Source organism: Cervus canadensis, chromosome 15 (genome assembly GCF_019320065.1).
Source record: "Cervus canadensis isolate Bull #8, Minnesota chromosome 15, ASM1932006v1, whole genome shotgun sequence".
NCBI classification, from domain to species: domain Eukaryota; kingdom Metazoa; phylum Chordata; class Mammalia; order Artiodactyla; family Cervidae; genus Cervus; species Cervus canadensis.
Window position 1 is genome coordinate 69,853,152 of NC_057400.1, and position 72,089 is coordinate 69,925,240.

A 72,089-nucleotide genomic window follows, 5' to 3' on the forward strand; every position below is an offset into this window, starting at 1 on the left:
AATACAGTTTCCTGTGCTATACAGTAGGTCCCTGTTGGTTGTCTGTTTTATATTTGGTGGTGTGAATATTAACCCCAAGCTCCTAATTTATCACTCTCCCCTTACCCACTATCCCTTTTAGTAACCATATAACTGGTTTCCGTGTTTGAGGTCTATTTCAGATTTATAAATAAGTTCATGTGTATCACTGTTTCAGATTCCACAGATAAGTGATATGGTATTTGTCTGACTTATTTCACTCAATATGGTAGCCTCAGTTCAGTTCAGTTCAGTGATTCAGTCGTGTCTGACTCTTTGCAACCCCATGAATCGCAGCACACCAGGCCTCCCTGTCCATCACCAACTCCCGGAGTCCACTCAGACTCATGTCCATTGAGTCGGTGATGCCATCCAACCATCTCATCCTCTGTCGTCCCCTTCTCCTTCTGCCCCCAATCCCTCCCAGCATCAGGGTCTTTTCGAATGAGTCAGTTCTTTACATCAGGTGGCCAAATTATTGGAGTTTCAGCTTCAACATCAGTCCTTCCAATGAACACCCAGGACTGATCTCCTTTTGAATGGACTGGTTGGATCTCCTTGCAGTCCAAGGGACTCTCAAGAGTCTTCTCAAACACCACAGTTCAAAACCATCAATTCTTCTGTACTCAGCTTTCTTCACAGTCCAACTCTCACATCCATGCATGACCACTGGAAAAACCATAGCCTTGACTAGATGGACCTTTGTTGACAAAGTAATGTCTCTGCTTTTTAATGTGCTGTCTAGGTTGGTTATAACTTTCCTTCCAAAGAGTAAGCATCTTTTAATTTCATGGCTGCAGTCACCATCTGCAGTGATTTTGGAGCCCAAAAAATAAAGTCAGCCACTGTTTCCACTGTTTCCCCATGTATTTCCCATGAAGTGATGGGACCAGATGCCATGATCTTAGTTTTCTGAATGTTGAGCTTTAAGCCAACTTTTTGACTCTCCTCTTTCACTTTCATCAAGAGGCTCTTCACTTCCTGCCATAAGGGTGGTGTCATCTGCATATCTGAGATTATTGATATTTCCCATGGCAATCTTGATTCCAGCTTGTGCTTCCTCCAGCCCAGCGTTTCTCATGATGTACTCTGCATATAAGTTAAATAAGCAGGATGACAATATACAGCCTTGACGTACTTCTTTTCCTATTTGGAACCAGTCTCTTGTTCCGTGTCCAGTTCTAACTGTTGCTTCCTGACCTGCATATAGGTTTCTCAAGAGGCAGGTCAAGTGGTCTGGCATTCCCATCTATTTCAGAATTTTCCACAGTGTCTTGTGATCCACACAGTCAAAGGCTTTGGCATAGTCAATAAAGCAGAAATAGATGTTTTGCTGGAACTTTCCTGCTTTTTTGATGATCCAGCAGATGTTGGCAATTTGACCTCTGGTTCCTCTGCCTTTTCTAAAACCAGCTTGAACATCTGGAAGTTCATGGTTCATGTATTGCTGAAGCCTGGCTTGCATTCATATTGCTGCAAATGGCATTATTTCATTCTTTTTATGGCTGGTAATAGTCCATTACATACCACATCTTCTTGATCCATTCAGTTGTCAGTGGCCATTTAGGTTGCTTCCATGTCTTGGCTATTGTAAATAGTACAGCGAAGAACACTAGGGTGATGTATCTTTTCTAATTTAAGCATTCTTTTAACCTGTGTCCAAGATTGGATTGCAGGATTATATGTTAACTCTACTGTTAGATTTTCAAGGAGCCTCCATAATACATACTTCTTGTTGTTGTATGCCAGGGTTCCCTGTCTTTCACTGTCTCCCGGAGTTTGCTCAAACTCATGTCCAATGAGTCGATAATGCCATCCAACCATCTCATCCTCTGCTGTCCCTTTTCCTCCTGATTTCAATCTTTCCCAGCATCAGAAAATGTGTCAGCTCATTTGCTTCAGGTGGCTGAAGTATTGGAGCTTCAGCACCAGCACCAGTCCTTCCAATGAATATTCAGGATTGATTTTGTTTAGAATGGACTGGTTTGATCCTCCTTGTTGTCCAAGAGATTCTGAAGAGTCTTCTTCAGGATCACAGTTCGAAAGCAACAATTATTCTGGCTGAGCCTTCTTTATGGTACAACTCACACATCCATACGTGACTACTAGAAAAACCATAGCTTTCACTATACAGATCTTAGTTAGCAAAGTGTTGCTCTGTTTTTTTAATACACTTGCTAGATTTCTTCCAAGGAGCAAGAGTCTTTTAATTGCATGGGTACAGTCACCATCTGCAGTGATTGTGGAGCCTAAGAAAATAAAGTCTGGCAATATTTCCATTTTTTTCCCATCTATTTGCCATGAAGTCATGGGCCCAGATGCCATGACTTCATTTTTGAATGTTGAGTTTTAAGCCAGATTTTTCACTCCTTCTTTCAACTTCATCTAGAGGCTCTTTAGTTCCTCTTCACTTTCTGCCATTGGGATGGTGTCATCTGCATATCTGAGGTTACTGATATATCCCTTGGCAACCTTGATTCCAGCTTGAGCCTCATCCAGCCCAACAATTCTCATGATGTACTCTGCATATAAGTTAAATCAATGGATGACAATATAAAGCCTTGATGTACTCCATTTCCAATTTTGAAGCAGTCTATTGTTCCATGTCTCGTTCTAACTATTTCTTCTTAAATTCCATATGGGTTTCTCAGGAGACAGGTAAGATGTTCTGGTGTTCCTATCTCTTGAAGAATTTTCCAGCTTGTTGTGATCCACACAGTCAAAGAATTTAGCATAGTCAATGAAGTAGAAGTAGATATTATTCTGTTATTCCTTGTGCTTTCAATGATTCAGTTCAGCTCAGTTCAGTCACTCAGTCGTGTTCAACTCTTTGTGACCCCATGGGCCACAGCAGGTTGGGCCTCCCTGTCCATCGCCAACTCCCAGAGTCCACCCAAACTCATGTCCATTGAGTCAGTGATGCGATCCAATCATCCTCTGTCATCCCCTTCTCCTCCTGCCCCGAATCCCTCCCAGCATCAGGGTCTTTTCAAATGAGTCAGCTCTTCACATCAGGTGGCCAAAGAATTGAAGTTTCAGCTTCAACATCAGCCCTTCCAATGAACACCCAGGGCTAAGCTCCTTTAGGATAGACTGGTTGGATCTCCTTGCAGTCCAAGGGACTCTCAAGAGCCTTCTCCAACACCACAGTTCAAAAGCATCAATTCTTCAGCACTCAGCTTTCTTTACAGTCCAACTCTCACATCCATACATGACCACTGGAAAAACCATAGCCTCGATAGACAGACCTTTGTTGACAAAGTAATGTCTCTGCTTTTTAATATGCTATCTAGATTGGTCATAACTTTTCCTTCCAAGGAGTAAGTGTCTTTTAATTTCACGGCTGCAGTCACCATCTACAGTGATTTTTGGAGCCCAAAAATATAAAGTCAGTCACTATTTCCACTGTTTCCCTATCTATATGCCATGAAGTGATGGGACCGGATGCCATGATCTTAGTTTTCTGAGTTGAGCTTTAAGCCAACTTTTTCACTTCACTCTCTCCTTTTTCACTTTTTTTTTCTTTTTTTGTAAATTGATTTATTTATTTTAATTGGAGACTAATTACTTTACAATATTGTAGTGGTTTTGCCATACATTGACAAGAATCAGCCATGGGTGTACACATGTTCCCCATCCTGAACCCCCCTCCCACCGTCCTCCCCATCCCATCCCTCAGGGTTGTCCCAATACACCAGCCCTGAGCACCCTGTCTCAAGCACCCCGTCTCATGCATCACACCTGGACTGGTGATCTGTTTCCCATATGGTAATATACATGTTTCAATGCTGTTCTTTCAAATCATCCCACCCTCTCCTTCTCCCACAGAGTCCAAAAGTCTCTTCTTTACATCTGTGTCTCTTTTGCTGTCTCGCATATAGGGTCATTGTTACCATCTTTCTAAATTCCATATGTATATGCATTGTGGTATTGTATTGGTGTTTTTCTTTCTCACTTACTTCACTCTGTATAATAGGCTCCACTTTCATCCACCTCATTAGAACTGACTCAAATGCATCCTTTTTAATAGCTGAGTAGTATTCCATTGTGTATATGTACCACAGTTTTCTTATCCATTCATCTGCCGATGGACATCTAGGTAGCTCCCATGTCCTAGCTATTGTAAACAGTGCTGCGATGAACATTGGGGTACACGTGTCTCTTTCAATTCTGGTTTCCTCAATGTGTACGCCCAGCAGTGGTGTTGCTGACTCATATGGCAGTTCTATTTCCAGTTTTTTAAGGAATCTCCACACTGTTCTCCAGAATGGCATCCCCACCAACAGTGTAAGAGGGTTCCCTTTTCTCCACACACTCTCCAACATTTATTGTTTGTAGACTTTTGGATAGCAGCCATTCTGACTGGCGTGTAATGGTACCGCATTGTGGTTTTGATTTGCATTTCTCTGATATGAGTGATGTTGGGCATCTTTTCATGTTTGTTAGCCATCTGTATGTCTTCTTTGGAGAAATGTCGGTTTCGTTCTTTGGCCCATTTTTTGATTGGGTCATTTATTTTTCTGGAATTGAGCTGCAGGAGTTGCCTGTATATTTTTGAGATTAATCCTTTGTCTGCTTCTTCATTTGCTATTATTTTCTCCCATTCTGAAGGCCGTCGTTTCACCTTGCTTATAGTTTCCTTCACTGTGCAAAAGCTTTTACGTTTCTTTTTAGTTCTTCCTCACTTTTTGCCATAAGGCTGGTGTCATCTGCATATCTGAGGTTATTGATATGTCTCCCAGCAATCTTGATTCCAGCTTATGCTTCCTCCAGCCCAGCGTTTCTCATGATGTACTCTGCATATAAGTTAAATAAGCAGGGTGACAATATACAGCCTTGATTCACTTCTTTCCCGATTTGGAACCAGTCTGTTGTTCCATGTCCGGTTCTAACTGTTGCTACCCGACCTGCATACAGATTTCTCAAGAGGCAGTTCAGGCGGTCTGGTAGTCCCATCTCTTTCAGAATTTTCCACAGTTTGTTGTGATCCACACAGTCAAAGGCTTTGGAATAGTCAATAAAGCAGAAGTAGATGTTTTTCTGGAACTCTGTTGCCTTTTCAATGATCCAACAGATGTTAGAGATTTGATCTCTGGTTCCTCTGCCTTTTCTAAATCCAGATTGAACATCTGGAAGTTCACGGTTCATATACTGTTGAAGCCTGGCTTGGAGAATTTTAAGCCTTACTTTGCTACCCTGTGAGATGAGTGCAACTGTGCAGTAGTTTGAGCATTCTTTGGGATTGCCTTTCTTTGGAATTGGAATGAAAACTGACCTTTTCCAGTCCTGTGTTCACTGCCGAGTTTTCCAAATTTGCTGGCATATTGAGTGCAGCACTTTCACAGCATCATCTTTCAGGATTTGAAATAGCTCAACTGGAATTCCACCACCTCCACTAGCTTTGTTCGTAGTGATGCTTCCTAAGGCCCACTTGACTTCACTTTCCAGGATGTCTGGCTCTAGGTGAGTGATCACACCATCGTGATTATCTGGGTCCTGAAGATCTTTTTTGTGCAGTTCTTCTGTGTATTCTTGCAACCTCTTCTTAGTATCTTCTGCTTCTGTTAGGTCCATACCATTTCTGTCCTTTATTGAACCCATATTTGCATGAAATGTTCCCATGGTATGTCTAATCTTCTTGAGATCTCTAGTCTTTCCCATTCTATTGTTTTCCTCTCTTTCTTTGCACTGATCAATGAGGAAGTCTTTCTTATCTCTCCTTGCTATAATTTGAAACTCTGCATTCAAATGGGTATATCTTTCCTCTTCTCCTTTGCTTTTCACTTCTTTTCTTTTCACAGCTATTTGTAAGGCCTCCTCAGACAGCCATTTTGCATTTTTGCATTTCTTTTCTTGGGGATGGTCTTGAGCCCTGCCTCCTGTACAATGTTCCGAACTTCTGTTCATAGTTCATCAGGCACTCTATCATCAGATCTAGTCCCTTAAGGGATATTATTTAGGTCATACCTGAATGGTCTAGTAGTTTTCCCTACTTTCTTCAATTTAAATCTGAATTTGGCAATAAGGAATTCATGAATCTGAGCCACAGTCAGTTACCGGTCTTGGTTTTGCTGACTGTCTAGAGCTTCTCCATCTTTGGCTGCAAAGAATATAATCAGTTTGATTTCAGTATTGACCATCTGGTGATGTCCATGTGCAGAGTCTTCTCGTGTGTTGTTGGAAGAGGGTGTTTTCTATGACCAGTGCATTCTCTTGGCAAAACTCTGTTAGCCGTTGCCCTTCTTCATTCTGTACTCCAAGGCAAAATTTCCTGTTACTACAGGTGTTTCTTGACTTCCTACTTTTGCTTTCCAGTCCCCTATAATGAAAAGGACATCTTTGGGGTAGGGGGGGGTAGTTAATTCTAAAAGGTCTTGTAGGTCTTCATAGAACCATTCAACTTCAGCTTCTTCAGCATTACTGGTCGGGGCATAGACTTGGTTTACCGTGATATTGAATGGTTTGCCTTGGAAATGAACAGAGATCATTCTGTTGTTTTTGAGATTGCATCCAAGTACTGCATTTCAGACTTGTTTATTGACTATGATGGCTACTCCATTTCTTCTAAGGCATTCTTGCCCACAGTAGTAGCTATAATGGTCATCTGAACTAAATTCACCCATTCCAGTCCATTTTAGTTCTCTGAATCAATGATTCAATGGAAGTCAAATTCCCTGGGTGTCCTCAGTCCCTTTGCTGGATCCCTAGTTTGAGAAGACTGTTGTGAAGCCTAGAACTTTCAGAATATTGTGAGAACTCCTTTGGCATAGATTTATTCCTGGTTATTTTATTCTTTTTTGTTGTAATGGGGAAAGTGATTGCTTCTTTATCTTTCTGATTTTTCAATATTAGTGTATAGGAATGCAATAATTTCTGTGTATTAATTTTATATTTTGCAACTTTACTAAATTCATGGACTACCTCTGGAAGGTTTTTTATGGGATGTTTATGATTTTCTATGTATAGTATCATGTCATGGACTAGCTCTAGAAGATTTTTGGTGGCATGTTTATTGCTTTCTAAGTTTAGTGTCATGCCACCTGCAAACAGGAAGAGTTTTACTTCTTTCCAGTCTGGATTCTTTTTATTTCTTTTTCTTCTCTGATCGCCATGGGTAGGACTTCCAAAACTATATTGAATAGTAGTGGTGAGAGTGGGTACCCTTGTATCCTTGTACCCTTATTCCTGATCTTAGAGGAACTAGAATTTCTAATATTAATGGCATGGCCTGCAATTTACATCCGGTTAACAGCTGTGGTATCCCGGCCATGCAAAAGTAGCAGGACAAAGACTTGTTTAAATGGCCTCCTGAGGTTTTACTGTCTCTTGCTGTTAATCAGTGACATTGAACAGCCTGTGGAAAGGCATGAATGACCAAATATGATGAGAAGACTCTATGGAGTTTTAGTTGATTAGCCCCAAAACAACAAACAGCAACCAAATCAAGGGATCACAAAACTTCAAATGGGCTAATAATTTTGGTTGGGGTGACTGAAGAATAAAATAACCTCTAAGTGATTAAAATCTATACTAGTTAGTCACATATGGATCCAAAATAATGATCAATGGAAGAAGTTGCCCTAAAGATTACAGTTCAATCCCACCTAGAGTTTATATTGATAAAAGACTTTACATCATTGAAGTTGGAGCAGAATATCTCAAACAAGCCAGTATTAATGGTTTGTACAATGATTAGAGTTCAGCATGATTTGAGTTCAGACCAAAGCCATGCAGGTCAATTTCTATCAATTCTACATTTCTGTCAGTAGGAATAGGCAAAAACATTATGACCTCCTTTCCAAAAATGCCTTCAACCTAACAGATATATAATCTTAATCTAAATAATTTTTACATTGTCCTGCCAAAGAACAGGGTTTGTTACAGTGGCAGAAACCAGTAATTTCATGAAACTTAAACCTTTGTTAGCAGAAGGTCAATGCTTCTCCCTAACAGAATGTTCATAACCAATTTTCTTCCATTAATGGTCCATATTTTCATGCCACAGCACTCCTTAGACAAATTGATCCTAAGCATTAAGTTATATCCAATTATTTAAAAGATCCATGTTACAACCTATCCCTAATGAAGTCAAACTATTCAGCAAAATTTTTACAACAATTGTCATCCAGGTCTGTATTCATTATTGCACCAACCTTCACTTTCACTCTAGCCCTAACAATATGACTCAATACTATATCCCATACCATACACATTTATTAACATAAACTAGGCATTGTATTTATATTAGATATATTGAGTTGGCTGAACTTCAAATTTAAGATATGTAAAAAAATTTTTTTTAATTCCTCAATTATTTTTAAGTTGGGAATATCAAGTATTTTGCAATAAAAAATGAAATGGAACAAAAATAATTTTTTGTGTTCCAGACATAAATCCCACCCAATACAGGTATATGATCCTTTTTAAGCAATATTGAATTCAGTTTGCTTGTATTTTTGTTGAAGATCCTTGCAATGATGCTCAGCAAGGATATGCACATGTAATTTTCTACTAGTGTCTTTGTATGGCTCTGAAGTGAAGTGAAGTGAAGTCGCTCAGTCGTGTCCAACTCTTTGCGACCCCGTAGACTATAGTCTACCAGGATCCTCAGTCCATGGGATTTTCCAGGCAAGAATACTGGAGTGGGTTTCCATTTCCTTCTCCAGGGGATCTTCCCGACCCAGGGATCAAACCCGGGTCTCCCGCTTTGTAGGCAGACGCTTTACCGTCTGAGCTACTAGCACTACTATAATGACAGTTTCATAAAATGATTTTAGAAGTGTTCCTGCCATTTCAATTTTTTGGAAGAGTTTGAGAATGGTTGGTTTTCATTCTAAACAAAATGATCACGTGGATCACAGCTTTGTGTAACTTAATGAAGCTATGAGCCATGACATGTAGGGCTACCCAAGATGGACGGGTTAAGGTGGAGAGATCTGACAAAACATAGTCCATTGGAGAAGGGAATGGCAAACTCCTTCAGCATTCTTGCCTTAAGAACCCCATGAACAGTATGAAAAGGCATAGACATGATACTGAAAGATGAACCCCCCAGGTCAGTAGGTGTCCAGTATGCTACTGGGGAAACAGCTCCAGAAGTAATGAGGAGGCTGAACCAAAGCAGAAATGATGCCCAGTTGTGGATGTGTCTGGTGGTGAATGTAAATTCCAATGCTGCAAGAACAACTTTGCAAAGAAACATGGACTATTAGGGCAATGAATCAAGGTAAATTAGATGTGGTCAAGCAAGAGATGGCAAGAGAGAACATTAGCATTTTAGGAATTGGTGAACTAAAATGTACTGGAATGGGTGAATTTAATTTATATAACCATTATATATACTACTGTGGGCAAGATTTCCAGAGAAGAAATGGAAGAGCCCTCCTACTCAGCAAAAGTGTCTGAAATGCAGTACTTCTGTACAATCTCAAAAATGACAGAATGATCTTGGTTCATTTCTAGGGCAAAACATTCATCATTGGAGAATTTCAAGTCTAAGCCTCAACCACTAATGATGAGGAAGCTGAAGTTGACTTGTTCTATGAAGCCCTACAAGACATCCTACTAAGACCTTCCCTACTAAGACCAAAAATAAAGATGTCCTCTTCATCATAGGGGACTAGAATGCAAAAATAGAAAGTCAATAAATACCTGGAATAACATCAAAGTGTTATTGGAGTACAGAGTGCTTTGGGGTATAAAATGAAGCTGGGCAAAGGCTAACAGAATTTTGCCAAGAGAATGCACTGGTAATAGCAAACACCTTCTTCCAACAAGAGACAGCTCTCACATGGACATCACCAGATGGTCAATACCGAAATCAGATTGATTATATTCTTTGCAGCCAAAGATAGAGACGGTCTATCAGTTCATTTCAGCTTAGTTCAGTCACTCAGTGGTGTCTGACTCTTTGCGACCCCATGGACGGCAGCACACCAGACTTCCCTATCCATTACCAACTCCCAGAGCTTGCTTAAACTCATGTCCATCGAGTCAGTGATGCCACCCAACCATCTCATCCTCTGTCATCCCCTTCTCCTCCCACCTTCAATCTTTCCCAGTGTCAGTGTCTTTTCCAATGAGTCAGTTCTTCATATCAGGTGGCCAAAGTATTGGAGTTTCAGCTTCAGCATCAGTCCTTCCAATGAACACTCAGGACTGATTTACTTTAGGATTGACTGGTTGGATCTTCTTGCAGTCCAAGGGACTCTCAAGAGTCTTCTTCAACACCACAGTTCAAAAGCATCAAATCTTTGGTGCTCAGCTTTCTTTATAGTGCAACTCTCACATTTATACATGACTACTGGAAAAACCATAGCTTTGACTAGACAGACTTTTGTTGATAAAGTGATGTCTCTGCTTTTTAATATGTTGCCTAAGTTGGTCATAGCTTTTTCCTAAGGAGCAAGCATCTTTTAATTTCATGACTGCAGCCACCATCTACAGTGCTTTTGGAGCCCAAAAAAATAAAGTGTCTCACTGTTCGAACCGAGCAGCTGGGACTGGGGAAATGATAAGAGGCACCTCCGACCTGGGGAGACTGCGCTTGCCAAGCACCTGGTCACCTGAGCTGCTCAAACCTGGGAAGGGCACAAAACGCAGGACCAACCAAGTCTGCACCTTTGTGAATGCCCGAGAATCTGAACCTGAGCGGTTTAGACCTGGGAAGTGCATGCAACCCAGGGCCCACCTCAGACAGTTCCCTGGCAGAGCAACCTGGAGCCTGAGAAGTGTAGACTGGGAAAGCACGTGCACCATGAGCGGGGACAAACCCAGTGCAGCCGAGACACCGCCAGCACTCCCCACACACGCCAGTGATATTTGTTTGCAGTATTCCTCCCTCCCCACAGCCCGGCTGAACAAGTGAGCATAAATAAGTGACCACTTTTGCCCCCTTGTGTCAGGGCAGAACTTAGACACTGAAGAGACCTGCAAACAGAAGAAGCTAAAATAAACAGAGGGAACCGCTTTGGAAGTGACAGCTGCAACAGATTAAAACCCTGTAGTTAGCACCGACTACATGGGAAGGGGCCTGTAGATCTTGAGAAGCAATCTCACTGCTGGGCATACACACCAAGGGAACCAGAATTGAAAGAGACACGTGTACCCCAATGTTCATCACAGCACTGTTTATAATAGCCAGGACATGGAAGCAGGACATGGAAGCAGACAAATGGATAAGAAAGCTGTGGTACATATACACAATGGAATATTACTCAGCCATTAAAAAGAATACATTTGAATCAATTCTAATGAGGTGGATGAAACTGGAGGCTATTATACAGAGTGAAGTAAGTGAGAATGAAAAACACCAATACAGTATACTAATGCATATATATGGAATTTAGAAAGATGGTAACGATGACACTGTATGTGAGACAGCAAAAGAGACACAGATGTATAGAATAGTCTTTTGGACTCCATGGGAGAAAGTGAGGGTGGGATGATTTGAGAGAATAGCATTGAAACATGTATATTATCATATGTGAAACAGACCACCAGTCCAGATTCATTGCATGAGACTGGGTGCTCAGGGCTGGTGTACTGGGATGACCCAGAGGGATGGGATGGGGAGGGAGGCGGGTGTGGGACTCAGGATGGGGAACACATGTACACCCGTGGCTGATTCATGTCCACGTATGGCAAAACCACTACAATATTGTAAGTAGCCTCCAATTAAAATAAATAAATTTTAAAAATTAAGTGTAATGGTTATTACTTATAATTGCATAATTTAGTTATATACAAAAGTGATTATATTTATGACTTTCAACCAAATAACTTCTTCAGGAGTGACATGGATGAACACTAATGAACACAGATACGCTGAAGGATATTTTTAAACAAAAAGGTTTTAAACTGTTTGGTTTATAAAATATTGAATCCAAACCTTTCTGATAGTATTAAAGTTGTATAAGTATTTCCCAAAATCTAGAGTTTCTTTTACTAAATTTTGTATTTTGAAATATGCCCAAAAGCTGAAATGATGATTCAATAAAATTGGGTTCAACAAGCAACCATTGCCAATCTTATTTCATTAATTATTCCCAACACATTTTTTTCTTGAAGTTTTTTAAGTCATCATGATATTTCCTATGTCAAATAAGGTTCTGAAAATATGTGTCTTACAAATGCAAAGTGAAGGGAAATCTCATGCCAGCAAGATAGAATAAAGGCTATAAATAGGACAAATGTCCCATCTCTGGGTGTTTATTAGGAGCTGAAGTCAGCTCTGGGGAGGGTTCAAATTGCCACAGATCAATTTGCCAAATCCATTAGATCATAGAAACAGCAAGGGATATCCAGAAATACATTTCTGCTGCATTGACTACTCTAAATCCTTTTAGTGTGTGGATCACAACAAACTGTGGAAAATTCCTCAATTTTCAGACCACCTTACCTGAGAAACCTGTATGCAGGTCAAGAAGCAACAGGTAGAACCGGTCAAGGAACAATGGGCTGGTTCAAAATTGAAAAAGGGGTACGTCAAGTCTGCATATTGTCCCTGTTTATTTAATTTCTATGCAGAGTACATCATTTGAAATGCAAGACTGGATGAATTACAAGCTGGAATCAAGATTGTGAGGAGAAATATCAACAACCTCACATATGCAGATGTCACCATCCTAATGGTAGAAAGCTAAGAGGAACTAAAGAGCATCTTGATGAGGGTGAAAGAGGCGAGTGAAAAAGCTGGCTTAAAGCTCAACATTCAAAAAACTAAAGATCGTAAACATTCATAAAGCTAAACTAAAACTAAGATCATGGCATCCTATCCCATCACTTCATGGCAAAGAGATGGGGGAAAAACAGGAACAGAGACAGACTTTATTTTCTTGGGTTCCAAAATCACTGAGGGCTGTGGCTGCAGCCATGAAATTAAAAGACACTTGCTCTTGGAAGAAAACCCAGGACAAACCTAAACCACGTATTAAAAAATATAGACATCCCTTTGCCAACAAAGATCCATGTAGTCAAAGTTATGGTTTTTCCAGTAGTCATGTACAGATGTGAGAATTAGACCATAAAGAAGGCTCAACACCAAAGAATTAATGCTTTCATAGAGTGATAATGGACAAGACTCTTGAAAGTCCCTTGGACAGTAAGGAAATCAACCCGGTCAATCGTAACAGAAATAAACACTGAATATTCATTGGAAGGACTGATGCTGAAGCTGAAGCTCCAATACTTTGGCCACCTGATGGGAAGAGCCAAGTCACTGGAAAAGACTCTGATGCTGGGAAAGACTGAAGGCAAGAGGAGAAGAGGATGAGATGGTTGGATGCGAGGTAGGCAATCTGAGTCATGGCACCAAAAAGTCAAGCTGCTTCTTCTTCCTGAGTTCCTGTCTCATTGTACCAAATAATTGAAATGACACACTACTGTTCAGCTCAAGCAGGCAAGATATATTGGGCAAGCAGCAAGAAACACTCTCTCAAGGTGTGAGAGTAGACCAATCCTCACAGGAGTGGCCCTGTACCAGTTTTGCATCCCTCTTTTATACCCCAGGTTTCCTTCCCTGAGCAGGCTCCTGGGGACTGATCTTTTATGTTCTATGCAAAATAGGGGATTGCCCCAGAATTTGCATGATTAGTTACACTCAGGACCAATCAGGGAAGGGGGTGTGTATTCCCACCAGAGGTTTTCACTCTTGTCCATGACTTCCCTTTTTTTATCTAGATACTGCTTACTTTGACCGCTATCCTAGGCCCTGTCTCCCTATTCTAACTACCTAACAAGCCCACATGGCCAGGAATCAAATCCAGGCAAAACCCAGTCTTCCAACTGAGACACAGACCTGGTTTCACGACATAATGAAGCTCAGATTCTTGATGTCTCATCGCAGAAAGAATTCAGTAGAGACACGGTGAGAAGTGGATATATTTAGAGATAAACACACTCCACAGACAGAGTGTGGGCCATCTCAGAAGGAGAGAGGCTGGATAATTTCATTGGCTAATGAGTGGGAAGATTATTCCAACTATTTGGGGGGAGGGGTGGAGATTTTCAGGAATTGGATGACCACCCACATTTTGATCTTTGAGAGTTGGCCTTGGAACTGTCATGATGCCTCCGAGTGTGTCATTAGCTTGTGGATGTGCTACACTGAGCCCATACTGAGAAACAAGTACTCATTCAAGTTGACTTGCCTGCCATCCTGGACCCATTGGGCTCTAATTCGTTTATGTTGGGTCCTCAATTTTTCAAAGGTTGTACTCTGCCCCCCAACCTCATATTTCACTAGTGTCTGATGAGGAGCCTGCTCTGAACCAAGAGGGGAGTGGTTTGGAGGCTTCTCCTGGGACTTGCTAATTTTCAATTGTCCTAATTATCAAAAGAGGGACAGGGGTCCTTGTATCATAGTACAGAGCATGCCTTGCAACTCTGATACAAATTGTCCTAGGATTTTAGTATAAAAACTGTTTTCCAGAAAAAGAGACACAGATGTACATAACAGACTTTTGGACTCTGTGGGAGAAGGTGAGAGTAGGATGTTTTGAGAGAACAGCATTGAAACATGTATATTATCAAGGGTGAAACAGATCACCAGCCCAGGTTGGATGCATGAGACAAGTGCTCAGGGCTGGTGCACTGGGAAGACCCAGAGGGATGGGATGGGGAGGGAGGTGGGGGGGGCGGGGATCGGGATGGGGAATACATATAAATCCATGGCTGATTCATGTCAATGTATGGCAAAAACCACTACAATATTGTACAGTAATTAGCCTCCAACTAATAAAAATAACTGAAAAAAAAGCAAAAAACTGTTTTCTGAAAAAGATATGTTCCCTTCAAAGATGAAATAGTTTTTGATACTGATTAAATGTTTTAAACTTTTAAATGGGAGGTTAATTAGAGAGGCTGTGAAATAAACTAGTAGGGAATTGGTGAGCCTGGCTGCCATGAAGCCTCCCAAAAGCTGGGTCCATGACCTGCCAGGACCAGGACCCACAGATATGAGCAGACAAAACATACAAAGGAGGTTGCCTCATGCCTTCATTAAACATCTATAATATGAGTCAAGACAAATATACTTTTAGATGTAATGGTTATTACTTATAATTGCATAATTTAGTTATATACAAAAGTAATTACATTTATGAGTTTAAATCAATAGTAACATCTTCATGAGCAATATGGATTGTTCACTAATGAGCATGGATAAGCTAAAGGATATTTCTTTAAACAAAAAGATTTTAAAAATGTTGTTTATAACATGATATTGAATCCTAACTTTTCTGATAATATTATAGTTTTATAAGTACTTTATAAGATCTATAGTTTCTATTGTTAAATTTTGTATTTTCAAATATACACAAAAGGGGGGAAATTGATTCAATATAATTGGGTTCAACAACCAACCATTGCCAATCTTAACTCTTTTCCCCCAGTATATTTATTTATTGAAAAATTTTAAGACAAATCACAAATATCATATTTCCTATGTCAAATAAGGTTTTGAAAATATGTGTCTTACAAATTGGAAACTTTAGAAAAATGAAGAGAAATGTCTTGCCAGAAAGGTGGGATTGAGGCTATAAATAGGGTGAATGTCCCATCTTTGGGTGTTTGCTTAAGAGTTGAAGTCAGCTCTGAGGAGGGCTCAAATTGACAGAGATCAGATTGCCAATATCCGTTGGACCATAGAAAAAGCAAGGGAATTCCAGAAAAACATCTATTTCTTCATTGACTGCTAAAGCCTTTGACTCTGTGGATCACTACAATCTGGAAAATTCTTAAAAGAAATGGAAATACCAGGCCACCTTAACCTCCTGAGAAACCTGTATGCAGGTGAAGAAGAGCAATAGTTAGAACTGGACATGGGACAATGGACTGGTTCAAAACTGGGAAAGGAGTATGGCAAGGCTGTCTATTGTAACCTTGCTTATTTAACTTCTATGTAGAGTACACCATGAGCAATCCCAGCTTGGATGAATTATAAGCTGGAATCAAGATTGCTGGCACAAATATCAATAACCTCAGATATGCAAATGATGCCACCCTAATGGTTGAAAGCAAAGAGAAACTAAAGAGTCTCTGGATGAGGGTGAAGCAGGAGAGTGAAAACTCTGGCTTAAAACTCAACACTTAAAAAACTAAGAACAAGGCATCCAGTCCCATCACTTCATGGCTAACAGATGGGAAAAAAATGGGGACAGTGTCAAGAGTTTATTTCCTTGTGGTCCAAAATCACTGCTGATGGTGACTGCATCCATGGAATTGCAAGACACTTGTTCCTTGGAAGAAAAGCTATGACAAACCTAGACAGTGTATTAAAAAGCAGAGAGATCACTTTGCCAACTAAGGTCCACGTAGTCAAAGCTATGGTTTCTCTAGTAGTCATGTACAGATGTGACAGTTAGACTATAAAGAAGACTGGGTACTGAAGAACTGATGCTTTCAAAACATGCTGCTGGAGAAGACTCTTGAAAATCTCTTGGACAACAAGGAGATGAAACCAGTCAATCCCTAAAGGAAATCAACCCTGAATATTCATTGGAAGGACTGAAGCCGACTGAATCTCCAATAACTTGACCACCTGATGCAATGTGCTGACTTATTGGAAAAGACCTTGATGCTGGGAAAGACTGAGGGCTGGAGGAGAAGAGATGGTTGGATGGCATCACTGGCTCAATAGTCATGAGTATGAACAAACACCAGGAAACAATGAAGGACAGGGAAGCTTGACATGCTGAAGTCCATGGGGACACAGAGTCAGACACTCAGTTGTGTCTGACTGAACTGAACTGAACTGAAACTGAGATGCAAGAAAATTCAGTCCTCTTTCCCAATTGACCACTCCTGCAAGTCAAGGCCAGCATTCAGGGTTCTAATAGGAAGACCCTGCATGTGAATGTTTATTATGTGGGTCCCATGGGAGCCAACAAAACAGGGAGAAGAGGGTAACTTCTCCACCAAAATATATTGACTTTTATGCTTAATAACAGTAACAATGATATCCATTATAACAACTAAAAAAAATAGCAAATAGCATGATATGGAACAACTTAAGCTCTTATATTGATAAAAAAAATTACTCTAAACACACAACTTATGCATGAACCAGCCATTTGGACATCAGGTTTTTATCCAAGGGAAAAAATAGGTCCCCAAAATTGTGTGACTAAATGTTTACAGTAGCTCTTTAAATTCCCTTCAGAACTGGAGACATAGTCCATATCCTGCAATAGCAAAATGTATAAACACAGTGTAGCTATATAAAGGTTACACTAGGAAACTCAGGATTAAAATGGGTCAGTTTCATAGATACAAGAATTGGTTAAATCTCATAAAAATCATGCTGAGCAAAAGTGAGGTAGGTGGATAAGCTGTCCTGCTGAAAACAAGAGCCTTAATCACGTTTTACAAATGGGATCCCACCTCTTCTTTCCCTGATCAGTTTCCAGAATCCTGGCACCCATGCTTAATCCTGCCAGTCAGGAGACTAAAGAACACGTGTGTGGACATCTAGAGATATCCAGTCCAGGTCAAAGACCTCCTGCTCTGTAAGCTTCCCATCAATTAGCACAATGAGGAGCACTGAGATCCAGGCTATCAGCCAGGCACATAGAGTTCACAGTCAGCTGATTCCTACCCTGCACACAATGTGAACAAGTGGAGGAGGGCATCTTCTAGCATGAAAAAATGGAGAAGAAAATGCAAAGAGTTCCCCCAAAGAACAGGGAAAAAAAGAAAAAAATATAGGAAAACGTAATTATCTTTTCATGTATTTTTAAAATAGGGAAGATATTCTGTCTATTGAGTACTCTCATGTTTCTATATTACAACTATACATATGTATGTGTGTGTGTACATGTAGGTACAGGTATATGTGCATACATACTATGCATAGGTTTATGGTTGTACAACCACCCAGTTGCACAATCGACCAACAGGCTTACTACTCTCATTTGCAGCTTTGCATACCTGCATGGAATAAAGTCCTGACTCACCTTGGAAAATTTGAGCAGAACCACTTGAATTCATAGTATGCACTCAAAATACACTCTGAGTACATATGTCATCATGTGTACTCCCTTCACACATCACCACAAATGGCTTTATTGTCAACTATAGATTCAGGGCAGTTGAGAAAGTTACCCTCTTCTCCCTGTTTTGTTGGCTCCCATGGGACCCACATAATAAACATTCACATGCAGGGTCTTCCTATTAGAGCCCTGAATGCTGGCCTTGACTTGCAGGAGTGGTCAATTAGGAAAGAGGACTGAATTTTCTTGCATCTCAGTTTCAGTTCAGTTCAGTTCAGTTCAGTCACTCAGTCGTGTCCGACTCTTTGCGACCCCATGAATCGCAGCACGCCAGGCCTCCCTGTCCATCACAAACTCCCAGAGTTTACTCAAATTTATGCCCATCGAGTCGGTGATGCCATCCAGCCATCTCATCCTCTGTCGTCCCCTTCTCCTCCTGCCCCTAATCCCTCCCAGCATCAGGGTCTTTTCCAATGAGTCAACTCTTCGCATGAGGTGGCCAGAGTATTGGAGTTTCAGCTTCAGCATCAGTCTTTCCAATGAACACCCAGGACTTATCTCCTTCAGGATGGACTGATTGGATCTCCTTGCAGTCCAAGGGACTCTCAAGAGTCTTCTCCAACACCATAGTTCAAAAGCATCAATTTTTTTGGCACTCAGCTTTCTTCACAGTCCAACTCTCACATCCATACATGACCACTGGAAAAACCATAGCCTTGACCAGATGGACCTTTGTTGGCATCTCAGTTTACACCTCTGTAATATGGGGTTATAGCAGATGCTACCTTATTTTGTCCTCATGAGGATGGACTGAGATCCACATAATGTATGCTTTTAATTTCTTTTCCCATCTGGGTTATTTATTTTCTGGCTAATTGCAAAGCGGGATTAGAGGACTCATGAGGCATTCATGGGTTCTGACTTCCTGGCTAAAGCATGGTGAACCTCAGCCTTAGGAAGTGGGAGGGAACAGATTCAATGGTTCATAGGCTTACAGTGCTGGAAATTGGCCTGAGAAGTATAAGGGAAGGTGGGATCTCTTACTGTCTGAAGATCACCTGACCGTGAGGGTTAGGATACACAGAGGCACATCCCAGAGTTCAAAATCTAATTGCAGGCTGAGCCTCCAGGTCAAACACTGGTTGGCATCATTTGACAAGGGGCAAAGACAAGAGCAGCACTTCCTGTACCATGACTCTGCGATGGTTCAACCACATTCCTCATTTCTCTCAGGGCTTTATGACTATCTCACATGTCCCTTCCCATGCTGTGAAAAGGACTAGGATGGGGATTCTGCACAGCTCAAGCCCAAACATGTGGGGACAGAGTCAAAGAAACCACCACTGCAGAAATTTGCTTTATTGTTGATACCTGGAAACCCAAATTTGCCTCTGAGCACAAACAGGCCCACAGAGTTTACTTGATGAAACTAACCCAGCCCTTGGGCTACTTCTCTGCAAAGGAACTTCACTCCCCAATGACTCTTCACATTTATACTACATCTGTAATCACTCCCTGACCCCTAAGACCCTTGTATAACCCTGTGCACTTGGTACTTCTGCTCTGGTGTCAGAGGACCTTGTCTCCTCCCAATTTTCCATCCAACTACACTCCTCTGCCTTCATCCCCATTTCAAAAGAAAACACGATCTCTGATGCCGTTGCTCAGAGAGAAATTTCTTGACTTTATTCCAACTCCTCTTTTATGTGGGACTCACAGGCATCATCATATCTCATGGTCTATCCCTGTAGGACTCATTCTGGACCTGATTCCATTTCTCCATTTCCACCTTCATTTCTTCCCTCAGCCCAGCCATCACTGTTCTCAGCCTCAAATCAATGTCACAGACTTCATCTTGGGTTAAGCTTTAGCCAGAATGGCAGGCCATGTTCTTTAAAAGGAAATCAAACTCTTTATTGTGGTGTCAGCCCCCTCCATTTTTGAATACCTGGTGGCCTTCACCCCCATTTCTGCCATCCCCTCACTGCATTTTGGCCACCTTGCATTTTGGCTGGTACTCACACCTACCATGATCCTGCCTCCTTCAGAGATATCACTTGTTACTGTCCCTTCAGATTACAAAGCTTCTACCCAGGTGTCCTCAAGGCTCAAGTGGCCCCTCCTTGGAACAGCCTTCCAGGACCACTTCTACTAAGACCATCACCCCCCGCAGTCCACTGGTTCCACTTTCCCTGCTCATATTTCTCCATAAAGCCTATCACATCCCAACACATACCATGACTTCAGTTTAATTTTCATATCTGGAATCGTCCTCTCCCTTCTCCCCATCCCCTGCACATCACCCCGACAAAGAGATATGGACTTTCTTTTTGGTTTTCATTAATTTTCTCCAATCCAAGCACACTTTTACTTATCAATTGTGGGGAAACGCCATTTACCATATCCTGACGCTATCTCTGTCATGTGATTCCCTCCAGTTATAAAAGTGTTATGTGCTGCTTTCCTTACATCATGATAAAAACCAGTTTGTGCTCATGTCTAAGGAAAGGACGTCATTTACAAATAAAGATGTTAATTGTGGAACTTGGACTCAATTATGTGACGAGAAAACCTTGAGAATTCCCTAACCTTCTACTGACTGCATGATGGGGAGGGAAAGATGAGGAGCAGTGACTGGCAATTCCCTCATATTGTCCAGCTGGATTTCTTCTTGGGTCCAAAAGCTCATACCGCGATAGTCTTGCAGTGAAAGGAAACAATCTCCATGTCATTTTTCAAATGTAGCCATTATTAAATTTGAATATAAATATTGCTATAAAAATTTCTTTCTAAGTATTCTATTTAATAGCCTCTCAAATAAGGATTAGACTTCCCTGATGGCTCAGACGGTAAAGCGTCTGCCTACAATGTGGGAAACCAGGGTTCAATCCCTGGGTCGGGAAGATCTCTTGGAGAAGGAAATGGCAACCCACTCCAGTATTCTTGCCTGGAAAATCCCATGAATGGAGGAGCCTGGTAGGCTACAGTCCATGGGGTCACAAAGAGTCAGACACGACTGAGCGACTTCACTTTCACAGAGGGATTACATTTTATAAAAACAAAAAGGCAGGCAAGTTCTTTGACTTAAACATGTAACTGTTAGGAATTCAGATCTATAAGTATTACTATTACCAGATAAAAGTCTATAATTGTGAACTGCATATATTTTCACATAATGCAATATTTGTACATAGAATACTATATATTACACACACACACACATATATATATATATATTCTACAGGATTGATATATAATATATGCCAAAACTATTTTGAGAATTGTGGCTTAATGAAGATTCAAACTGAGTAAAAGACTAGTCTCTAAAGTACTTTTCTTTCACTGTAACAAGAAATAATCCAAGCATTCTGTAAAAAGAGAAAATCCCACTTTCTTTGGCATGTTCTAGGAATTCCATCACATTTAAATGAAAGAGGTTGACCAGGAAGGACATCACCACTGTGCTCAGCATATAAAGTCTGAGGAACTGGAGCCCATGGTGGGGGCTCCCCTGCACTCACTGGTCTGAATGTAGCTCTGGTGGAGAGTCATGGAGGTGGGTGAATGCAGCCCGGCATGCTGGGAGGCCTGAGAGGAGGGTGGGGAACAGCACAGTTCGTACTCAGGCCCACTCCTAGGGAAGAGACAATCAGGGCTTGGTGCTTGGCCTGCTGGCTGGTTTGGAAAAGGCCTTGGGATCTGGAGGTTCTCATGACCTCTTCCAGGGACTTGAGCACTTTTAGCATCTCCTCCATCTCTTCTTGTTTAGGCTGCATGAATCTCTCTTTGATCAGTTCTTGAACCAGAGAATTGGGTTCCTACCTCAAAATCAAGTTGACACTCCTCAATTTTCTGTAAGTGTCAGTAAGACTGAGTACATTTATTGACTCACCCTCTAGCCTGGCATTCTCTAAAGATGTCTCCATCTCTGCATACTCATTTTGGCAGCATGGTACTTGTCAGTGAGTTGGCATTTCTCATCAATCTGTGCAGCCAGTGTTTCTGTGAGCTGCTTTTCGTGTCTTACATACAGTCGACTTCTAACAAACTGAAAAAGTCTAAATGTAAATAAGAGACCCACCAATAAGCTAATGACAGGCAGATACACCACTGTCTCCCACTGAAGACTCTGGAAAGTGAACTGTGAACTCTGGCCACTTGGCAGCAGCAACATCACCATCTCACTCAGTTTCCCAAGGATAAGCCCAAAGCAGGCTTCATAGAGGATGGCAGCCCCTCCATGGCACTCACTCACCACAGGTGCCCAGTTACTATGGCACCACCAGCCACAGCAAACCCAACATTCCACCTGGAACCCAATCAGCAAACAGCATCCTGGAATGGACAGTATTTAGAGGAAGCAGGGGTCATAGGGAGATTTGTAAATAAAATGTTATTCTGTTGTCTAATCGTAATTTTTCTTTACCTCTTTCTTAGCGTGTCTACATCAATATACAATTGAAACATAGTGAAATGTGTCAATCTTCACTTTATGTCTTCACAAATCTTTAAAATTCATAACCTCTACAGTGTCCAAAACTTCAATGTATCAACAAACTTATCAATCATATCCATTAGAACTGAAAAGACTTGTCACATTTCAGTTGAAACACACCCACTCTTACCCCATACTGCCTCAGTTTGTTTTTTAAACATCTGTCAGTTTGGCAGAAGTTGAACTTAACAAACACTAAGTAAATCACAACATACACTTCGATGTTTCTCTCTTTTGTTCTACGTAAGGTTTTTTTGGGTTTGTTTGTTTGTTTGTTTGTTTGAGTCACATATTTTTATTTGAGAAAGCAGTTCTTTCTGGTTTTAGGGCTGAATAATTTTTCCCTGTAAAAGTATATCACAAAATCTTCATCTATTCTTTTACAATGGACATTTGGGTGAGTTGAAGTGTGTGGTGTTGTAAATATATTTTGCATATCTATACACATCTCTTTTTTCTAAATACCTGTTTTTACTTTCCCTGGGTTAAGTATACCTGGGAAGTACACTATTCAGTAGATATGTCCTAATAAATATAAACACTCTTTTATTATGTAGTAGATTTCTTGAGATATACTTTACATTCCATATAGCCACTCATTTAAATATACAATTCTTTGCTTTTGTGTGAGTTAATGCACAGAGCTGTGTCTGCATCACAATCACACTTTGGAATAATTGTATCATGGTAAATAGCTTCTCAGTCCTCAGTATTTTCTACTGACTTCACGTGACAGTCAATGTCTCTCTCTTTTAAATATTTCCTTCATTTAGATTCCAGTTCTGGTGACTCAAGACAGTAAAGAACCTGCCGACAAAATGGGAGACCTGGGTTTGACTCCTGGGTCGGGAAGATCCCCTGGAGAAGGGAATGGCTACCCACTCCAGTATTCTTGCCTGCAGAATTCTACAGACAGAGGAGACTGGTGGGCTACACTCCATGGGGTCGCAAATATTTGGACACTACTGAACCACTAACTCTCTATACATTGTATAGTTTTTATCACTGTCTTTGTTGTTTGGTGCCTTTTTCTAAACTCATGTACCTTTCTTTTTCTGGCTCCATGGATGCTCTCTATTTCTCTCCCCAGCCCTTTAGCATTAGTTTTGACCTGGGATGTAGCTCTTGGACCAGTTTTCTTTCTCAGTAACACATCCCCTTGCTGACCTCATCAAGTCTGTGGCATTAGTGATAGCTAATCCTGTCACGACTTCTACATATATTTATCCTTTCCAAACCTTTCCTTACAGTCCAGATTTACACACACACACACACCCCACCACTGCCTCTATGTCTCTGTGTGGGCACTGAAGATGCCAAAGCCAAACTAGATTCCTCCCTTGAACCTGCTTTCCTTCAGGCTCCACGTCCCATGACAGTAAGTCCTTTCTGACAGATGTTTCAAGCCCCAGACTTGTGGACTCTATTGACCTTCCCTCTCTCCTCCCAGCCACCCAAGTCTGACACCACAGCTCCAGAAATGACCCTTACTTCACTCTCCCTATTCTACCTGGTCGAGGCTGCCTTCACTTCTTTACAGGAAGGCTGTGGCTGCAGCAGCTAACCACCCTCCTTCTCCTGCCCTAACCCTGTAAGCTGTTCTCCACCCAACAAAAGAGGTCCAGTCAAGCCCCTCCTCAGTCCATCCTCCCCATAGATTTCTGCTCATCGGATTTCAAGCCAAAATGCACACATCGCCCCTGAGTCCTAGGGATCTGACACCTGGTTACCCATCAACAACGTGGCCAGGCCTAACCCTGCTCCAGCCTCACAGACCTCCTTACTGCTCCTTGAGTGTGACAGAATGCTCATGCCCCAGGGCCTGGCATTAACCCTTCCCTCTGCATAGAATTCACCCCTCAACAATCACATGAGGGTCTCCCTCCTTCCCTTACAGTCTCTGGTCAAATGATGGTGAGGAGTTCTCCCTAGAAGATCCCACGTAGTAAAGACCCAGTAGCTATTCCATCATGACATTACCAAACAGGCTTGACTGCTCATCATGCAAGGAGCCAACGCTGAGAGACAAGTATCAGGTAATGGAAAAGTAGCTTTATTTTAAGGAAATCAACAACCTGGGGAGAAGGTCCTGGTCTAAATAAGCCAACTCCCCAGATTTTAGCCAGGATTTATTTAAGACATGAAGCAGAAATGCCTGCAAGCTTTGTTCTGGAGGTAGGCTGCTCTTCTATTTTTAAAGACTTGTATATTAGTCATGAGGTGCCTTACTAGCACTGGAACCTAACTGTGGACATTACGTGGTTTGGATTAGCACATCTGTTCCATAGGTCAGTGGAACAAAGGAAGACAAAGACAAAAAACAGAGCATAACAGACAAACAGGAACTAGTACATCAAACCCTGGACGGTTTTTATGTTTCAACAAGCCCTTGGATATAAAGCAAGAGTGGTTGCAGTGATACCCATGGACATCACCTCCCCTCCAGTCTCTCTGTCTCATTTCCCTTCCCACCCTCATTACAACTTCACATGCACACAAGTACTGTCTTTTATGAATTTTCTAGTTTGTCATTGAACTGCAAGTTTCATAAGTACAGAAATGTCTTCACTAATTTATTATTACTTTCTTTCCAATGCTCATGAGAGAACTGCTGCATTGTAGTACAAATGAAACACTGACAGAATTGCATGAGAATAAAAAATGTGTTTCATTTTACTTTAATGACTCTATGACTTTTTCCAAAGCTGCCTATGGAGGTACATGCCAGCATATTTCAGTTCCTCTCTAGTCTTCTGATGTAAAATTAATTTCTTCAATATCTTTTTGGGAAGTAACTCTAGGCTTCTGAAGTTTTAATAGCAAATAGTAGAGGAAAAGGAAAAGGGCTTCCCTGGTGGCTCAGCTGGTAAAGAATCTGCCTGCAAAGCAGAAGACCCTGGTTCAATTCCTGGGTCAGGAAGATCCCCTGGAGAAGGGCATGGCACACTCCAGTGTTCTTGCCTGAAGAATCCGCATGGATGGAGGAAACTGGTGGGCTATAGTCCATGGGGTCGCAAAGAGTCAGATGTGACTGAGCAGCTAAGCACAGCAGAGGAAAAAGTGAAAAATAATAACTTAGTAAACACTTAAATGTGGCTACCAGTGGGCAAGTCACCTAATGGAAGTTTGCAGAAGGGTAGCTCCTGGAAAAGGACGTAATCCACCCCTCCATCTCCCCTCTGAGTATGAGGAATGTTGCACACCCATGGATGCGTGTGACCAGTGAGGGAAATCACAGTACTGAAAGTCTCATCAGGACCTACTTATGCTCCTTCCAGGCCTGTCCTTGAGCAGATCTACAATCAGGTTCAGTCCCTCAGAACTCTCTGGGACTCTCTTTTTTTCCCTGGCACAAATACGAGAACAAAGCCACATGGCTCATCTCATGCAAAAGGAGAACTAGAGATGCTGGGCCCACTCAATGACATGCTTTGCATACAAAAAGCTCAGATTATGATAGATGAACCATAGCAACAGGGGCAGCTCCTCAAGTGTGCAAGAAAGCACAGGTCATATTTCTGACAACTGGGCAAGGTCCAAGGTTTGCTCTCGTCTCAAGTCCTTTGCTTCTTCCCTTGAAATGGCCAGACTCTCAGCCATGCACCTGGATAGAGACTATGGATTCACTCATTAGCGTTGACGCTTTCTAGGTGTGTCCGTGGTAGGATCCTCAATTTGGGAAGTTCTTCATCAGAGGTTTGAGCTTTGAAACAACTGATGCAAGTCTGAGGAACCATTCTGAGCAGTGGGGAACCCTCACAGCCTATCTGTGGTGATAAGGGATCCAAACACCAAGTGCTCTAGAGGCTTCAGGTTCCTCACATATGCCACTGTGCAGGAGGTGGGTGCAGAGAGGAGTGCAAGGCCACACAAGGTGGATGGAAGACTTGTGGAACCAAAGATGGCTCTCTCAAGAGAAGACTCTCAAAGACCTGGTGACCACTTAACTATGAAAAAGATTTTTATTGGTGGTATTAAGGAAGACACTAAGAACATCACCTAAGAGTTTATCTGAACAGTGTGGGAAATCTGAAGTGATTGAAATCATGAATGATTGAGGCAGTGGTAAAAAGAGGTTTTGCTTTGATGACCATGACTCTATAGACAAGACAATGACTCTATAGTCATTCAGAAATATACCACACTGTGAATGGAATTCCCAGGTAGTGCTAGTGGTAAATAACCCACTTGCCAATACAGGAAAACCTGGAGATGCAGGTTCGATCCCTGGGTCAGGAAATCCCCTGGAGAAAGAAACGGTAACCCACTCCAGTTTTCTTGCCTGGAGAATCTCATGGACAGAGGAGCCTGGTAGGCTACAGTCCATGGGGTCACAAAAAGTCAGACACACGCTGTGAATGGCCGTAACTATGAAGTATGGAAAGCCCTATCTAAGCAAGAAGTGGCAAGTATCTAGTCAAGGGAGTCACAGTTGTTCTGGAAACTTTGGTGGTGATTACAGGTGGTTTTGGTGGAAATGACAACTTTGGTTTTGAAGGAACTTGAATGGTTGAGGTGGCTTTGGTGGCAGCCCTGGTAGTGGTGGATACGGTGGTCGTGGGATGGCTATAATGGATTTGGTAATCATGGTAGTTATGGAGGAGGCAGCCCTGGTTATGCTGGAGAAAGCAGAGGCTGTGGAAGTGATGGACAGGGTTATGGAAACCAGGGCAGTGGCTATGGTGGGAGAGGTGGCTATGGTGGGAGAGGCAGCTATGACATCTATAACAACGGAGGAGGTGGAAGCAGTTTTGGTGGTGGTAATGGAAGCAATTTTGGATATGGTGGAAGTTACAGTGATTTTGGCAATTACAACAATCAGTCTTCAAATTTTGGAACCATGAAAGGAGGAACCTTTGGAGGCAGAAGTCCTGGCCAAGGTTCCAGCAGTACCTGTATTTATAACAGTGGCAGAAGGTTTTAATTACAGCCAGGAAACAAAGTTTAGCAGAAGAGTCAGAGAAGTGACAGGGAAGCTACAGGTTACAATAGATTTATCAACTCAATGAAACACAGTGGTGGTAGGGCCTAACTGCTACAAAGGAGACTTGTTTTAGACAAGACTCATTGTGTATGGGCAAAAAAAAACTTGAGGACTCTATGTATGACAAACTATATAACAGATTAGTTTAGTTTCTGTTCTAAGTGTAAAGCAGTCCAAAAAGGGGTTTTAATGTAGCTTTTTTGTGTACACATATTGTTAATTGCTGAATGCAATAATTTGACTATGACGCTGAACAACTGTGTCTTTTTTAAAAATGTGCTGTGTAAAGTTAGTCTACTCTGAAGACATTTTTGGTAAACTATATCAACAGTGTGAAGTTAGAATTCCTTCAGGGTGATGCCAGGTTCTATTCAAAATTTATTTACAACCTTCTGGAGTGTAGAAACCATTGTCTTCAGAAACCTTGATGTAGTTGAACTGACAGTTACTGTGTTGTGACCCGGAGTTTACCATTAAAAGGGTCACCCAAGCAGAGTCATGGAGTTTTTGGCTATTAATATGATTGTTGGCACATCCTATGCAATATATCTAGTTGAATTATGGTACCAGATAAAGTTATAGATGGGAATGAAGTTTGTGTATAATCCATTATCATGTGTAATCAATAAATTATTTAATACCTTCTTGAAAAAAAGGATAGAGTCCTTTCCTAGCTCTGTAAGTCACGGTGACTTGTTGCTCTCTTTGTATGTGTTTGCCTGCAGTGTGTGTGTATCCTTGATGACTTTTATGTAAAATATCAGTTTGTCATTTTGATGTATGATTCTTTGTCTCAAAAATGCATATGACCATGCCTTATGCATATGACTATGCCTTCGACTTCTAACAGGTGGAAGAGTTCTCAGAGCTTTCTGAGAATCTGCCTCCCAAGTTATAATCCTCAGTTTGGCTTAAATAAAATTCTCTTTTTTCTTCTTAACTTGATAACTAATTGAATAAAAAATTTGAAGATGGAACACAGTCTATATGTCCAAAATGGGTATTTACTAAACCTAAGCATTTAGCAAAATTTCTAGAAGAGTCTGAAGTAATGTTATGGTCTTTATTAGAGACCCAAGGCCTTGGGCCAGTCCCCAGGGGAACCCCTAGGTGTGGAGGGAAAGTCTGCCCCTGGGGTCAAGTAGTCAGTTCCTTCATGCAATCTTGACTGGTCCTTGAATGGCTCATGTTTCATCTTATCTACACATGGGTGATGATATTTACCTCTCAGAATTTCTAGGACAATTAAACAAGAGGAGAAAAATCCTAGACATAAGACACCCTTAGCACATTAGTCACAACCAGTTCCCAACCTCCCCCTCCTCTCTCATGAGTCACCAAAGGATAAAAAAGTTAGTTTCTGGCCCAAATGTTCTAGATTGACAGCCTATGTGGTCAGGCTGTAGTTTTCCTCAACAGCCAAGAAATCCTATATAATGAACATAAATACAAGGAAAATTACTTCAGCATATGATCTCTGAATATTTTTTGTAATAGAGCTTTTTTATGTTATAGAGCTCTTTCTATGGGCTAGATGCATCATACACATTATCTTATTTAATACTGTTAGGATACATTTTTAAACAAATTATTTCTGTTTTCTCCCTTTCCTAGACCATTTCTATGAGAAACTTAGTGACTATAAATCTTTTGATATCTGTATAAATTTTTGTAAAGATAAGCCACTTGCTAGCTTTATACCCCAGAACTATTTCACAATCATCTGGGGTTCATCCCTTTTGAAATGTAAACACCTGAGGACACCTCACTCTCCCTGTCACTGTAGAGTGTAACCTAAGTACCTTTCTTGGAGCTGTAACCATCTGCTAGCAGGGAAGACTGTAATAGAAATTTGTGATTCCATTGGATAAAGGCATTTAACTAGTGCAAGTGGTTTTCTGATTTCCAAGTGAGTTTAGACACTGTCAAGCCCTCTTAGGGAAGGTGAGGTGCATTAACTATGAGAGTTTGTGTGTCATGGTTAAAAACGGGGTGTCATAGAATGGCTGTGGCAGCTCAGCTGTGTAAGTGGGTAGAATATCCTTTGCTATCTCTTTTCACAGATAACTTGAAATGCACTGTACACTGATGTGCATATTCACTAGTAAAACTGCTTGCTATCTGCTCTGTTTTGTGGAGAGGATTCTATTTTGGGAGGAATTTACTTCCCCTACAACACTCACTGTTGTGGTTGTCGTCATTTAGTCGATCAGTCGTGTCCAACCCTTTTGCAACCCCGTGGACTGTAGCCCTCCAGGCTTCTCTGCCCAGGTTCCTCTGGGATTTCCCAGACAAGAATGGAGTCGGTTGCCATTTCCTTCTTCAGGAGTTCTTCTTGACCTAGGGATTGAACCCATATTTCTTGCATTGGCAGGTGGATTCTTTACCACTGAGCCACCAGAGAAGCCCAAAATAATCATTACAGCCCTCATTTTACAGATAAGAAAAGTGAGGTGAGGAGGTGAACATGCCAGGGGGCGTCAGAGCTCAATAAGGTTTCTGAACAGCAGTTCACCCACGGCTTTCATATGGCCTTGCTGATCACGCTGACAGCACCTTCACATTCCTGTGACTGGACTTAATAAGATCTGCATTTGGAGAAAACCAGTGGAAAAATTGCTCTGTAAATTGTGAAGTGCTACCAAAGACATAAGGCCTTATGATGCAGGGCTTCAGAACACTATGGACTCAAGAATCCCTTCACTGTATATAATAAGATGCTTCCAGAAGGATGCTTGGCATTACAAACAAAATAAATGGAGTGGTTTTTAGTTAATTATTTGTATATTTATAATTTAATGATTTGTAATAAAATCAAGCTAATGTAAAATTAAGTTTTCTTTCAGGTAAGCTACTAAATTTAGCTAGACTTCAGTTTTTTAACCCAAAAACAGTAGACAAATTGTAACACAGCTAAACAAAACTCTATTAGAGGCTTCTAGGTACTTTCACCCAAAGCATTTTGCTACAAACATTTTTGCCTCATAGCTAACAGGCCATAAGGCAATTTTTCCATGAAAGATAAAATAACTGTTTGGCAGTTTAGTTTCAACTGGTTGAAATCCATTAGCCTTTCTTCCAGTTAATGACATTATTAGTGGTTTATCAAGCTGACAAATGACAATGATCTGCCCCAGAAGCTGGTTTACTTTGAAACACACTACACTGCATGAGAAAGAGGCCAAGGGTCTTGAAGGCACAGAGTTGAACTCACATTTCCCATAGAACTTTCGAACGTCTATCAGCAAACATATGACAACCTGTCAAGAAAAAGCACCGTAGACGAGCCCACAGTGCAAGACCGAGGATGAGCAGGCATGCGTCCTAGTGTTTGGGAAAGGTGCCTCTCCTGAGGAGGGAAGACATCTCAGTGAAAATGTGCAGGGACAAATCAACAAGTGAAAAACACACTTATAAAACTCTGTGAACCAAAGACCTGGAAGATAAGTGCTTAGGTGCAATCCACAGAACAGGATCAGTTATTTGTGCAGTGTTGCCATGGATACATACACTGTTTACTTATTGTTACTTTAACTTTTAAGGTAAAATTGCCTTATCAGTTATTTGACAAGAATGTCTGTGGCAAAGATGTTTACAACAGCAACAAAAAAAGATGTTTACAGCAAAGTACTTACCCAGACAGGACATTAGAGATCCCAAACCTCTCAATTCTCACCTGGGGTTCTGGTAGTAGGCCACATTGTCAGAACTTTGGAAGTCATGGAAACACAGATGAGGAAACAAAATCTCCTGACTGGTCATCGTCTAGTACTTTCTTTCTAAGTAAAACTATATTCCTTGCCTTTCTGAGAATGACTGAAAAGCCGAGCTTCTCACCTTGGTTCTCACTGGCATCCTCTGAGTGGGACTGGCCCAGCTTCCAGAGGTCCTGGTTAGTTGGTCTGAAGTGCCCCCTTCAGTTCAGTCGCTCAACTGTGTCCGATTCTTTGCGACCCCATGGACTGCAGCACATCAGGCCTCCCTGTCCATCACCAACTCCCAGAGTTTACTCAAACTCATTTCCATTGAGTCGGTGACACCATCCAACCATCTGAGCCTCTGTTGTCCCCTTCTCCTCCTGCCTTCAATCTTTCCCAGCATCAGGATCTTTTCAAATGAGTCAGTTCTTCACATCAGGTGGCCAAAGTATTAGAGTTTCAGCTTCAGCATCAGTCCTTCCAATGAATATTCAGGACTGATTTCCTTTAGGATTGACTGGTTGAATCTCCTTGCAGTCCAAGGGACTCTCAAGAGTCTCCCAACACCAGATGGAAGCAGCAGTTCTTCGGTGCTCAGCCTTCTTTATAGTCCAACTCTCACATCCATACATGACTACTGGAAAAACCATAGCTTTGACTAGACAGACCTTTGTTGGCAAATGTGGGTGTTTTTTTAAACAATGATCTCTCTAGACAACTGTAATCTGCATCACCTTACTAAGCCTTGTCTGCCCCCTTTCCAGTGTCTCCCTTCCATCCAAAGGAACTCCCCTGTAAGGCAGTGCAGAACAACTTCATTTTTAATCTGGCAAATCCATGATTCTGAGTCAGGACATGTTCATGGGCTGACTTAACTGACAATCTAAGAGGTACAATCTGGGCCAGGGAGGAGACCAGGAGAGGAAGGAGAGAGCAGCTGCTCACTGCCCTAGCCTGTGGCCTGTAGGTGGCTTCCTGGGTTTCAGGCAGGTGTGGAGGGAGGGTAGGTGTTGATCTGACACAAGACCCCATCACTTTGGAGAACTCATTTGAAAAGATGCAGTGTCCCTTAGGGTATCAAAGGCTCTTGTGTTTATTTGAAAATAAACTTTTCAATAGAAAACTTCATTCCTGTTTTTCATGTAATAGGAATTGACATCTGTAGTAGGCAAATTAATGGCCCTCCTAACATGTCCCTGTCTAAACCCTGGAAGTTGTGAATATGTTAGGTTGTACAGCAAAGGGGAAATTATCCTGGATTATCTAAGATATGGAATCACAAGGCTCCTCAAATGTGGAAGAAAGAGGCAGAGAAGGAGCTATGAGGATGGAAGCAAGGTCAGAAAGCGATCTGAAGATGCAATGCTTCTGGCTTTGAAGATTGAGATATGGAGGAAGGGGCCAAGACTCAAGGAATTCGGGCAGCCTCAAAGCTGGAAAAGGCAAGGAAATGGCCCTCTAGAGCCTCCAGAATATAACACAGCCCTGTTAGCACCCTGATTTAGCCTGTGAGGCCAATGTCAGACTCCTGAAGTACAGAACTGTAAGATAAGTTGTGCTGTTTTTAGCTACTAAGTTTGTGGTGGAAACTCAAGCAACATCCTACATGAGGGAACACTGATCTACAGCATACTCTACCTAACATCCCAATCAAAAAGCAAAACAGATACCAGGCCTGTGTGACCCTGGGTCCTGGTAGCCATCACTGCTCTCTGAGCATTCACAAGCCACCCTTTATAACCCCTGTCTGGGATCCTGCCTTCATGTCCCTTGGGTTCATGAAGAAAGCCTGACTCATCTTGGTTAGTGCAAAGGTCACATTTTACATAAAAAACGACGAGCATAGAATGCCTCAGTTGTTTAAACAAGAGGGTTATACATACAATTTGTACACACTTGAGTATTTCTGAAAGGATGATTAAGAAGCTTGCTAAAGAGAGGGCCTCGGTTTGGGGTCTGAACTAGAAGGGAGATTCTTTGTACTGTACACACTTTTGTGTGTGTGTCTTTCAGTATTTCTATAGTTTTATCTGGTACCACTTCTTTACATGATCATGTGCTCTTTCCCTACAAAACACAAAGAGCTAAAGAAAGAGGAAACATGCAGAGCACAGGTGGAGGCATGTGGATCAGGTGCAGCATACGCGAAAAAGCCTGGGGGCGTCCTCACTCAACTGTGGGTGCTGCCTGGGCCAGTGTGGCAATCTATCTGTCACATTTCCACTGGGAGTTTCCCTCACTAAGCCATGCTGTCCTTTGTTGGAAGACAGGATATTCAGGGTTCTGCAGAGGCACCGTGACTCACATAAGCACAGTGGTAACTGACGGAACGGCTCCGCTCGGCAGCCCCCATGAAAGAGATGAGGTGTGAGAATCCAGACGGCACACTCTGCTGTGGATGCGCCTTCACAGACAGACAGTTGTGCCGTCTTAGGCCTCCAGCTTCTTACCTCAGCTCGAGAAATGCTGGATATTCAACATCAAGTTAGGATGGAAAATAAGACCAGACAAAAAGACCAATGTGAAAGTTTCTGGTAGTGAGAATTTTTCAGCATTGACCAAAGTCACAAAAGGAAGTGGTGAAAACTCATTTCAAAGGAACTCAGTAGCAATAAGGTAGAACTTTGCCTGCTGGGACTCTCAGACCAACGTGTGAGGTGGGTCATCCCCACAGACACCCTCTACTGTGTCGTGGAAACATCTACAACAGCTGTTGTTGACAGACAGTCATGAGCTGTGCTTGCCATTTCCACAAGGGAACTAGCTTCATCACATTCACTTCTTCTTCATCTCAATTTTAACATCACTGGGGAAAAAAAGTTGTCAGTGAAACTGTGTGCTAATGCAAACAAATGGGGGTGGTGGGAGGTAAAAGTAATAAGTAAAATCTACTGAATGATATTTGATTGGAGAAGAGCCCATTTATAATGATTTATTCTCCAGGCTAACATATCCCTGGCTTTCTGTATATCCACTAGTTTTCTAAAGGAAAAGAGTGGAGCCAGATTATGTAGAAATAGAAGACAGGACAAGTATCCTCACCTTTAGCATTAAATAGTAATTGTGAGATGGTTGGATGGCATCACCGACTCGATGGACATGAGTTTCAGCAAGCTCCAGGAGTTGGTGATGGACAGGGAAGCCTGGCATGCTGAAGTCAATAGGGTTGCAAGTACTCTGGATACTGGGGTAGCTGCAGCCAAATTTGGATCCTGCATCTAAGAGCTCTTTGCTTCTAAGTGTTCTTCCAGAGTTGGTGTTTTGGTCCAGAATTCCAAAGGATTATTACCCAAAAAATCTTACCCAAAAAATTATTACCAAAAAAATGTCACCCTATACTTAATTTGGGCTAACAGTCTTTATAAGGAAAGAACGAACCTCTCCCATCCTTGTGAATAAATTCTTGCTAGCCTAACTGTCATCTCTAACTGTTAGGAGAAGCACACGGACTGAAACCACCCACCCTGGCGGGAAACCACAGTAACCATTTGCATGAGTTATTTTATGACAGGAGAGTCTGGTAAGGAACACGTAACTAACAAGCCACCACCAACTGGAAGAATTCCAGAGAGGTCAAAAGAAGATGCCACCTGTCCTACCACCTCCCAGAACCTTTCTTGCTGGCATCCATCTTGGCTGAGCCATGTGTGTGCCACCAGGAAGGACCCTGAGTCAGATTGACTGGCCAAAGAAAACCCAGAAACTAACCCCATCACCATAAAAACCAAGACTAGGAGCCACATGACGGAGCAGTCCTCCTGGGTTCCCTTACCCTCCTGCTCTCTACCCGGGGGCCCTTCCCAAGAAAGTCTTTGCTTTGTCAGCACATGTGTCTCCTTGGACAATTCATTTCTGAGCATTAGACAAGAGCCAATTTTTCGTCCCTGGAAAGGGTTCCCCTTCCTGCAATGTAACCCCTGGCTTTTCTGGCTGATGTCTGTTGCTGAGAAGCATGCCAGAGCTAGAGGGCCAGCACTTGTTCAGTGCAGCTTCTAGCCATTTGCAGTCTTGCTAACCCAGCACAGGGCTCAGAAGCAAAGCCACAAAGAGGTTGTGTCCCAGAAATATCTCTGCTGATTAGAATCTTGTCTAAACTTAGTTTATTAACAGAATCAATGTTTCAAGCAAAAATGCAGTTCCTCTAGTCTCCTGTGTTCCCTGGTCTGTGATGTGTTCCTGGAGGTGATGAGTTGATTACAGAGACTCTGATGAAAAGTTTTTTATATTAATAGTTTGCTATTAATTTTTATATGCATTTAAGAAACTATTACTAGCAAAATATTGCTATTAAGCAGCCAAGTAGAAGGAATGATTATATTCAAAGTCAAATCAGAAAAAATATTAAGAAAAATAGAATTAAAACATAGATAGCCATGAAAAATACCATGAGTCATAGGCCAGTGACTGATGCTGGGAAGTGCAAGGTGTGTGTGAGGGTGGTCTTTTGCGGGTCTTGCACAGGCCAGTACGTCAAACAACACACAGCAAGCTCCTTCACTCTGAAGACCCTGCTTCACCCTCTCCAGCTCCTTAGACTTTATCCCTTGATTTGTTCACTGTTTTTCATTGGAAGAGTCTCCTGCAATTTTACCTCTCTTACACACCATTGTTTTCACTTTTCCATATTCTCTTCCAGGAAGAGGCCATTTGCATGAAACTATTTGCATGCATATTTTTCCATGGTTGTTTTTATCATGCAGATAGTTTACATTTTGGCTTTATTTCATTTAGTATTATATCAGAATCATTTTCCATTTGCAAATAGTTTTCATTTTTAAGGGTTAGTTGTTTCCATGTTTTAGAAATGAGTATCATTGGACACATAGCTCTTGCCTTCTACTGAACTTTTAGGCTTTCTTAGAGAATAAATTCGTGTAAGTGGCATGAATGAGTCAGAGCATATACGTTTTCATTGGTCGTTTTTTTCCTGTTTATCTGATTTCTTTTATTATTTAAGAAAAATATAAAATCAAAGGTGCAATTTTCATTCAATAAATATCATTTGATCCTTTGGCAGTTTTGTTGCAGAAAGTGAAGTCCATGATTTTAGAATGATGGTAGCAATTCATCAACCAAGTAATCAGTTTTCACACAGTTTAAAAAACTGCAGCAATTTACTTGAACTGTCTGTAGAAATCTTGACACTGTGGAACTGTCATTTCAAAGGACTTGTTCTTTACTTGGCCTGAATGATCTGCCACCTTGAGCATCACTGTAACATAAGGATACTTATGTGATCTGCAGCTGTCCGAGCTCACAGCCATACCCAGCTTCCACTGAAAATCTACGAGTTGGCTGGTGACCTTGGACTTAGTATCCATCCGTAGCTCACTAGACCCCTCCATAGTAGGGTCCAGGGCTCTCACCACTAACTCAGGTGGAAGCTCCTGAAGCCATCTCATTATCAGTTCTGAACTGTCCACACCTTTGAGTCTTCTTAGACCCTAAAATTAATGATTGCCTTTGTTCTTATAGGCAAAGAACATTTTCAGAGAAAGGGGTAAAATGTTCAGTGGAAAAGTGACAAAGGATATGAATGTTTTCTCAGAGAAGAAGGAATACACTTGGCTATAAGCATATGATAAATTCTCAATCTAATCGATCATTAAAAATGTGCAAATTCAAGCAAAAAAAGATACCTAGCAAGGTCTGAAAAGTTTGAGGACACATCCTGAATATAAGGTTGGGGAAACAGCTAGTTTCATTAAATTTCTGCAGATAAGTTAACTGACAATATTTGGGGGGAGGATAATTTGATAATCACTGCCAAAACTTAAAATGTAAATGCTTTCTGATCCAACAATTCTACTTCTAAGACTAGATCTTGGAGACTCACAAAAGTTCACAAGGGTAAATAAACAACTGTATTTATGTCAATATAATGTTTAATAGTGAAAACTGGAAGGATTTGTTCCTCCACCCACAGAAGACCTGGTTGAATAAATCATGATACATGTACCTCAAAGCACTGCCACTGACAGAGGAGAGGTCTGAAGCATAGTATAGACATCTGCCAGGGTCGGTCCCAAGGGACACAGTTGATGTGAACTCTTAGTTGCATGATGTAGGATCTAATTCCCTAGCCATGGATTGAGCCTAGGTCCCCTGCATTGGGAGTGTGGAGTCTTAGCCACTGGATGACCGGAGAAGTCCTCACAGTATTTCCTTTCTCAATAGAACTTGCCAGTGAGTTCATTCTTTTTCCCTTAGTGAGTCTTCCAGTGACCAAAGTACTAGCCTAGGTATCAGAAAACTAGCATTCAGCTACTTTCACTGAATGAGTCACTGGATTCCACACTGTGCCAGAAGCTGGCTGGGAAATAAAATCTTGTCATTTATGGATGAGAAAAATTGCAGCACAAAGAATACAGATAACTGCCAGAGGTTGTTGAAAATGCGATCTGAGAAAACTGGCCAGCGCTGGGTCCAGGACTTCTCTAGCCTTGCTCTCTGCTGCATGGAAACAGAACTTGCGTCACAAGCCCAACTTTCCATGCATGACAGCGTCCACATTCTGACCACTGTCCACAGAGGTTTGATGCAAGCCCACATGCAAACACTGCTGTGCCTTTGTCCTGAGAGCTACTGCTACACCTCTGACTGACCCTACCCAGATCCATACCTGCCGGAGGCCAGCCTCCAAGCAGGCTTCTGGCCATGATAGAATGTTCTAGACATGCACTCACCACACCACCACAAACCACAGATGCTTACTGAGCACTTGAAATGTGACTGCTACAACTGATGGACTAGGTTTTTTATTTTATTTAGTTTAATGAACATACCTTTAAATAGTCATGCATGGTTACTGGATACTGTGTTGGGTAAATGACACTCTAAAAGTACAGCCTTTTAGAGTGTCATTTAAAAGTACAGTGTCATTTAAAAGTACAGCCTCTTAGAGTGTCATTTACCCAACACAGTATCCAGTAACCATGCATGACTATTTAAATGTATGTTTACTAAACTAAATAAAATAAAAACCTAGTCCATCTCCTCCAACTAATAAAAATAAACGAAAAATAAAAAAATAAAAGTACAGCCTTTGCTTTAAGAACTCTGACAAATCTGACTACAACATGTTGGACTGTGGTTAGCTGGACTGTGTAAATTACTTATGGGGAATTTTGTGTGCAATACAAGAAGGAAGAATAGAAAACAAAGAAAGCAGGAGAAACAGAAGAAAGGAATGAGAGTGCCTATTTTTGAAGTGTGGCAAAATGATGGGGCCGCCAGGGATTGTGGTTGCATCTGAATGGCCATGGTCAGTGCCCCAGGCATGCGTGAAGTCTGGCTTTGCAGCCACTAAGAGGGGCTTTGCTGCTTCCAGCCTCTCAGTATCACCTGCCACAACCGGAAGCTCATTTCTGTGCCTTGCTATGGGATCAGCCTAACCAACACTCTCTGTACCTACATATACAACCCAAAATGCTATTGGATATGATGGCTTACAAATCTCGATATACATAGAATGGATTGGCACAAAAAGAAGCATAGCTTAGCTTCTCCATGATCCGGTCTAGTGTAGAGTGGGGTTGAGGTTTGCAATACAACAACAGGCTGACCCGCTCTGCCAGTCCACTCTCATTTCTCTCTTGGGTTCCTCTACCATCTGTGGGATGCATCAATATTTCCCAAAATGAGCAATAAAATGGACCATTTTCAAGGCAAGTACTCTTAAAAACACCTGCAAATTCATGTGGGGACCCCATTTGGGATTAGACTTCTCCAATTTCTTAGAGCATCCAATTGTAAGTCAATTTCAGTTTACATATTTTTTTCACCTTTAAAAAATATATCCATTCTTTTTCATTTGTTTTAGTCACATATGTAACTTACAAATACAGTGATAAACTAAATGACAGGTATATAGATAGCTATTTTCTACCCCAAAGGTATATAATATTCCCCCATATTTTCTAATATACCTTTATAATTTTTTGAATATTTAATTTTTTAATATTTGTGAAATTTAAATTTGCTAATAATGAGAAAGAGAGCTGCCAAATATTTTTCCAAATTTTTAATCAGTTCTCTAAACATTAATATATTTCTTTTTTTCCACCCATGTAAAACACTTTCTTCAATATTTACCATATTCCGAGATGTACATCAGCTTTTTCTAGATCTGAGATTTTTGTTTCTTGTTCCACCTATCTCTATCAATTTAATTAATACAGTTCTCAAAATTCCTAAAATTCTTCTTAACTGTTGCTGTACATTTTCTCTTCTAGATGAATTTTACTATCAGTTTGTCAAGTTTAATTCTAAAATCCTTTAGGTAACTTGATTGCTTATTTTCTAAGCCTAAACAGTATGTGCTGTGCTTAGTCACTCGGTCATGTCTGACTTTTTGCGACTCCATGGACTGTAGCCGACCAGGCTCCTCTGTCGATGGCAAGAACACTGGAGTGGATTACAAAAGATCCTCCTCCAGGGGATCTTCCCAACCCAGGGATTGAACCCAGGTCTCCCACATTGCAGGAAGATTCTTTACCAACTGAGCCACCAGGGAAGACCATGAATACTGGAGTGGGTAGCCTAACCGTTCTCCAGGGGATCTTCTTGACCCAGGAATCTAACCAGAGTCTTCTACATTGCAGGCAGATTCTTTTCCAGCTCAGCTACCAGGGAAGCCCAAGCCTAAACAATATGGTGGGAAGTTAAATGTTACCCACTATGAATCTTGCCTCCTCCCTGCCCTTACCAACCATATTTCCATACCACACATTGCTGGCAGAAAACAGCACTCCTCACACAAAACATATCCTATCTCCACTCATCCTGTGTTCTGCCATGATGCCAGGCCAACCCCTACACGTTATGGCTGCTGTGGTCTTTCTTGTTGCCTTTTAACCCAAGGAGTCCACTTTGGAGGATCAATCCAAAGCAAATAGATATGCATTCAAGTGAAAATGTATGTATACCTCAGCATTATTATTAATAGAGAAAATATCCCTAACTATGGGCATAGAAAAGATCTGTGAAGCAAATACATGCCACTAGCCATGCCAGGTAGACCAAGTTTGGACTAGCTAGTAGAGTGCTCAGCCATAAGTGGCTACTGTCAGTGGAGCTTGGTGCTACCCTCATAGTGATGTCTACAAAGACTTCAGGTGGCCTGGAGATACTTCAAGAAAAATGTTAAATAGAAAAGTGAAGCATATAGCTATAGGTATAAATATATATAATCTTAACAGCAATGTAAAAGGAACTTATATATTCATTCAATGAATATTTATTGAGTATTCTCCCTCTAGGGGAGATATCCACTCTTAATCTATCTTTTTCTCCATGACTTACGGTGATGTTGAAGGGGGATGACACAGTATATCCTTAAGGAGAGGCTAGCTAAGCCCCTGGACAAGGCTTCGAAAGATGTTACCACACCTGTTCAGGTCCAGAAACTGGATTTTTCCCCCAGATACCCAAAATTGATGAGGCTTATGAGGATCAAATAATGATGATAATTTATAAGTCAATTGCCAAGATGCCTGTGTACCACTTTCTTCAATGCCAATAGGGATAGAATTCTCCAATAAGTGGAGAATTCAGTGATCCCTCAGGGGCTTTCTGATCCCAGAAGAACCTAACTCAGCCTTGAAGGAGAACTGGCTGACCCAGAATTGGAGCCAGATGTGTGTCTTGGAGAAAAGCCAGCCAGACCCCAGTGAGAGAGCCATGGCAAGGCTAAACGGTCCACTTTGAGGGGGTTCCAAACAGGCCACATCCTATCAGCTAACATTTTGTGTTTTACCTCTACTGTGTAAAGCAAATTACCGAAACTTAAAAGCTTAAGCAACAACTTCCTGTCTCAGTTTTCCCGAGTTAGGAACCTGGGTGTCGCTGGGCCAGGACAGGGTGGCTCCAGTGGCTCAGGCCACAACCTTGGGTCTGTGTCCACACATCACCTACAATGTGCATTTTATACTTTGCATACTTATTTCCAGCAAAGCCTTTCTATGACTAGACATCTAAGCACAGGAATTTTCAGTGCCAGCTTTTAAAGTCTGAGTATTCAAATAACTCCTGACCTGACCACTGGATTTGATGAGATGAGACCACAGAGGAGGCAGGTGAGCGGTGGGGCCACACACAGTCTGTCCAGTGGGGTCTGTGTGGGTGTGCTGAAGTGGGCCCCCCCAGCCCTCTGCACAGCACCATCTTCCTCCCAAGCTTCTCTGAGACAGGAGAACTTGCTCCTGGAGTGTGCCTCTTGCTTGAGGCCTTCTTTCTTTTAATGCCAACACCCCCTCCTCACCCCGACCCCTGACCCCCCCAAGCCCCAACCTCATCTTACAGATCAGATGCCGGACTGGAGCAGGGGCTGAGCACCGTGCCCCTGCCCCCACAGCTTCACCGCAGGCGTGAGGACCGCACGCCCAGCCCTCCGGTGCCTCCTCCTAGTGCCCGGTGATTCAGGCACTGGCCTTGTGCATGTGAATGTGGGGACAAGACTCAGCGTGGTCAAAGCCCCTGAAGCAAATTCTATTCCTTAACCTAAAGTACACCCCATGGAACCAGATACAAAGCTGGCGACTCGGACACTGCCAGCCCTTGTGACTGCTCTGCCGTCCCTCCGCTGGGGCTCAGGCGCAGCCTTACTGGGCATACTACAAGAGGCCACCAAGGATGGGGGCTTCTCGCCTGTCATGTGCTGGGAACTCTTCCCTGGTCATCCTCAAAACACACACGAATGGCAGTTCTATAAAGAAGACTGTATTAATCAGTCAGACCTACTAGTCCTGGACGCACAGGACCATAGTGCCTGCTCTTTCCACCGGAGGGACAAAGATGGTCTCTTGAGAAACACACACTGCCTCTATCAGTGTCCGCTGCCAGGAACTCAACTGGAACCTGCTTGCCTACAAGTGAGCTGGTAAAGCTCGGGGAAACCAGGCTCCTTCCCAGACTGCATCTGCACCCCCACGGCTGTACCTTCATCTTTGTTCACAATGGTTGATGCCTGTCTCCCAAATGATGTTTGTCACCTCTACCTTCTTCTAGAAAATATGGTGCTTGCTATTGATAGTTCTAACATACCATGATTTTTTATCTTTCCCTTCCCCAAACACCATGCCCTCAATTCCACATTAGAGCTAAAATTATCTCTTCGTCTAGAATCAGAAAACTGCACTGGGAAGACCCAGAGGAATCGGGTGGAGAGGGAGGTAGGAGGGGGGATCGGGATGGGGAATACGTGTAAATCTATGGCTGATTCATATCAATGTATGACAAAAAAAAAAAAAAATAGAGTCAGAAAACTCAGTTGCTTAAAAGAAAACATAACATGGGTCTCTTTGAAAAACTAAACATATGAAGAAATTTAGAATACGGGGGAAATGCAGAAAACTAATATTGGGAAAAGTGTGTGTACATATGTGTGTGTGGGTGGGGGGACTAGGGGAAAGAACCAAAAATTGGTAGGGAAAAGCCATGAGACATATTTTATCTTCTTCCAGCAAATAGTAAAGGCATTCTACAAATGTACTCATTGTTCTCCAAGAGGACATTCAGTCCTGGGGAATCTAAACTTCTCTTAATGCACCCTCAAATGAAGCATTTTGTAGACATGAAATTGTCTAGACATCTAAACCTATCTTTTCAAAAAAAGGAACAATTATATAATTGAATTCTAATCTTGTATAGGAAGACAGGTGCTAACGATGAGAGCTGGGTGTTAATTTTAAATTGCATAAGATCTGGTTATATTAGTGCAATCAAAATTTTCCTCAACTCAAACATCTATTGTTCAGGTCCCCACCAATCATTAAACTCTCTGAAAAGCAGGGAAGTTCAGAGCCACTTAGAGAACATTTCTTAGATATTTTATTCTGTGGCTGACATGTGTACTGTGTGTGTAAGGCACATAGTTTGATCAAATAAGTGTGCTTATGTGGTTAAGATCATCTATGTGAAACAAACAAATAAATAAAGGACTAGAAGAATAGTTGCCAGAGGCCTACTCTTCCCACCCAACTTCTCCCACTGCCCACCCAGCTCCGTGGCCTGTGTTCCTGAATAGCAGGGTTGGGGTGGGTCCTGCCCAGTCTCGGTGAGAAGGCCACACAGCTGTCCCAAGTTCAAGGAGCAGAGCGTGAGATGCCCCCATTTTCCAAATATACATGCTGGGCATGGTGCATGTGTAGTGGGCACATCTGGGGGGAAGTCAGGTATTGCAGGGAGAAGCCTTGAAGTTTCTATACGGAAAAGCACTCAGCATCAATAAATGAGGGAACATCACCGTGTTTCAAACGCCACTTCCTGGTCATTCATTCTTACCTGTCCCCGCAGTGTCCTGTCCATGCTCACAACTTTGCCCATAAAAGTAGAACACAGCCACAGAAGGACACTGTGCAGGTCTTAGCTCCTTGTCTGAAACAGGCGAGGAAAGTGGGGAACAAGCAACGGCGGATTCAGCACACTCGAGTCTCCCCAGTGGGCCGCCAGCTCACACAGACGAGTCTGCCTCTCACGATCCTTCCAGGAGAGTTTTATTTTATCGCTTTTAATAATCACACAGCACTATCCCAGAGGGTGATACCCCTCTTCACAGACAGACGGCCCCCCTCAACTCCAGAGAAAACCATGTTTAGTGAACTTCTGAGAATATATCCAGAGAGTAGACTCCTAGTGAACTGGTTTGCTAAAGGGCAGCCATTATCAAATAATTAATGCAAACTGTTACTTCAGTATATTTTCCCATTGGCAATACATGAAAGGACCAGTTTGCACGTTACGGGGTCTCTGTGGTTCTGTTTCCATGACTCCAGGAGAACATAAAGGTCAACTCTCACTGGTAATTAGCTTAGCCACAAGAAACTGAACTCAGTGAGTATAGCTCTGTCAAGGTGTCATTTCCTGAGAGGCCCCTCCTGACCCCTCCTTCCTCATTTGTTACTGGACCAAGACACACCCACCCTTGCTCCCCACGGCATTGTTTATTGTACTTTTCACCTAGATAGGAGAGTGCTTCCTTCTCTTTCTGCTCCCCTCCTTCCTCTGTCCTGTGCAAACTATAGTGGTTTCCCCAATATACTACCCATGTTGGTGTCCTTTTGCTCATATCTAAATACATCTGCCAAATTTGATAGAAACAGAAATATGGCTGAGTCTTCTCTCCTAAACTCAGATGTCTTGATCACAAACATTTCTCCCACTGCCAAAACAAACCCAAATTAAGGAATACGAAGCTGAATAGAGTATTCAAAGCAACTGTTTCCAATGTGTTTTTTCCAACCCCACCAAATAATTCTGCAATTCTCAGTAGACAGTGACTGCGTGCATGCTAAGTCACTTCAGTCATATCAGACTCTTTGCAACCCCACAGACTGTAGCCTGCCAGGCTCCTATGTCCATGAGATTCTCCCAGCAAGAATACTGGAGTGGGGTTGCCATGCCCTCCTCCAGAGGATCTTCCCAACCCGAGGAATAGAACCTGAGTCTGTCTCCTACATTGGCAGGTGGGTTCTTTACCACCAGCACCACCTGGGAAACCCCAGACACTGATTAGGTGTTCCACAAATTAAGCTCAATTTTGACATCTACTTGCAGAAGGCATCAGATCCCACAGGTTAAGTCCTACCTAACCAGTCCTACTTTGTGTTCTCCTAGGGTCATAACTTGGCTCAGTCCTACCAAGACTACCCCACTTTAAATACCAGTGCAAGGCCAGGTTGTTACCTGTGCTTCTGACCAACTAGCTATCAGTTGAAGGTTCCCCCAAACACCTATGATTATTTGCTACAGTGCCTTACAGAACTCGGGAAAACAGCTTACTTAATTAGGTTACTGATTTATTACAAAGGATAGGAATGAAGAGTCAAACAAAGAGATACACAGGGTGAGATCTGAAAAGGTCCTGAACACAGGAGCTTCTGTGCCTGTGGAGTTTAAGCTGTGTCACTCTCTCAGCATGATGATGCATTCTGGTTAGCCAATCCAGAAGCTCTACAAAGTCAGAAGTTCAGGGATATTTATAGAGGCTTCATTACATGGGCATGACCAATTGAATCTTTGGCCATTGACAACTGAACTCAATTTCCAGCCATCACCCACGACCCCACATGACCTTCCCAGGTGGGAAGTTGGTGCTGAGTATTCCAACCCTCTAAACATCTTAGTGTTTTCCCAGACAACCAGCGTCCAACCTCGGTTGCATGCAAAGCTGCTTCAGTCATGTCCGACTCTGCGATCCCATGGACTATAGCCCGCCAGGTTCCTCTGTCCAAGGTATTCTCCAGATAAGAATACTGGAGTGGTTGCCACTTCCTAGTCCAGGGGAATCTTTCTGACGCAGAGATTGAACCCATGTCTCTTGTGTCTCCTACATTGACAGGCGGGTTCTTTACCACTATTGCAACCTGAAAAGACCTTGGGGTTTTCCAAAAGTCACCTTATTAACATAAATTCAGGTATGGTAGAAATGGGTTTGTTACAAATAACATGACACTTATTTCACCTTTATGGCTCTGAAGCACTTTCAAAAACTGAGGACAAAAGATCATATATTATAACAAAAGTGCTCCCCTTGCTCTTACTGCTTAGGAAATTCCAAGGGTTTGGGGAGCTGGGAGCCAGGAACAATAGATGAAGTCAAAAATAAATATTTGTTACAAATCACAACATCCCATTGTTGATACTTTTTATATTGCTTGATTTTAAAGCGTCCACTGTATACATAAGGCAAATTTGAACCAGTTCCTGGTAGCTATAGAGCTGCTGATCCCACACTCTTGTGGGGGCTTTGACCTATTTAAAGGTCAGGGTGGAAAAAGTTCAACTTTAGGCTTTTAAGCATGATCACACTGTAGTGCTCTTTCTCACCAACAGTTTCCATTCTTATTAAATGCAATAAATATTTACTAACCCCAAACTCTGCTGAACCCATGGAAGAAAACAAAGATTTTTGAAACTGGTGTCTTGCTTACCACAATAAGTTTAACAAGATAAGGCAAAAATTCCTACTCCTTGGGATTTCCCTGGTGGTCCAGTGGCTAAGACTCCATGCTGCCAATGCAGAGGGCCTGGATTCAATCCCAGGTCAGGGAACTAGATCCCACATGCCACAGCTAAGTGTTTTCATGCTGCAACCAAGAGTCCGCATGCCACAACTATGGCAAGACTCAATGCAGCCAAATAAATAAATATTTTTAAAAATTTCCTACTCTTGGCACTTGAAAAAAAGTCATGGTAGTCACCCTGCTGACCTTATCAGTCATCAATCCCGAAATAGCCAATCAGATACATAGACTTCTTAGGGAAGTCATCCTCAAAGAGGAGGCTGCAGGCCATAGGCTTACTTGAGACCCGTGGAATCCACTGAAATCACTTCTCAAGCGAATTTTGTATTTATGTTTGGACCATCTTCTTAGCTCCTAAGTCTCTGAAATTGCTTAGAATGCTGATGTGGCTTTTACAAACAGTTGTCTTTCTCATATTTTCTTAAGGATTCATATCCTCTGGAGCAGTATGTATATTCTACAAGAAATCTGCCATAAAATAAGTAAATAAAACAATTACCACTTACTAGATAATTTATTCATATGTTGACCTTATATTTGGACTAAATTTCAGTTCAGTTCAGTTCAGTTGCTCAGTCGTGTCTGATCCTTTGCAACCCCATGAATCGCAGGACGCCAGGCCTCCCTGTCCATCACCAACTCCTGGAGTCCACTCTAACTCATGTCCGTCGAGTCGGTGATGCCATCCAGCCATCTCATCCTCTGTCTTCCCCTTCTCCTCCTGCCCCCAATCACTCCCAGCATCAGGGTCTTTTCCAATGAGTCAACTCTTCACATGAGGTGGCCAAAGTATTGGACTTTCAGCTTCAGCATCAGTCCTTCCAATGAACACCCAGGACTGATAAATTTAGCTGTTATCAAACTTTGACCAATGAACAATAGATGCTTAGTGATTTCTTTCATGACTTTCACTGAGGCTGCAATTGGCATTCTGCAGGCTTTCCAACAAGACCATTTTGCAGGAGTCTCCAAAATTACAAATGCCTTATGACAGGTAATAGCATCAACACAAACAACCCACTTAAAAACTGGGCAGAAGAAAACCTGAATACACATTTCTCTAAAGAGGACATACAGATGGCCAATAGGCAAGTGAAAAGATGCTCAACATCACTAGTTATTAAAGAAATGCAAATCAAAACTACAATGAGATATCACCTCACACCGATCAGAATGGCTATTATCAAAAAATCCACAAACAACAAATGCTGGAGAGGGCATGGAGCGAAGGGAACCCTCCTGCACACTTGGTGGGAATGTAAATTGGTACAGCCACTATGGAGAACAGTACAGAGGTTCCTTGAAAAACTAAAAATAGAACTACCATATGACCCTACAATCCCACTCCTGGGCATATATCCAGAAAAAAACATGGCTGAAAAAGATACATGCACCCCCATGTTCATTGCAGCACTGTTTACAACAGCCAAGACATGGAGACAACCTAAATATCCATCAACAGTGAGTGAAAGTGAAAAATCACTCCGTCGTGTCTGACTCTTTGTGACCTCATGGACTATACAGTCCATGGAATTCTCCAGGCCAGAATACTGGAGTGGGTAGCCTTTTCCTTCTCCAGGGGATATTCCCAACCCAGGGATCGAACCCAGGTCTCCCACATTGCAGGCATATTCTTTACCAACTGGGAAAGATGTGGTACATATATACAGTGGAATATTACTCAGTCATTAAAAAAGAATGACTTAAGGCCATTTGCAGTGATATGGATGGACCTAGAGAGTGTCACGCTTAGTGAAGTAAGTCAGAGAAAGAGAAATAGCATATGACATGCCTTATATGTGGAATCTAAAAAGAAATGATACAAATGAACTTACAAAACAGAAGGGGACTCACAGACTTAGAAAACGAACTCAAGGTCCTGGTGGGGAAGGGATAGTTAAGACTTTGGGAAGGTTGTATATATACTGCTATATTCAAAATGGATAACCAACAAAAATCTATTGGATAGCACATGGAACTGTGCTCAATGTCATGTGGCAGACTGGATGGGCGAGGCATTTGGGGGAGAATGGATACATGTATATGTATGGCTGAGTCCCTTCACTGTTCAGCTGAAACTATCACAACATTGTCAATTGCCTATACCCCAATACAAAATGTTTTTGGTGTTAAAAAATTAAGTTAAAATTTTAAGGAAAGACCATTTTGCAGGACATGACTGAGCAATTCCACTTCCTGAACTGAAATCCACATGTACTGAGCAGTGCTGTGTACAGGGTATGCTCCAAACACATAGGCAGCAAAGAAGAGCAAGACACATCCCTGACCCAGAGAACTACCCTGCAGTCCCAGAATCATGCCAGCCAGGGAGGGATATGACAAGAGCTAACACCAGGTGTTCTGGGAAAGAGGCCAAAGGGCAGGGCAGGTGAGTGAATGCTCCATCCTTTCCCTGAGCAGCTGAGATAGGAGCTGGGTCCTGTGGGGCGAGGGAAGCCGCAACTGAAGGAGAGCAAGGAGCTTTGAGGAAGGCAGTGCATTTTGCTGGGAGCACTGGCTTTGTGTGTGAGGGAGAGTAGAAGGTGGGAAAAAGAAGTGGGATGGGGCCAGGCAGCCCAGTTACCCAAGGCCATTAGATTCTTAGCAGCCCCAGACCTCAGAGACTCCCTTCTATGTAAGATCTGAGAAGTTCACTGAGGACCTGAGACCTAAATGGAAATTCTTCACCTCTTCCGGCTGCATGAGATCAGTTATCAATTGCCCAATGTCCAGCAGCATCTTTTAGTACCACGCTTTGTTTCTGAAGGTAATGAGATATAGTATATGGGGTGGGGGGCAGTGCGGAGGGAGGTGAGCAAAAAGAGCATTGAATTAAGAGTTAAGAAACTGGGACTTCGCGGGCAGTCCAGGGGTTAAGACTGTGATGGCAATGCAGGGGACATGGGTTTGATTCCTGGCCCGGGAACTGAAATCCCACGTGCTGTGTGATGTGGCCAAAAGATAGAGTTAGGAAACGAAAATGAAGTTTCCATCACTGTGTAAAATACCTCTACACCGCTGGGGTTAAAAAATAACACATGTGACGAATGGATAAGAAAGCTGTGGTACATATACACAATGGAATATTACTCAGCTATTAAAAAGAATGCATTTGAATCAGTTCTAAAGAGGTGGATGAACCTATTATACAGAGTAGTATAGGATGTAGTATAGTATAGGATGTAGTATAGTAATAGGGTGGAGCCTATTATACAGAGTGAAGTAAGAAAGAAAGAAAAACACCAATACAGTATATTAATGCATACATATGGAATTTAGAAAGATGATAATGATGACCCTATATGTAAGATAGCAAAAGAGACACGGATATACAGAACAGATTTTTGGACTCTGTGGGAGAAGGCGAGGGTGGGGTGATTTGAGAGAATAGCACTGAAGCATGTATATTACCATATGTCAAACAGATCGCCAGTCCAGATTCGATGCATGAGACAGGGTGCTCAGGGCCAGTGCACTGGGATGACCCTGAGGGATGGGACGGGGAGGGACCTGGGAGGGGGATTCAGGATGGGGAACACATGTACACCCATGGCTGTTTCATGTCAATGTATGAAAAAAACCACTACAATATGGTAAAGTAATTAGCCTCCAATTAAAACAAATTAATTGATATTTTTTAATTTTTTTTAAAATAACACATGTGGTCACAGATAAGGCCTTATATTTTCTCAGAGACATCACAATCTAAAACAAGAAACAAATACTATACATAGAGGAGGAGTAAAGTCAGAAGATGCTGAACTCAGAAGGGAGAGAGGAATCACTGAGGGGAGAGTGGAGGGAGTGTCACCTGATACCACCCTACTTAAAAACAGACCACAACTTGTCCCTGTTTCATGGGTGCTGGCAGAAGGCACGAGATTACTGAGTCAACGACCACGGGGTACCCATCATTCTTGCATCTCCTGCCATGACATCCCACTGGAGAGGGATGTGTGAGAGACGGGTGCCACGAACACAAAGAACTGAATCACAGCTGAGGAGCACTGAACGCAGGCAACATTCCAGAGGGAGCCATGGCCTCTCTGAAAATTTCCTGCTGCAAACACAACTCTGAGGATGGCCTGGGGAAAGAATGGTCCAGTCTCACATTCTTGACACACCCAGTATTTGAGTTTCTGGTGGCTACCATAACAAATGATCATAAACTGGTGGCTTAAAACAACAGGTCTGGGATCCAATGCTTTTCAATGGAGGTGTTAGCAAGGCTGGTTTCTTCTGGAGTCTCCATGGGAAAATCCACTCCAGGTCTCTCTGCCAGCTCCTAGTGGTTTCCTTTGGTGTTGCTCAGCTTATAGATGCATCAGTTCAATCTCTGCCTCCATCTTCAATGACCTTCTCTCTGTCTCTCTGTCTCAAATCTCCTTTCTTTTATAAGAACATCAGCCAATCCTAAATCCAGGATGATCTCAGGGTGCTTAACTTAATTATACTAGCAAAGATCCTTTTTCCAAAAATATCAACTTCACAGGTTCCCAGAGCTAGGAATTAGACATTCTGGGAAGGAAGGGCAATATTCCACTCATACCCAGCAAAGATATTCAGGAAAGGAAGAGGCCCACAGAGGATCGCTCTCTCGATGCTGAGTACCTTCTCAATGAGAGAAGGGCTGTATGTCACCCTGAAGCAATCACTATTGTGGAAAGACTTAAGGCACATTCGAGACAAAGCGTCATATTTTACTAAAAATTGGGAAGCTATTAGGTTGGTGCAAAAGCAGTTTTGGTTTTTCAGTTGTTGAAATTTTCCATTTGACATAGGAATACATTCTTATAATTCTTATATAAATGTGGCTATGTTATACATTCTTTTAATGCACATTTCTCACTATCTTTACTTGCTAATGACTTTTTGCTGTTTCTTTTATATACATTTTAGACTATGGAAATGATATTAGACAAAAAGCAAATTCAAGTGATTTTCTTATTCAAGTTCAAGACTGGTCACAAAGCAGCAGAGATAACTCTCAACATCAACAACACACTTGGCCTAGGAACTGCTAATGAACGTACAGTGCTGTGGTGGTTCAAGAAGTTTTGCAAAGGGAATGAGACCTTTGAAGGTGAGAAGCATAGTGGCCAGCTATTGGAAGTTGACAACGACCAATTGAGAGAAATCATCAAAGTTGATCCCCTTACAATTACACAAGAAGTTGCCAAAGAACTCAGTGTCCACCATTCTATGGTTGTTCAGCATTTGAAGCAAACTGGAAAGGTGAAAAAGCTCAATAAGTGGGTGAAAAAAATCATCATTTTGAAGTCTTATCTTCTCTTATTCTACGTAACAATGAACCATGTCTCGATTGGATTGTGACATTCCACAAAAAGTGGATTATATACAACAACCAGTGACCACCAGCTCAGTGAGTGGTTAGACTGAGAAGAAGCTCCAAAGCACCTCCCAAAGCCAAACTTGCACCAAAAAGAGGTCATGGTCACTGTTTGGTGGTCTGCTACTGGTCTGATCCACTACAGCTTTCTTAATCCTGCCTGATGAAACCATTACATCTGAGAGGTAAGCTCAGAATATCAATGAGATGCACCGAAAACTGCAACACCTGCATCCACCATTGGTCAACAGAATGGGTCCAGTTCTTCTCCATGACAACGTCCAACAGCACATCACACAACCAATGCTTCAAAAGCTGAATGAATTAGACCACAAAGTTTTGCCTTATCCACCATCTTCACCTGACCTCTCATCAACTGACTACCACTTCTTCAAGCATCTCAACAACTTTTTGCAGGGAAAACATTTCAACAACCAGCAGGAGGCAGAAAATGCTTTCCAAGAGTTCACTGAATCTTGAAACATGGATTTTCACACTACAGGAATAAACTAACTTATTTCTCATTGGCAAAAATATATTGATTTTAATGGCTCCTATTTTGATTAATAAAGATGTGTTTGAGCCTAGTTATAATGATTTAAAATTCACAGTCTGAAACCACAATTATGTTTGCACCAACCTTAATAGGAATAAACAATGGTTCAAAATTGGGAAACAAGTATGTCAAGGCTGTATATTGTCACCCTGCTTACTTAACTTAAATGCAGAATACATCATGCAAAATGCTGTGCTGGATCAAGCTGGAATGAGGTTGCCAGGGGAAATACCAACAACCTCAGTTATGCAGATGATACCACCTTAGTGGCAGAAAGCAAAGAAGAACTAAAGAGCCTCTTGATGAAGGTGAAAGAGGAGAGTGAAAAAGCTGCCTTGAAATGCAACACACAAAACACTAACATCATGGCATCTGGTCCCATCACTTCAAGCAAATAGATGGCGGCGGGGGGGGGGGGGGGGGGGGGGGGGGGAGCGGAATGGAAACAGTGACAGACTTTATTTTCTTGGGCAGATGGTAACTGTAACCATAAAAACATATCTATATATGTTCATATAAAAATACTTTTCCTTTTTTAAACATAAATTAAATCACATACTCTTTTCTTTTTTCTTCCATTTTACAATGTGATTTGGAGATTCCAACACACCAGGGCATAAAGGTACTTTCACTCCCTTTTTTAAATAGCTGCATAAAATTCCATCACAGCATTTATTTAACCATGATCCCAGGGAGAACAAATGTTTCCAGTCTTCTACTACTGTCAGGCAAGTGTATGCTCCTCGGTTCTGTCTCGTCACAACAAAGATTTGAAGTGACGGACATTAAAGCCCTCGGCGTGTCACAGCTCTCGGACAGACTGTGTTATAGCTCTTAGACAAATCAGTGTTACAGCTCTATTTTATTTAGAAAATAGCAAGAGAATCCATCCTCCAGGCGTGAGGGCATGCCAACCCAAAGACGCGAACCAGCGCAAGGGAGGAGGGCAGGAGGGAGAGAGAGAGAGACCTTTGTCCTCTTTTTATATGTTTTTCCCTCCCCCTGGGCCTGCCCTGTGCAAATTGGGCTTAGCCAGGAATGCTGTTTGTTCTACCTGAAGTCCTCACTCCGGTCCTCGGACCTTCCTTTGACCTGCCTTTGTTCTATTTTCGCGGGCTTTTCCCTTCCTTGTCTTTTAGCCACCGCCATTTTGGACCCCTTTTTCCTATTCTAACAACCTAACATTCCTCCCTCAAGAGATGGGAGGCCCAATTCTTTGGGAATAGGGGCGTCGAGGTCTTTCGGCTACTTCCTGCTGAACTGGGACAGCCAGGGGTATTGGGCCTCCCCCTCTTGCTAGTCTCAGGCCTCAGAGTCCTCATAGTGGTGTCCATCTAAGGGTGAGTGATATTTTCCATGGTCAGCTGTAGCTTTGTATCTTTGTTGAACTGGCACCGCATGTTGTAGCTTGTTGACCCAGCTATTCTTTTATCATCTAAGACAAAGCTGCTTCCATCAGTGTACCAGATTTCCTCAGGATGGGTCAGAGGATCTTTCAACAATCCCTCTCAGGGTTTTGTCCAGTGGTCCAAGGTTTCTAGACAGGATCGAAAGGGGAGAGAGCCCTCAGGGGTAGGCAGGAGGATGGCTGGGTTAAGAACCTCACAACAGGATATAGTGAGGCCTGGATTTTCCATCAGCGCTACTTGATATCTGAGGATTCTTTGATCAGACATCCATAAATGGCCTCTCCCATTTAGGAGTTGTTTTACTTGGTGGCTGGTAAAAATAGTTTGCCCCCAAAGGAGAGTTTTAAAGCATCTTCTATCATGATTGCAATAGCTGCAAGATTTCAAAGGCAGGGGGGCCAGCCTCGGGCAGTTGGATCGAGCCTCTTGGATAAGTAAGCTACAGGCTGGGGCTCCAATCCAAACCTTTGAATTAACACTCCCAAGCCTATTCCCTCTTTCATGGACATAAAGTTGGATTGCTTTTTCTGGGTCTGGCAACCTCAAGGCAGGCGCCTGAGTTAAGGCTTGTTTTAATGTAGCCTCTGCCTTCTTTTGAGGGGTTCCCCACATCAGTGGGATTGAATCATCTCGTCCCTTTAACCTTACATATAAGGGATGGGCAATTAGACCATAGTAAGGTATCCAGATTCTACAATACCCAGTTAGCCCCAGGAAAGCTCGCAATTATTTTTGAGTCGTGGGGGAGGGCAACTGGAGGATTCCTTGTACCCGATCAGAGGACAGCCTCCTAGACCCATGTGTAATCTGAACTCCCAGGTAAGTGACCTTTGTCTTGACCATCTATGCCTTAGCACAGGAGACTTTATATCCCCTCTCTGCCAAAAAGTTTAGAACCTGAATTGCATATAGTTGGGCATTTTCCTCATCTGGAGAACAGATTAATAGGTCATCTACATGTTGTAATATTTTTCCATTAGGTCCCAGGTCCACATCTAGGAGATCCTGGCTAAGGACCTGTCCAAACATGGGGGCTACCTCTGAACCCCTGAAGTAATACTGTCCAAGTCATCTGTTGGTGTTTTTCTCCTGGGGTCTCCCACTCAAAGGCAAAAAGATATTGGGATTCTTTAGCCAGTGGTATGTGAAAAAAAATGCATCTTTTTGAGATCCAAGACTGTAAACCACTTGGCACTGGGTGGGATTTCTCCCAAGATTACATAGGGATTGGGTACTGTGGGATGGAGGGGGACTACAGCTTCATTTATGACCTGGAGGTCTTGAACCATTCACCAGGTTCTGTCCTTTTTCTTTACTGAGAGGATTGGGGTGTTACATGGCAAATTGGTGGGGACCAATAGCCCACAAGCAAGAATTTATTTATTAAAGGCTGTAGTTCCTCCCGAGCCTCTCTTTTGACGGGATATTGTTTCTGGTTAGGAAACCGAGTGGGATCTCGGAGGACAATGATGACCAGTTCAGTTTGGTGGGCTCATCCATGAATTCCCTGGTCCCACACCTGGGGGTTTATTTTGTCTTCCCATAGTTTTTGGTCCCTCTCTATTGGAGAAGGTGTAATGGGTTCTTCAGTAGTAACCAGGAGCTGTAGAGCTCTAGGGGCTGAAAAACTTCCCATCACAAGGGTGGTCCCCAATTTAGTGAGTATATCTCTTCCCAATAAGGGAGTAGGACACTCAGGGACCACCAGAAACTGGTGGGAAAATATTTGTCCATCCCAGCAACAAAGAAGTGCTTGGGTGAATCTTTTAGTAGTTGTTTTTCCTGTAACACCCAAAATGGTACAGGTTTGGGAGGAGAAGGCTCCAGAGTAGGAGATCAAGACAGAGTAGGTAGCCCTGTGTCAACCAAGAAATTATCGGACCTACCTGCCACATCCAGTTGTATCCTTGGCTCCAGCCAAGGTACATGATGGTTATCTGTGACAGGCGGGCTGGCTGGAGCGGGCCTCTTCAGTCCTGTGGAACCATCGTGAGGGAAGGCTTGGCGCTTGACCTTGAGGCTCTTGGGTCCTGAGGGCAGAGTGCCGCCCAACATCCCACTTGATGGCATTTGTGGCAAGCTGTTCTAGGAGACTTGTCACAGTTCGGAGTTCTTTGGCCCAATGCCCCGCCTGTCTACAGATTAGGCATTTGCCTCTTGCTTTGTCCTTCAAGGAATCGGGGTGTGCCATAGTGCTTCCGGAGGGCGGCCAGCATCTGGGCATGCCTTGTCTCTTTCCTTCTCTCTCTCCTGGGCCTTGGCCTCCTTCTCCTGTTCTCTGTTATAAAAGGTATCGGTGGCTGTCTGGATCATCTCATCTAAAGAGGCAGCAGGGTCCTGCTGCTATAGCTGTTGTAACTTAATTCTGATATCTGACACACATTGGGACAGGAATTTGTCCTTTAAAATCACCTGTCCCTCGTAAGAGTCTAAGTCCAGATTGGTTAACTTTTGGAGGGCCTCTTTCAGCCTTTCCAGAAAGGCAATGGGGTTCTCGTTGGGATCCTGAGTTATTGTTGAGACCCGGCATAGCTGATTACTTTTTGCTGGGCTGCTTTCAGTCCTGCCTTCACACAGATTAGAAAATGATCCCTTTCCCAGATGTGCTCAGGGTCATTATAGTTCCAGTTAGGATCTGAGGAGGGGACTGCAGTTTCCCCTACTGGGTATCTATCCCTTGACATATGAAGCCCCGTTGGATAACTTTGGGCTTCCTTTAAGACCCTAGTATGTTCAGGGTCAGATAAAGTTTGACTAAATATGACCATGATGTCCTTCCACGTCAAGTCAAAGGCCAGGTAATATGTTGGAATGTATCTATATATTTGCCTGGGTCATTTGTATAGCATCCCAGGTCTTGTTTGATCTGTCTTAGTTCTAAGAGGGAGAAGGGCTTATGGACACGGGTTGGTCCGAATTCTCCTCCAGTTTCAACTAAGGGACATACTCAAACTGGCTTTTGTGGAGGGGGTGCTCCCGGATATGGGGGCACGTTTGGATACAAGGAAGGAGCACCAGACAACTCGAGAGCAGCGGGAGGCTCCAGTCTCTTTGGGGGCATGGAAAGTGAGCCTTCACAGGGGGTTCCCCCTCTTGGTTGCCTGTGCCAAACACCATCTGCCTAGTAGGCTCACTTTTAGGGCGTACAACAATCCCATACTTAAGGCATAGTTCCTTCATATCTCTTACTAGAAAGAAAATTTGGACATAGGGGATCTCTGTACATTTTCCTTGTCTTTTGCAGAATAATTCTAGCTACAGGATGGTATTGTAATTTAAACTCCCATCCTCAGGCCAGTGTTCCTCAACCCCCAGTGGATATTGTGGCCACACAGTGACACAAAAGAATTTTTAGCGAGTCCTCCTCAGAGTTAGAGGATCAAACAGCTTCTAGTTATCAAGGATGCATCTCAAGGGCACCTGCCAGGAAGTGGATTGGTTATTTCCCATCTGAAAGACAGTCATGACAGGGAGGAAAAGAAAAAGAAGAAAACTAATAGGCCTCCTTCAATTTTCATGGGTGGACTTCCTTAGGGGTGAGTCTTTCTGAAGCTTATCCTACCCAGTACTGTCGCAACCTGAGAGCCAGGCGTCCCCAGGTCAGGATATTATACAGTATTTCCCTCCCAAGTCCAGCTATTTTCTAGTTGTCCCTCCAGATGATTGTAGAGGCAACATTGTGGGCCCGGATGGGGTTAAGGAAAGGAGCATGAAACAGGAGGGAAGGAGGCAGAGCACAACCTTTGAAAGAATGATGTAGCACAAGGGCATAACATAAACCAATTAAAATCAATTGGGTCCAAGATGACAAGTCAAATTCAAGTAAACCTTAACCCCCAATCTATAAGCCAAAAGACACACCCAGAGGTGGCAGGACAGCTCTAAGGCACTGTCAAAAGAGGGAGGAGTGGGTGGTTCCCCAATGGTTGGGATGATCCTCCCACTCATTAGCATAGGAATCACCCCACTAGCAAAACCTAGCCTGGACAATTCCATTTCCCCAGCCCTTGCCCTCGGCAATGGCCAACACCTTGAAGAGTGGCTTCTCTCTGAATCCTAACAAATCCATCTCTTACTTATAGCTTTGTCTCTTAATGAATTTTTGCAATGAGACAGCAGAGCCTGAGCTTCATTAGGTCCTGAAGCTGGGTATCCTGGGTTTTGGCTGGGCTCGAGTCCGGGAGAGAGCTGAAGGACAGGAGGAAAAAGCAGTGGGGAAAATGTGCCAAGGAATCCCCTTCACAGCCCGCCAGAAAATCTGCTAAATATCTGACAGGTGCTCACAGTTTTCATTGGCCTGATCCTTGGCAATGAGAAGATTAAGGACAGAGAAACCCCCGCTGGCTCGGGTAACAGCTACTGGGGCCCAGCAGATAGTGCCTTTGGGACATACCAAAGAGTAACCTCTCCAGAGTCCCTCAGTTGGGCCCACTGCCACCCACCTGTTCGCTGGGAGTTCAAGGAAACAAGAAACGAGAGATTGTAAAAGAATTAAAATTTTGTTAGGCATATTAGCCATAGGAGCAAGGACCTCCTACCTTAACTGGAGGTCTTCTGGAACCTGAGGCTGAGCCGTGTGAGCTTTCTGCTGAGTTCTTTTTTCACTGTCCTGGTCTCCAGCACGATGGGCCCTTGTCAGTTCCCTTGCTCTGGGTTTTCTTCGCGTTCTGCTTCTACCACGGGAGCTTTTGCTGAGTTGGGCTCCTGCTGTGCTTGCCCTCCACCTTGTGGGGGCCACACCGAGGTTGTTTCAGCCAGGTTAAATCCGAGTCACGGCACCATAGATGTCAGGCAAGTGTATGCTCCTCGGTTCTGTCTTGTCACAGCAAAGATTTGAAGTGATGGACATTAAAGCCCTCGGCGTGTCACAGCTCTCGGACAGACTGTGTTATAGCTCTTAGACAAATCAGTGTTACAGCTCTATTTTATTCAGAAAATAGCAGGAGAATCCATCCTCTAGGCGTGAGGGCATGCCAACCCAAAGACGCGAACCAGTGCACAGGGGTGGGGGGTGGGGGTGGGGAGAGAGAGCGCGCGCCCTTTGGCTCCTCTTTTAATATGTTTTTCCCTCCCCCTGGGCCTGCCCTATGCAAACTGGGCTTAGCCAGGAGTGCTGTTTGTTCTACCTGAAGTCCTCACTCCAGTCCTCGGACCTTATTGGACCTTCCTTTGTTCTATTTTCGCGGGCTTTTCCCTTCCTTGTCTTTTAGCCACCGCCATTTTGGACTCCAGTTTCCTATTCTAACTACCTAACACTATGACAGTGAATAACATGGTGTAACAGTCATTGTGGAATTCTGTGACTACCTACATAAGATAAACACCTAGAAATGAAATTTCTGGTTCAAATTGCATGTGCATTTTAAATTTTAATAGCTATTGTTACAGTGCTCTCTGTAGAGGCTGTGTGAATTTATATACTTTCTGGCCTTGTATGAGAACATGTTTTCTCACATCTGAGTCAACATACTTCATTAAACTTTTTCATCCTTGCTAACATAAGTGAAGACAGTGATCTCAGTATAATTCTAATTTTCATGGTTTTTATTACACATGAAATCTCTGCACATTTTTTAGTTTGGGGACTTTATTTATTGATTCATAGAAACTTTTTACATCTCAGAAATTTAGCCTTTTGTTTTACCTCATTTGTAATTTTTTCAAGTTTGTCATTAATTTTCTGACTATGCTTATGGCAATTTTTGTGAGGTTGAAATCTTCATTAAAATTTATCAGTATTTCTGGGCTTCTGATTTACATTTCCATAGCTAGCAAGAGGTGTTGCAGTCCAAAATTATATAGAAATCTTCCCATAATTTATTATAAGATTTTTATGGGTTAATATTTTACATTTAAACCTTTGATGCATTTGGAATTTATCTTGCCATGAAGCATATGGTTCAATCTTGATTTTCCTAAATGGCTCACTGCACCCTGCTCACTGCTCCCATAGTCTTGCTGTATCTAACTGTTGGCTGAACCCAGGGTAGGCAAACACAAGTGGGGAAGCTGGAAGAAAACTCAAAGAACTGTAGAACTGCAGAAATGTTTATTCTCTCTGGGCTGGACAACAGCCCTAGTGAAGTAGAAATTGCTAGGCAGTCAGTATAGAACACTGAGACCTCCGTCTTGTTTTCAGTAAATATCTTGCTGCATTAGCATAAAATTATATCCTTTGTCTAGAATTCCTGGAATGTGTCTTTGATCTGATAACTCAGATCCAGAGAAGGGCAGTAATTAGTTTCTGTTCCATATGCTTGAGGGAAAAACAACTGGTGATCATTAATCTTAAACCTATACATCTGATCCATTGTAAAATGGCCAGGAGGCATGAAAAAGGGTGAGGAGAGAAGCCATAAAGATGTTAAGTTAAGCATCTTGACCTTTAAAGTGATTGGTTAGAAATAACAGGATTTAAGAACAGGAGCCAATCGAAAAAGGAAGAGATTAATACTGGTAAAGATACAAAACTGCTGTAATCCCCACATTTTGGGGGACCCTTTACCCCCCTCAGTGTCTTTGCTGAGAGCTTTATACTTTCCTCCTCTCTAATAAATCGTATTCGCTTGCTACCATGAGTGTTTATGTGTTCCTCGAGTTCATACTTCGGCTTCATGAACAAGAACTCAGATTCCCGTTTCAGTAGCAGCAGATACAACACAGCACACAACCTCCAGGGCTTTCCAGGTAGAACTTAAATATGCTTACTGAACAAAAGTAGCCTGTGGCCAAGTACCTCCTCACGCATACGCACAGTGCTCTAAGGGGTCTCAGCTGTTACATAATTATTATTAACAGGAGAGGGAGGGTGTGGTGTGAGAGAGCCTGACCCTGCCATCTTGGCTAATTTGCTCTATCCCTGCTGCTGCTGCTGCTAAGTCGCTTCAGTCGTGTCCCACTCTGTGTGACCCCATAGTCGGCAGCCCATCAGGCTCCGCCATCCCTGGAATTCTCCAGGCAAGAACACTGGAGTGAGTTGCCATTTCCTTCTCCAATGCATGAAATGAAAAGTGAAAGTGAAGTCGCTCAGTCCTGTCCGACTCTTAGCGACCCCATGGACTGCAGCCTACCAGGCTTCTCTGGCCATGGGATTTTCCAGGCGAGAGTACTGGAGTGGGTTGCCATTGCCTTCTCTGGCTCTATCCCTATAGCTACTTAATTATATCAATCACCTATATTGAATAAATGATTTTTCTGCCCACTGATTTAAAATGCAACAGTTATTGAAGACTAGAACCACTAGATTTTAAGCAGGAGAATGTATAATTAAATTTACTTTCATTTATTTTTATCTTAGGTACATGTTTTTGGTTTTGTTTTTGTTTTTGAGGATCATAGTTCCCTGACCAGTGATCAAACCAGTGCCCCCTGCAGTGGAATTCTAACCACTGGACCACCAGGGAATTCCCATGACTCAAGTAGAGCGTTTGATATTATCATCTCAACTATATGGAATTCTTTTTTATTCTAGGGATAATAAAAAAAAAAAGTTAAATATTCCTGTGTCTATTGTAAAAATCCAGATTCACAGTGTAGGAGCAAAGTAGCCAAGATGGCATGGTCAGGCTCTCTCACCCCATTATTTTGTAAATAATGATTATATAACAGCTGAGATCACTAATAGCACTGTGTGTGCCCATCACTGTGAGGTACATGTGAGGTATTCTCTTGGCCACGGGCTACTTTGCTCTGTAAGCATATATAAGCTCCACCTGAAAAAGGCCTTCTGGCTGCCTTATGGTGGTGAAGATGTATTATGGTTGTGTCCACTGGGTCAACCACGAGAGGAGAGAATATAGCATGTCTGCCGCTACAGTTGCTGTGCTAGTCGGGGAGAATAAATACATTTGCAGTTCCTAGAATCCTTGAGTTTTCTTCCAGCCTCTTAGCCCGTGCCTTGCCTACCATGGGTTCAATGAACAGTGCACACAGTGAGGAAGAGTGAGACACACAGTTATGTATGTAGCAGCAATATAATAAATATAATTTTATTGTCCCCATTTTATAGACTGGAAAGCTGAAGCATTGAGAAATTAAGACGCTTGCTCAAGATCACACTAGTAAGTGACTGACTCCAAGCTATTCTTCATTATGATATAGCCCAGCTTGGTTTAAAGAAACAATAAAATGATGGAAAGACGCCTCTTCCTTCTGCCATTGGCCCCCTCTCCCAAGACACTACTTTTTTCCCCTTCTGGTCTCCAGAGCACAATGACAATGTTTCTGGCTTTGAGGTTGGTTTACACTCTAAACAACACCTTCAGCCTTCTTTGCTATTAGCAACTCCAGGGCCTCCTTTCTGTCTATTTAAATCAAGATTAGCTCCAATTTTCACCTGTTGCCTGTTAAGCTAGGGACTCCCTAGTTTCTCTGTAGTTCATAGTTTCTGCTGGTTGAACTGCTTCCTGTGCATAGACTATACACACTTGAAAAGCTGAGTCACTGTCAACGAGCATTGTTGTGGTCAAGGAAGACAAATTACATGCTCCTTCCACCAACACTCAAAGGGCAAATGACTTGTCTCGGTGCCTGTAGTGAATGCAGGGGCCTGGACTTAATTATGGTTGAACATTTCTTGAGCAGAGGCTAGGCTGTTTATATTACCGTTCACTGAATTCTCATAGTTACTGTATGAGGGACGTGGCCTGGTTAGGCAGGTGGAACGTGGTGGTAATGCTCATCACAGACACAGGATAGCTTTCCAACAGCTTGGGGGACATACTGCGCTGGGGAGGAATAGCTGGCCATCCACCTAGATAAACCTAATATTGTTGGACAGACACTGCCAGAAGATCACGTCAGGAGGGAGCCTCACAGAGCAGGATCAGGGTTTTGGAGGATCAGGTGTAAATTTACTCATCTTTTTGTTTACCTTGTGTTCTGTCTGGTTTGACAGTTTTATATATCTGGCTGGATAACCCATCTGTCTGTCCAGCTAGAGCTTTGTGCGGCTCACTAGGTGTCTGCTGTCTTTCTGGCTGGAGGTCTGCATGTCTGTGCTATGGGTTTGCCTGAGGATCTTTTCAAGTTGGCAGTCGGTCTGTCTGAGGTTTTTCCAGCTGAGTCTACTTGGAGGTTCACCAATCTATCAGTCTGAGGTCAGTACATCTGTGAGGCTAGTGGGCTGTCTTGCTGACTGCAGATTTGTCTGCCAAGCTGGTGATCTGTGTGCATCTACTGGCCAGTTCAAGGGCTGAAGCTTGTGTGGCTAGCAGCTAGGGGTCTGACTTGTTGGAGTCCTTTCATCTGTCCAGATGGGAGTCTACCTGTTCATGTGGTTCTGGGTGTCTCTTCACCTAACTTGGGATATAGCTGGCCAGTTGCTTTGGGATCCATCTGTTTCTCTGGTTGAGGATGGTGTCTCACTGTGGCTGAGAATCTTATCTGTCCAACTAGGGGTCCATCCAACCAATGGGATCCTATGTATCTGAGGGCTAGGAGCCCATCTGGCTAGCAGGGAGTCCATTTACCTGAAGGATTTGCAGCGTATGTCCCACTGGCAGATGGTCTGTATAGTGTGGGGGGGGGGGGGGCGGGGTCCATCTGACTCATGTTACTTTTTCTGAGAGTCCATCTGCTTATCTGACCAGCTGACCACCTGGGAGTCCACCTGGCTGTCTTCCCAGCAGGAGATATATCAATGTGTCTGCCAAAATATGGATTCTGTATAGTTGGTGAGTTGGTAAAGTCTGTCCACTTGTCTGCCTAGTTGGAAGTCTGCCTGGCTAGGTGAAGTGTCTGTGCAATCAAAGGTCTGTGTGGCTGGTGTCTGCCTGACTGGGGTACATTTGGCTACCTGGGAGTCCGTGTGATTAGACCTATCAGTCTGTCTGCCCACATGGTAGGTCTGTGTAGCTGAAGGTCTGTCTAACTCAGAGGACATCTGTGTCTATTCAGCTGGGGATCTGTTCATGGCTGTCTGGGAGTCTGTCCAGCCAAGGGTCTGTCTGGCTGGCGTCTATCTAGCAACCTAGCCGGAGGAGAGGGTCTGTCTTTTTGCTGATGTCTTTTGCAGGGGGTGGTCTGTTAGGCTGCTGGTGGGTCACTCTCCCTGACTGGAGGTCTACCCAGGGAATGGACTGTCCCTCTGAAGCTCTGGCTGTCTAGGGGAATGGCTATCTGCCTGTCCCAGTTGGAATTCTGTCTGCTTACCCATCTGGGGATCTCCTTACCTGTCTGTCTGAAATCAGTCTGCTTGGCTGTTGTTACGCCTGGCTTCCATCTGTCTGAATGGTAGTGGGGGGTGAGGGTCCATCCATCTCTTTGTGTTGTAAGCTGAATGTCTGAGTGAGGGAGTCTCAGATACTGAAATCAACCAATCTTTCAAGTGGTCTCCAGAAGTCTATCTATCCATCATCCCCTTCACAACGGGGACCCGACCCTCAACGGGGGTTGAGTTTATTCTTGAGTATGCTCAGTGTAACCTCACTAGCCATCATCACCCCACTACCTCCCCAAGTCTCATGGTGTTGCTGAAACTCGGCCTCTGTTTACTGGTGCCAAACAGAAATGCAGAGACAGTTTTGGGTGAAGTAGAAAAGGGTAGCTTTTATTGTTTTGCCAGGCCTAGGGGGCCACAGTGGGCTAATGCCTTGAATACCATGTGGCCCACCCTAGAGGGGGTGGTGAGGAGTGTTATAGTGTTCAAGGAGCAGGGGGCGATCGTGGACCGAGCTCGTGGATGGCCCTTGGAGTGGTTGGCATCAAGGTTAAGTTTCAGCATCTTCACCTTCTGGTTCAAACAGTCTATAGGGTCTATGTTTTTGTTGTCAGCACTTTTTATCTTGTGGGGATCTGCTTCCTGTGAAAACAACTTAGGAGGGAGTTCAGTGATTCTACCATGGGGTAGAATTATAGTCTAAATTGTTACCAGTTCCCTAGCTCAACAACTATTCTTTGTTTCTACATCTTCACATTTCCAAATCATTAACTCTTGAGTCAGCATTTTACTTCAAAAGACAAGGACACAGGGACTTGAACATGGTTTCAGTGCCTTGAATGCTATAACCACCAAGGCAAAGCCCCACATCTTCCACGCTAAGAAACATTTATTTTGATTCAGCCCAGCACCCCCATTCCCAACACTTCACAAAGCAGAGCATGACCCTCAGCAGTCCAGGCACCCATGTGGAGCAACAGACAGGCAGGGGCGCAGCGCTCACACCCGGGTCCACTCAGCAGGCGGATCTCGGGGTCCTTTAGGCCTCCCGATGCGCAGGTTAAAGCCTGGAAGAGGAAGGGCACCATAAGGCTCATAAGAGAAGCTGAGGTGTGGATAGGAAGACAACCGGTGGAAAATCATTCTCAGGCCTCCAGGCCCTCCTGGTTTGCTGCAGCCACATCCACAGGGCTCTGAGAATGTAAGCCCCCTGCCACCATCCCTGCCCCACCCCCGTCGCAACTGCAAACGGCCCCAGGAACCCAGGTTATCTGACTTACCTAGCCCACCACTCTGAGCTCCATCCGCCACGTCCTCATAGGCGCCAGGCCCAGCCAGGCCTTCGTCAACAGGAACTGCGAGCAGAAAACCACCCCAACAGGTCAACTCAGACGGCCCTTCAAACTCGGGCATCCTCCCTGCCCAAGAAGTCGGGCTGTGGGCTGCGGGTCCTGGCCCAGCGGGCAGGGGCGTGGCCAGGGGCGTAAGCAAGACGGAGCCCTCTGCCCAGACCAGGTGACCGGGTCAGAGACTGCGGCGGGGCCAGAGACCACAGCGTGGCCCGAGACGCTTCCGGGCGTGACCTGAGGACAGGCAACAGTCCTAGAGGCATGGCCGGGGAAACCCGAACCTCAGCCTTCCAGGGCGTGCTGGCCAGACTCGAGCTGGGGGGAGGGGAAGTCAGCGCGGCCTCCAGGCTCTCCAGAACCTAGCCGGAGAGGATCGGGAGGAACAGGTGGGGGACGATCCAACCCAGCTCCGCCCCCCGGCCTCCTAGACTTACCGCGGCCCGGCTGCGCGCCGCGCGCGTCCTCGGATGGCGCCTGGTGCCGCCAGGCGCGCGGCGTCACCTGGCTGTAGACTGGCGTGTCGTCCGTGCCGCGCGCCCGCGCGCCCGCGCCTGCCCCGGTGCCCACGGGGGCCGCACGCTTCTGCACCACCGCGTAAGTGTCGGCCATGGAGAGGGCCGGGGGCCCGGGCACCGAGATGCTCCTGCGGGTGCGGAGGGCGGGGAGGAAGTGAAACTTCAGCGCCCGGGCGGGGGAGGGAGGGGGCAGCTCACTGGGCGAGCGAACCACCGGCTTCCTTCCCGCCCGAGGCGGCACGCAGTGAAGGAGCACTGAGACGCAGGCGGCTGCTCTCTGGGGAAGGGGCCTCGTTTGTGTGTCCCTATGGGCCCAGCAGGTTGGGCGGATGAAGGAAAGAAGGGCGCAGCTGGCAGGTGAATGGGGCGAGATGTTATTGAGGAGTGGTCATTTCTGTGTAGTTGTTTATTGAATAAATGAATGAGGAAGTGACATCTAAAGGGAAGGAAGGGAAAGTCTCAAAATGGAGAGCTGGTCTCAGACCTAGGGCTGAAGTCCGCCGCACCAGATGTGAGGCCTGACAGTTGGGCAGCATCAAGAAATATCTGCTGAATTAATGACTTGGGGGGAATGTAGGGGTAGGGGCAGATGCAGTGTGATCTCGGTATTAAAGAATCATCTTCGGAAAGGTTCCCAGAGCTCAGTTCAAAGACAGGGCTGGTGAATATTTGCTGAACTGAACGACAAGGATGGCGCCAGTGTTTCAAGGGTGAGGAAAGGGCTAGCCTCCAAGAAGAAGAAACTGGAAAGGGAAGACTCCAGGAATGGGGCTAGGTACCTGAGGACTCCGCTGGATGGGCGGGCGGTGGCATTCAGGGTCTGGGAAGTCCAGAGGGAGAGGGCGTCATCGTAGAGTGGGACACGATTCTGGGGGAAAGACAGGAGGGGAAGGGCATGAGGCTTCGGAGGACACTGTCCAGGCTCCTAGTGGAGATCACTGTGGTCTCTGTGGGGGGAGCTTAAGAGGAGACACCCTGATAAGGAAGCGAGGAGGATGACAAAGGGAGATATCAGTCAGTCCCTGCTACTGGAAGGAGTCCAAGGGCTGGATGCTGCCATAGTGGTGGCCGTGGAGCTCTGCTCTGGGTCCTGGTCTCTGAGGGTTGGAAGGGGGCCTTGGTACCTCCTTGAGGTTCTGGTAATGACGGCTGGCATTCTGTAGCGCTGAGAGAAACATCTGAGCCACTGTGTGGTACAGGAACCTGTACTGCTCCTGGGATAGTGGGTAGGGGGGAAGACAGGTCATTGAGAAGGGAAGACAAGAGCAGGAGGGATGTGTCCTTGGAATGGGGAGACCCTGCTCACACCTCTGTCTGTATGGCCATAGGCCGCTGCTTCCGAATCTCCAGGACCACACTGAAGAGGCTGAAGTTAGGTGGGATCATCTAGGGCAGAGAGACAGGCACATGAGAAGGACCTCGTGGGCACAAGACGCACGCTTCACGTGCATGCCCTCTTCATACCTGGGTCAGAAGCAACTGTCTCACATAATCCACAGTGCACAGGACACCTGTTCGCCCGCAGCCAGCACTGACAAGGAAGAATCAGAGTGAGCTCGATCAGGGCCTTCCTGCAGCCCATTTTAAAGGGGACATTTGGGGTGGGGGTGAAGGGCTTAATTAATGGAGGGGCCCCTGCAGCACTTTTTGGTCTCCAGTCTCCAGGTTATAATTTGAAAGGAAAAACTTTTTAATTGCTGATATTTGTTTAGCATCAGCTGTGTGCTTATTCCCCGGCAGACAGTCTGTACTGAATAAATACTGACAATTTAAGTTGCGACTTTAGCAAGTGTGGCCTCAAGTTTCTCAAAATAGGCATTCAAGAAACTGCAAGACTGGCTTCAAGTCCTGCACTATTCTTCCCTGCCTCCCTCCCCAATTACCATCCCCTCTGTCTCACCAGATCCCCATAAAGCCATTTATTAAACCTGCAGTGGACACAGAGGGGGTTGGGACCAGATCCCTGGAGGTGCCGAGCTTCCTCAACCATGGCGAGTACGTGGTCAGGATTGCTGGGGACCCCTCTGTCTGGCCAGGACATATACTGCAGCTGGGACACTGAGCGGGATTCCTGAGACACAGAAAATGAGAGGCAAAGAATAAAAAAAGAAAGAAAAGCATATATTGAGCAACTCTTTCATGTCAGCCCTATTCTCCACACCTTCCATTTAAATGAAACAGATGCTAACTAAAGAGAAGGGCACTGTTGTTAATGCCCATTTTACAGATAGAAAAGTGGAGACAGGAAGCTCTCACCATGCGGGAGTCCCCCCCTCCCTTTTCAGTACCTTCTGGAAGGTGACCTGCAGGGTCCTGAGTGTGATGTCTGGGTTCAGCCACATCTCCCTTGTCTGTGGATATGGGGCATGTGGGAAGAGGGCAGAGAAAAAAGATCACAGGTGCCAAAAGACACATTTTCAGGAAACAGCATTTCTGATTAAAAATTTTAAAAAAGGAGTTCCCTGGTGGCCTAACGGTTAGGATTCTGGGCTTTTACTGCCATGGCCTGGTTCAGTCCCTGGTCAGGGAACTGAGATCCTGCAAGATCGTGCAACACAGTCCTCCCCCACCCCCCACCTCCCCTCACCAAAAAAAAAAAAAAAACAACAACACCTATTTCTAAAAATTCATTTAGTCCAAATATCTCCCATGACTTATGTGAAGAAAACAGTTTACATAAGGGAGAAAGAGAAACTATGAGCTAGTTCCAACAAGCTCATTTACAGTGAAAGAAAGAAATGTCTTTTGTTTTAAAACAAAAGTTTGCTTGTATTTTTCAGTACCAATTGTTTTTATAACCTATGAGAGATTTTTCTGAGTTCTTTTGAAATGGTAAGGGAAATAAGAATTTAAAGACCCTAACCAGGTACATTTATATTTACAGAGATAACCATGATAGTAGTTAAAATGCAAAATCAATATATAATGAGTTCTGACTTTTGCATGCTAATACCAGAGAGCTCCCTGCAGTGTGAGGGGGACTGTGGGGAAATTGCTCATCCTTTCAAGCCCAGCCCAAAAGCTTTTCACTCAGAATCTTCTGTGAAAGACAAAATCCAAGACTCCATAAAGTGCTGTTCCCACCTCTGCCCCAACTCACCAGAGTGATGCCGAAAGGCCCAATCTGCAGTGGTTCCTGTTGTAGGGCCCAGTAACGCTCACACTTTTTCTGCAAAAGACAAGGGGAAAAGGGCAGGGACTGAAGAGGGGAAGTCTGCCTCAGAGTTCATATTAACATGTGTACAACCTCTTGGGCCAGCCCAGCTTGCAGGTGGAAGCACAGAGAGCAGCAGAATCTCATCAGATTAAACACAGACTCAGTGGAGATGTGAGGTTCTGACTGTGCAGGAGGAAGACAGTCCAGAATATTCTACTGTAAGCAACTAAAAACCTGGAAAAAAATGTATGAGCCACTATTTTCAGACACTGGTCCGCATGCATTTGCAGGACTGTGATCACTGAACAAAGGGAAACACATGAGTGAAAACCTATGAGTTCCCAAGCTTACTGCCTAGAGGCAGTAACCAGGCTGCCATGAAGGGTCTGATGATCCCACTAGTTGAGAAACCAGAAATCTTGGCTCAGGGAGGCCAAGACAGAGTTCTTGAAAGAACAGTACTATGCAAACAAAAGCAAAGAACTCCAGAAGTCTGAATGGGGTCCCCTTGAGTCTGATAATAATCTGGGCACATATGATATGAAACCCCATGAAGCTAGGAAAGAATAACTTCCCATGAAAGCATAATAGCTATGGAACTATAAGATGAACATTTCCTAGAGATCACAATGGAACAGAAGTAATTTACATTTCCTCCAGCCAGAGTGGAGACCTGATTGATTAAAAAGGACATTCAGTAAGGAACAAGACACCACACATTAGTAAGTAGGATGAACTTATTTCTAGAATAAAAGCTTCTTTAGACGCACCCTTAAAAAGCTTAAAAATAAACCTTAAAATGATCAAATATTCAAAAATAACTGCCTTCCAAAAAAAGTTCCAACACCTTTTTTAAAAAGTTCCTTTTTAAAGGAAAATAACAAGATCTAAAATTTATCAATACTTGTGTAAAATCTGGGCTTCCCATGTGGCACTAGTGGTAAATAACCTACCTGGCAATGCAGGATACATAAGATATTCAGGTTTGATCCCTGGGAAGATCCCCTGGAGGAGGAAATGGCAACCCACTCCAGTATTGCCTGGAGAATCCCCATGGACAGAGGAGCCTGGCAGGCTACAGTCCATAGGGTCATAAAGAGTCAGACATGACCCAAGCAACTTAGCAAGTGTAAAATTTAAAATATTAAGCATCCAATAAAAATTTACTAGACATACAAAGAAGCAAAAAATATGACCTACACCCAGGAGATAAGTCAGTCAATAGAAAAAGACCCAGTACAGATGAGGAAAAAAGTGGACAAAGACTTTAAGACAGCTTTTATAAATGTTCAAAGATGAAAAGGAAAAACATGAATGTGATGGAAAAAAAAAAGATATAAAAAAGACCTAAATGGAACTTATAGACAGGAAAAATAAAATATATGAAATAAAAAATTCATATCTAAGGTACATGAAAAGATGTTCAACATTGGTAATTATTAGAGAAATGCAAATTAAAATTACAATGAGGTACCACCTCACACTAGTCAGAATGACCATCACTAAAAAGTCTACAAATAACAAATGCTGGTGAGGGTGTGGAGAAAAGAGACCCCCCCATACATTGCTGGTGGGATTATAAACTGGTGGAGTCACTATGGAAAACAGTATGGAGGTTCTTTAGAAACTAAAAAGAGTTGCTATATGATCCAGAAATCCTACTCCTGGGCGTATATGTGGACTAAACTTTAATCTGAAAAGATACATGTGTTCATAGTAGCAGTACTCACAATAGCCAAGACATGGAGACAACCCAAGTGTCCACTTACAGATGAATGAGTGAAGGAGATGTATATATACACACACACAATATCCTCATCCGTAAAAAAATGAGATAATGCCATCTTCAGCAACATGGATGGACCTAGAGATTATCATACTAAGCAAAGTAAGTCAGAAAGAAAAGACAAATACCATATGATATCACTTATATGTGAAATCTAAAATCTGACACAAATGAACTTATCTACAAAAGAGAAACAGACTCACAAACACAGAGAACAGACTTGTAGTTACTGGGGGTATGGAGTGTGGGATTAGCAAATGCAAACTATTATATACAGAATGGATAAACAAGGTCCTACTATATAGCACAGGGAACTATATTCAGTATCCTGTGATAAACCATAATGGAAAAGAATATGAAAAAAAATTCACTGCCTAATCGCAGATTAGGGGCTTCCCTGGTGGTGCAGTGACTAAAACTCTATCTCCCAACACAGGGGGCCTGGATCAGGGAATTAGACCCACATGCGACAACCTGAAGATCCTGAGTACCGCAGCTAAGATCTGGCATAGCCAAATAAATAAATTTTTCTTAAAAAAAATAGCAGATTAGATACCAGACGATCAGTGAACACAAAGGCATAGCAATAGAAACTATTAAAAATGAAAAAGAGAGAGAAAAAGTGGAGGAAAAAAACTAACAGAATCAGATATCTGTGGAAATATATCAAGTGGCCTAATGTATGTGTACCTGGAGTTCAGAAGGTAGGAGAGGGAAGAATGGAAACTATTTTTGAAGAAATGATAGCTGGAAATTTTTCCAAATTTCATGAAACTATGAACCCACAGACCCAGAAAGGTCAATGAACCATAAAGAGAATAATCTGAAGATTATTAACACCAAGTTAGATCATGATCAAATTGCTGAAAAATCATAATAAAGAAAAAAAATCTTAAAACCATCATACACAAAAAGACATTAAATTTGAGAAATAAGAATGACAGCAGAATTTTGTCAGAAGCTCGCAAGCCAGAGGTCAATGGTGTTATGCCCTAAAAATGCTAAAACTAAAAATTCAGACAAAAGCTGAAAGACTTCATCATAAGCAAAACTGAAGTATTAAACCAAGCTTTTCAGGAACTTCCCTAGTGGTCCAGTGGTTAAGACTCTGCACTTCCACTGCAGGGGGCATGGGTTTGATCCCTGGTTAGGAACTAATATCCCACATGCTGCGTGATGAAGCCAAAAGTAAATAAATAAAATTCCAATTTCTTCTTTAACAAAAAAAAAGGTAAGCTTTTTATACAAAAGAAACATGATACCAGGTGGGATAATGACCTACACAAAGGGATGAAGAATAAAGAAAAAGGTAAATATGTAGCTAAATATAAAAGGTATTTCTCATTTTTAACATCTTTAAAAGATAATCTAGTGAATTTTACCAAAAAGAAGGAATAGCAATCCTTCACAAATTTTTCCAAAAATTTGAAGAAGGACTATTTTATGAGACCAGTATTACTCTGGTATCAAAACCAGACAGATAGCACAAGAAAACTATTCAACATCTCAAGAATATAGACAGAAGAATCATTAACAAAAGATTATACACAGTACACAAGATTGGCTCAAGATATGAAAGTCAATATATGAAAGTCAATCA

General features: G+C 43.1%; 2 protein-coding genes across 2 annotated transcripts in view; both read right to left on the reverse strand.

The window, feature by feature from the left end:
* Positions 1-36,299: 36,299 nt before the first annotated feature.
* On the reverse strand, positions 36,300-36,530 carry LOC122453635 (COMM domain-containing protein 6-like). The gene has a single exon (XM_043487707.1). The coding sequence runs from the start codon at positions 36,528-36,530 to the stop codon at positions 36,300-36,302; it is 231 nt and encodes a 76-aa protein (XP_043343642.1).
* A 27,514-nt stretch (positions 36,531-64,044) lies between these two features.
* The window catches only part of PTPN18 (protein tyrosine phosphatase non-receptor type 18), a 29,375-nt gene continuing 21,330 nt past the window's right edge, over positions 64,045-72,089 (reverse strand). The window contains exons 8-15 of the mRNA XM_043488079.1: positions 67,475-67,617; positions 67,011-67,077; positions 66,855-66,932; positions 66,671-66,760; positions 66,326-66,414; positions 65,466-65,674; positions 64,963-65,037; positions 64,045-64,749 (exon numbers count right to left, since the gene is read on the reverse strand). Coding sequence (XP_043344014.1) covers positions 64,682-64,749; positions 64,963-65,037; positions 65,466-65,674; positions 66,326-66,414; positions 66,671-66,760; positions 66,855-66,932; positions 67,011-67,077; positions 67,475-67,617 — 819 coding nt within the window. The 3' untranslated portion in view covers positions 64,045-64,681. The remainder of the gene's footprint in view (positions 64,750-64,962; positions 65,038-65,465; positions 65,675-66,325; positions 66,415-66,670; positions 66,761-66,854; positions 66,933-67,010; positions 67,078-67,474; positions 67,618-72,089) is intronic.

Excerpts from the sequence above, each read along its gene's own strand:
- LOC122453635 (XM_043487707.1), bottom strand. The coding sequence starts at position 36,530 with ATGGAGGGGTCTAGTGAGCTACGGATGGATACTAAGTCCAAGGTCACC.